The sequence below is a fragment of the Engraulis encrasicolus genome, chromosome 10 (genome assembly GCF_034702125.1).
Source record: "Engraulis encrasicolus isolate BLACKSEA-1 chromosome 10, IST_EnEncr_1.0, whole genome shotgun sequence".
Classification (NCBI taxonomy): domain Eukaryota; kingdom Metazoa; phylum Chordata; class Actinopteri; order Clupeiformes; family Engraulidae; genus Engraulis; species Engraulis encrasicolus.
Genome location: NC_085866.1, coordinates 46,705,115 through 46,776,258, shown reverse-complemented (window position 1 = coordinate 46,776,258; position 71,144 = coordinate 46,705,115). Strand labels below are relative to the sequence as shown.

The window sequence follows — 71,144 nt, the reverse complement described above, 5'->3', positions numbered from 1 at the left end:
GCTGGTATTGCAACTATGCTGCTCATTGAAACTGTGCTGCCTATTGCCAATTGTGATCTTTTTATGAATATCTACTATAGGCCTACAATAAACTAATATTTACTACATGTAGTATGGCCAAAGTATTGCTGCTAAAAATGTGTATTTCTGGAAATTCAAAATGGCGGACATGGAGAAGATCCCCTTTTCATGTATGAAAACTGCAGTTTTTCCCAGTCGAATATTTACAATTTGATGGTAGTGGTAAATATTCATGGAAAAGGTAACATTTGTGAATGCCCAGGTGAAAAAGTGGTTCAATTTAGTACAATAAAAGCACAACTGAAGTGTACTTAGCATGTTAAAAGCGCACTCACACTTTTTGTGCTAAGAAAAAGTATGTTTACAATATGCTTATTTAAAGTGTGCTTAAAATTAGATGTAATTAAGTTGCTCTCAAAGAAAGTACACTTTGCGAACCATACATAAAGTGCACTTAGAAGATGTTTGGCTAAAGTGTATTTAGAGGAATATACTAATAGTGTTCTAATAGTGAACTTACTAAAAGTGTATTTTTTAATAACATATTGCAATTGCACTTTTTTTAAGTGCACTTTGATTATACTTCACCCAAGTGACTTCGAAGTGTGATTTTCTATAGTGCGCTTTAAAGTAAATCACTTTAACATATTGGAAGTATACTTTTTCTAAGTGCACCATGATTGTGCTTCATCCAAATATATTCAAAGTGTGCTTACACAAAGTGCATTTACCCATCATGCATCATCATGCATGTACCATCATGTAATGCACTTCTTGGAGCTCAATTTCTCAAACAGAAAGCCATTGACCTCTAAGGAATATCTTTGGTTTGCATGAAAATATTACTCATTGTTATATTCTGCGTTTATTGTAGGAGTTTTAAAATTTTAAAGTGGTACACAAAAAATGACCATGTTCCCACCGTCATTATGATGGTCACGTATATGTTCTGGTATATATAGGCTCACACTTCCTATGACATCATGGTGAGAGGTAAGTTGGAACTAGTTGTTCAAACAAAGAATCATGGGTCACCATTAGTGATCAATTCAAATGATTAATTGCAGGAAGGTGGAACAAGAATGAAACAAAGTGAAATGTGCATCTGAAATCTCTGTAACAATGGAATACTTGTAAATGTCAGTCGTGCTAGGCATGCATACTGTATCACTACTGTGGCTGTGTGTAATGTACAAGCTCTGAGGACCAGCATGGATTGTACTATTACATTTATATTATTTCATGTACTTGGGAGTGTACTGTAAATATACTTCAAACATACCTGTTATATATTTACAATACTTAATATGATATACTTTTTACAGACTTAAAATGTTCCAATGTAGTCCAAAGAAGCATGAAGTTAATATAGGCCCCTACTTTTATTGTACTTCTAGTAACAATAAAATGTTATAGAAGTGTACTCAAGCACACTATTAATGCCATATGAATGCATGAAAAGCGTGTTTGGAGCATACTTTCAAAAGTATGCTTGTAGTGCACTTAAAGTTGTCCAAAAGCGGTGCCAATTTAGCATCCTCAGTGTGCTGCAAGTGTGCTGAAGTACTGCTTTAGTAGTGCTTCAGCGCACTAATAGTGCAATGAAGCGCACTTTAAATCGCCGAAAATAGTACACTTTGTACTAAGTACGGTCAAAAAAAGTACACTTTAAGTAGGCCTATATGGGTTTTTCACCTGGGTGGACAGCATAAATTTGGGAAATAAACTGCTAAAACATTACACAGTGCACCTTTAAACAAGCCCCATCAAACCAGTGGAAATTCTCAAAAACTGTTCGATTACTTATTTCGAAAGAATTTTAAATGTTCTTAATGTCCATGCTCAGACTAAATGCAAAGTGAAACTTTGTGCAGCATCATATGGACAGGCCAGTAGCACACCAGAACTGGCAGAGCATGTAAACCCCACCCCAGCTGTCGATTTACACTGTTATTTACCATGAGCAAAAGTATATTTCATAAATTAAAAAGGAACAATTATTTTGATTTGAAGACATTTTTTTCTTTTTTCTTTTAAGCTATGGCCAAAAAGCAACTTTATATTTTTATGTCGTTGATCCGATTTCAAGGATGCAAATCCAATGGCTGTATAGGGGCAACAGTGTTTTTATTATCATCTATAATTGTGCAAACCATTTTTATGCTTTGCTTACTAAGGAGACGTTATTCTTAGCATTACAGTTTTTCTCAATTGGTTTGGTGCATTCCTCAAATCAGAATCGTAATTCTCAAAAGTTCCAATTGTCACATGTAAAGAAAGTCAGTTTCTGCTTGCTTTTAGCAAATTGCATAAGCTTTTATCTAGCCATGCGATTGTACAACTGTCGTTTTTTCAAAAAGCTTTGTCACTGAATATAGGAAACTGTCTCCCACAAAAATGGCAGAAACTGATACAACAACATGTTGGCAACATGCGTAAAAAATAGTCAGACCTTAGGCAAAGTTTTCAAAGAGATACAAAAGAAAAGCCTTTACTTGTCATTTATGTTCTCAAGTGTCTACCCTTCTCTCATCCTACACATATTTACAAGGGGAATATCACTGAAAATCAAGTATAGATACATTTGCATTTACATTTTCTCATTTTAAAACCATTTTAAATCATTTTGTGTTGAATTCAAGTACCATAGCTGACTTTTGATAGCCTGGGAACTCCCATACTGCCTATAGTTCTACACAATCGTTTCGATCTGAAAGACAGTATGGCGAGGATGACTCATAACGTACAAGATCATGGGATCTGTGTCATAATGGCCAAGCATTCCGACCTTAACAGTTTCTCTGCCCAATCAGAGAGCAGGGCAGTGTGTCATAATAGCCAAGTATTCCGGCCCCATACGGAATTTACAATAGGCAACTCCCCAGACCTAATCTCACTTGTGATTAGGTCTGGTGTTAACCAGGCAAGACTTTTGAAGGCCCATAGACTAAATTGTCAATAATATTCTGTGTATAGTGCTATAAGCCTACTGTATATAGGGTATAGCTTATTATGCCCTAAATAGTATATAATAATATCAAAAACATACTTTAACCTGCCTTATAAAATATGCAGATAGCAGCCATGGAGCCATGAAGTCAGAAACCTTTCTTTTTCATCAAGGAGAGTGGCTCACTGCATTCCTTGTGTTTTAGTTGCAGTACTGACCCATGTCCTTGCTGTCACGGATAATATCAATGTTCTAACTGTTACAAAAGTGAGAGAACCAATGTAGTTGTCCATATAATCATTAAATATCAACTGAATTACCTTTACAGTGTTGTATCTGCACCAGCTGTTGCTTTAAGTTTACATTACGCGCTACTGGAGACCATCTGGTTCCACAGAGCTGGAGGGAAGCCCGACAAACAACCACGGGCAAGGTCAGGCTTCCTCACCACTGCAGCTGACTAGGTTGATCTAGGCCAGACATGATCAACTGGCGGACCCAGGTCCGGATGCGGACCCAAACGCAATGTCATCCGGACCAAGACAAAATCCATCTGTATTTAATATGTATAAATTATACGTGAGATTTCGCTGCCATGCGATCTATAGGTGTATTTCGCCAGTCTTATGACAAATGAAAGTATCATCACTATGACAACTCAGTGAGTGAGCAAGAGGCCAGTGTGGCCAGCGTGTGAGGCTATTTTCTGCATCGGTCCGTCGCGACTTTTTTGGACCCTGGAAACATACGAAATTTGGCGAGTGGCCCTTTTCAGTTTCTAATTGAGCACCCCTGATCTAGGCAAACAGCTTAAGTTTCCAGACAGAATTACACCTACACGGCTTCGACCAGATATAGTCCTTTTGTCAGAGTCCACCCAAAAATTGGCATTGCTCACTGTTCCCTGGGAAGAGCACATGGATGAGGCCAATGAAAGGAAACACGCGAAGTACCAGGAACTGGTGGACGAGTGGAGGAGTCAGGGCTGGAAAACCGTCTGTGACCCTTTTCAGGTGGAAGGATTTGGCTATCGGGTCCGTGACTAAGCCGCAAGGTGGCTGGATTAAGAGGTCAGATTGGTGGGCAAGTGCTGCTGGGAGGCCCTCGTGCCCTCCCACTTTGGCCTTGTGCCCTTGAAAAACATATCTGCCATAAGGCCACAGTGGCCTTGATGCCCTTTCAGACTAAGTTTTGTGGTTTAGCATTTAAGCCGGACACCTAATTGAAATTAAAATGCATGAAATTGCATCTAAGAAACAAACATTTTCTTGGGGAAGGACCCCCAAACCCCCTGTCCAAAAACATGTCCTCCTTTTTGCTGTCACGGACATGGTAACCCTACCCTTCCAACATGATCTCCAAAAATTCTGTGCTCCTGGACATGGATGGTAAGGGCACAAAATCCGTGTCCAGGAGCACGGATTTTGCCAAAATTCCGTGCTCCTGGACACGGAATTGTTTTCCGTGCTCCTGGACACGGAATTGTTTTCCGTGATGGACACAGAGAAGTGCTCTCTCTATAGGCTACTCCCACAGCTCTATGTTTCCACAGTCTTGTGTTTTCTCAGGATTTTTCTTATTTCAAATATTTTTTCTAAAAAAAAAACATTTCCTACTGACAGGTTAAGGTTAGGGATTGTTTTGGTCTGGGCACAGCTAGATTTCTTTCATTCATTACATGAATTTGATAGCCTAGTAACCAACTGGAAAAGGTACAGTGTTTCTCAAAAATATGTCTTTAATGACAGGTTAAGGTTAGGGAATGTTTTGGTCAGGGCACAACTTAAATTGCTATAGCATTATTTTGTTTAGGATTAGCATTTGGTATCTATTTTTCTAATGATATAGTTACACAGTGCTGCGGTAATAGCCTATAGAAAGCACTTCCGTGTGTCCATCACAGAAAACAATTCCGTGTCCAGGAGCACGGAAAACAATTCCGTGTCCAGAAGCACGGAATTTTGGCAAAATCCGTGCTCCAGGACACAGATTTAGTGTCCTTAACATCCGTGTCCAGGAGCATAGAATTTTTGGAGATCAGGCTGACCCTTCACGGGGGGCAATCGCTATTCCGACATAGCGCTATTCCGACATGCCGCTATTCCGACACTTTTTAGGGGTTAGGGTTAGGGTTAGGGTTAAGGTTAAGGATGTCGGAATAGCGGCATGTAGGAATAGCGGCGTACAGTGGAAAACGTGTCGGTTGGCTATTCCGACAATAGACATTAACGTCGGAATAGCGACATGCCGGAATAACGCCACGTAATCACCCTTCACGCACGATCAGTGTTTTGTTTTAATGTATGGCCTTGGTTATCTGCCTTTGGCCTTAGTGTCCTTAAAAAATGGCAACTCAAAAAGGCCAAGTGGCCTTGCCCCTAAAATGACAAAATTCCAGGCCTGACTGGGACACAGGCTGGAGTCTGATCTGATCACCTCCGGTAGGTCCCCTGGGCGAGGGTGTCTGATGTTGAAAGACCCGAAACATCCAATGACCCCAGGTAATATCACTGATGATGTGTCCTAGCACATCCTTGTGTCTTTCAAACAAGCTCTCATAATGTGTTAAGCACTATCTAATTTCTATCGGAGTATTGTTTCAAATTTATTTCAGTTTACAGTACTATATTTTTCCACATGGGCCTGCAAGATTTTGACACCTCGACCTCAAGTTGGCATTTTTTTCTATTTTACAATTATGCCTGTCAATAAATTAGTCATACTGTAAATGTATATCAGTCCAGTCTTATCTGATCAATGTCACATGAAGTCAAGTCGAATTTACAGCATTTCTCACCCAATCTAAAGAACATTTGGCATGGCATCAGAAAAGACTGTCAGAAGTGTTAAGGCCTACTACTCAATTGACAACATGACAAATCAATTTCACTGTCTTGTCCATACACTATAACACAATGACTACATTCTGATAGCACTGACATATTCATTGACACAAAACTTGCTTTTGAGACAAACTAATGAGTTTGAGCAAGAGCTTGGATGGATGGATGGTCCTTCAGCAGAAGGCATAAGGTTCCTGAAATATGGTGACAAGTAGGATACTGAAAATGTTACAGGCACCTGAAGTTTCATGAGCAGGCAGGGTACAGACCCATTTATACCCAATAACTGAGGTGACCTGCGCTAGTTCGCCACTCAGGCTCGGACCCGCTACCTACTATAGGCCAGTCAATCTAGCTCTAAAAAGGCCCAAACCTGGGACGAATTGCAATAGGGTTCCTACTTTTAAGTGATCCTTAAACCCCCTTGTATCACATATTAAAAATCTACAGCTTTATATTTAGTGGAACATACTTTTTTTCGAGGTCAAAGTTGACAGATTTCCCATTCATTTCTCCATAGGGAGAGAATATATAGGGTAGATGACGGATATAGGCAGCAAAAAACATTTTTTTTCACAAAACATTGTTTATGAGGGGAAAAAAGTATATGTCTAGGTAGTGCAGCAATTATCTTTCAAAAAATCCAAGTGGTCACAATGTTGGTCTATTCATTGATTATATATTTACGTTGATAAAGCAATTTGCTGAAAATATGTCCTTTGGTGTGACGTTAAGAAATAAATATATTAAGTAATGTAGAAATGGCTTGATGGAGTTTTATGAACATTGTTACACTCTTCATATTTATTGCAATTTTTTAAAGTCTTAATTTAAGGAGAAATTACCATTTAAGTATTTTTTTCCCCATTAGATGTGAGATTATTAGAAACCTTCGAGGAAAAACAGGGATATCTTTCTTTTAAATGTTCAAAATTGTCTGAATTTATACTAACTTTTCAGGGACGATAATTTGTTCTTCCCTAATGCAATATTCAGTGTTTATCAAACATATTGTTTAGCTCAAACAAATATTTGAGCGTTTTAAACATGTCACACCGTAGGACATTCATGTCACGCTAAAGGACAGAAATGCAAAACTGAGCCAGAAACAAATATATCAACATGATTATTTTGTCTTTTGATCATAATTTATTATATGGTGTGACGTCATCGGTCGAATGCTCCATTCATTTCAACCGGGCTCCCCAACGTTCGCACGTCTGTTATTTTTCGATAACGGACGGGTTGGTCTGGCAACAAGACTTTTCACTGCTAAAGCGACTTTTCAACAAGACTCAAATCAGCTGCTGTGATAGACAACACCTGTTGTCCTAGCTACCTAGCTGTTGCCTAACGGTGTTCCACAACGGCACTGTTTTGTTTTGCGCAGCAACAATCTTTTGACATTAAAAACTATAATAGACTTAACATTAAATAGGCCTAAAGAAATGTCCCCGCCATGTGTGAATCATTTAAGTATATCCATATAATAAGCGGGTTAACTTTCGGCGAGTCGGTCGCTTTGTGGAATAGCAGCACGAGAGAACAAGACCCCTCCGCTCCGCGGTCTAAAGATTCTCTCTGTCGTGCTGCTATTCCACGGTAGCGACCTTCTCGCCGAACGTTAACCCTTACATAATGTTGTAGTCAATATGGACCTACACTTTACACTTATAAGTCTTTGAATAGTCGATTATCAGCCTATCGTAACTCTTAATGACAGCCATGTGGTCATTGAATGTAACCTGCAGAGCTCATAAGACTCATACTGAAGTGTGACCTTGGCATGACCATCACACTTTTGTAGGTATGCTATGACTGTCACACCATTGAACCTGTAGTGTGTAGTGGCCAGTGCCTGTTTGGTATCTCAAGCTGGACAGCACATTTATGCTGTATATTGAGCTCTCCACAGCATACTTTATTCATCTATACTCCTCTATATACTCTCTCACTGATCTTTCCTTCACTGTTACCGTTATATTTTATGGTTTCAAAGCACCATTAATGACATTTTATATCATTTGACAGTATCTAAAATCAACAGCAAATATTCATCAACAATGCATCAAAGTATAAATTCCAAAGGCCAATAAAGGAATACGTAATTTGAATACACAATAGCCTATTTATCTAGTCAAACAACAAAACAAATTAAAGCCGCAAGCGGCGATGACGGGCCCTCGCACGTACATTGCAGGGGCGGGGCATGCCACCTAGCATGTTGCTATGCCCGCCCCCCCCCTAAAATGGAGTCTGTACGATGTTCGGTTCACGAGATATTGAAGGATTACACTTTTCCTGCAGTTCCTTTGCCTACCACATGGTGGCGCTATATCTTATCTACATTTCAGGCTTATAGATGTGTTAGTATTCATTATGTGCATACATGTGTGCGTTTGCACAGGTTTAAAACACTCCAAACTGAAATGGAAGCCAACTTCCTGTTTTAAAATGCCAAAAAAGTCCAAATATGTCACTTCCTGTTGGGCGTGGCCAAATCGTTGTATGGACTTTATTGTGCGCCTTAGTGAGATACACAACTTAAAAAAACTCCAGAGTCTTTAGCTCAAAGTAGATGTTGGCCCCGCCCTTAAACCTGTTTGGGGGCGTGGCCTCTATTTCAGGCACATACAAAAGTAAGTATTCATTATATGCATACATGTGTGCGTTTGCAGGGTTTTAAAACACTCCAAACAGAAATGGTGGCCAACTTCCTGTTTTAAAATGACAAAATAGTCTAAATATGTCACTTCCTGTTGGGCGTGGCCATATCGTTACATGGACTTTATTGTGCGCCTTAGTGAGATACACAACTTAAAAAAAGTCCCGAGTCTGTAGCTCAAAGTAGATGTTGGCCCCGCCCCTAAACGTATTTGGGGGCGTGGCTTCCCTTTCAGGCATATACAAAAGGTAGTATTTTTTGTATGCATACATGTGTGCGTTTGCACGGTTTTAAAACACTCCAAACTGAAATGGTGGCCAACTTCCTGTTTTAAAATGACAAAAAAGTGCCAAATATGTGATTTCCTGTTGGGCGTGGCCATATCGTTGTATGGACTTTATTGTGCGCCTTAGTGAGATACACAACTTAAAAAAAGTCCCGAGTCTTTAGCTCAAAGTAGATGTTGGCCCCGCCCCTAGATGTGTTTGGGGGCGTGGCCTCCATTTCAGGCATATACAAATGTAAGTATTCATTATATGCATACATGTGTGCGTTTGCAGGGTTTTAAAACAATCCAAACTGAAATGGTGGCCAATTTCCTGTTTTAAAATGCCAAATATGTGACTTCCTGTTGGGCGTGGCCATATCGTTGTATGGACTTTATTGTGCGCCTTAGTGAGATACACAACTTTAAAAAAGTCCCGAGTCTGTAGCTCAAAGTAGATGTTGGCCCCGCCCCTAAATGTGTGTGAGGGCGTGGCCTCCATTTCAGGCATATACAAAAGTAAGTATTTCATATATGCAGCATGTGTGTGCGTTTGCAGGGTTTTAAAACACTCCAAACTGAAATGGTGGCCAACTTCCTGTTTTAAAATGACAAAATAGTCAAAATATGTCACTTCCTGTTGGGCGTGGCGAGATCGTTACATGGACTTTATTATGCGCCTTAGTGAGATACACAACTTTTAAAAAAGTCCCGAGTCTCTAGCTCAAAGTAGATGTTGGCCCCGCCCCTAAACCTGTTTGGGGGCGTGGCCTCCATTTCAGGCATATAGAAAAGTTAGTTTTCATTATATGCATACATGTGTGCGCTTGCACTGTTACAAAACACTCCAAACTGAAATGGTGGCCAACTTCCTGTTTTAGAATTAGATACCTAAATTCATGGAGCCGCCATCTTGGCAAATTACGAGATATGAAAAATTCCTTCGCAATATATCATCTTCAATGCCTTGACCTCATGTCCACAGAATATGAAGTCAATACGATGTACGGTGTAGGACAAGTACGTAAAAGTACGTAAAAAATGCTAAAAAATGCCAAAAAAGTCAAAATATCTCACTTCCTGTTGGGCGTGGCCATATCGTTGTATCGGACTTTATGATGCGCCTTAGTGAGATACATACCCTAAAAAAAGTCCCGAGTCTCTAGCTCAAAGTATATGTCGGCCCCGCCCCTAAACGCTTTTGGGGGCGTGGCCTCGTACCCGTGTTCCATCGGGGGTTAATATTCGGCGTCTGAGTAGCGGTGGGAATCTCCAATGTGTGTACCAAGTGGCGTAAGTGTACGAGCACCGGAAGTGCCCGAAAAATGGCCCAACAAGGCTAAAGACTAAGGAGAAAAATAATAATAATAATCCTTCGGAAAACAATAGGGCTTCGCACCGAGAGGGCGAAGGGCCACCGCGTGGCCCTTGCACTTCGGTGCTCGGGCCCTAAAAATATTTACTACCAGTCGTTTTAAAAGCTATTTCTCAAATATCTAGTCCATTGGTGTGACCTGTTTGTCCTTTGGTGTGATACTCCAACGTGTCACACCATAGGACTTTTACATCACACCATAGGACTTTTACCATCACACCATAGGACTTTTGAGCTTTTGAGTTAATTTAAAGCCATGTCGTTGCCAACTGAAATACAATTTCACCTTTAGTAAGATGCATTTTCATACATCTACATAAGAAAAAAATATGAAAAATATACACTATTGTCAAAATGTATTTTATGGCTGTCACACCAAAGGACTACAAAACTAATACATCGTAGCAAAACATAATTGATTGACTGAAGAACTCTGAGAGAAAAATCTAAAATCCACCCTTGCCATTGGCTTCTTAAGAGTCTAAAGTCACAATTTATGTACCGCTGGAGCTTCAACAATAGATAATTATCCACAGAATTAACCAAAAATATGATGTCACACCACAGGACATTGTTTTCTGCGACAAAGTTTCATAAGTCCATACGGTCTCAGAAAAACAGGAAAAAAATTAAGCATTGACACTTGCTAAAATAGACACCTTGAAAAACATGCCAGGGTTGTTTAGACAAATGACTGAGCTTTGATTATTTATTTAAAAATGTTTTAATATGGAGAAACAAGCTTGCCTCAGTCACACCATAGGACAAATGTGACATTTGACTCAAAATTAAGTATACTTATTTAAGCTCTGGATTTATTACACATTACTTTTTCACAACAACGACATTAGATTAATCATTTAAAGCAGTGACAATTTTGAAAGCATGAATTTACTTAATTTTAAGAGCCTGCGACAGCAAAATGTACATGTCACGTCATCTACCCATATATGAAATAAAAGGTCAATAGGGTAACATTTTAAACTAAGTCATATTCATTTGAAACTTTCACAGATGGTAACTCACTTTCAGGCAAACAATTTTTGTATTGCAAGTTTTCTGAAATATGATGATGAAATATGCAAATTAGGTCATATGTACTGAAATATGTGATAAAATCTGTGGTAACAGACCAAGCATAAAACAAATTGCAATAGTAATGGTTCATACATTACATTGATCCTTCAACCCCTCTGCATCACATATTAAAAATCTCCTTTCTTCAATTCAGTGGAACATACCTTTCCCAAGGTCAAAAGTATCCGATTTTACCCACTGAATGGCAAAATGCATTGGAAATCTGCTACTTCTGGCCTTCAAAAAAGTATGGTCCACTAAAATGATGAAGGTAGATTTTTCATATGTGATGTAGGGTGGATTAAGTATCAATAAAAAGTGCAAATCATTACTTTTGCTAATTGTTTTATGTTTTGCCTGTTGTTGCATAATGTATCACATATTTAAATATATGTCTAACCCTAGATCTCATTTGCATATTTAATCATCATATTTCAGACAACTTGCAATACAAAACATCTTTATCTTTGCTTGAGTAAATCACTGTGAAAGTTTCAAATTGATATCTTATTGTTTTAAATTTTAGCCTATTCCCCAAGTCTCAGACTAATTGTCTCCCTATGGGACAATGAATGGGAAATCTCCAACTTTGACCTTGAAAAAAAGTATGTTCCACTAAATATAAAGCTGTATATTTTTAATATGTTATGTAGACATACATAGGGATTACAAAAACATGGAATGATTACTATTGTAATTTGTCCCGGGTCAAACGCTAGATTGACTAGTAGGCCTACCAATCTAGAGCCTACAATCAACTGTGTGGGTGAAGTTCTAAATTGAACTCTCCATCCGTTGCACCAAGGCAAGGTTAAAGTTTATTTAAAAATGTGTCTGTTTTTCTTTCTTTTTTTTTGCATACATGTGAAAAAGCGTCTCCTGTCATACCACGAATGACATGGTCAAATGTTTATTCTGGGGCATCCTTCCATGAGCACGGTAATAAGATTAGTAGGTCGGTGGCGTGTCTGAAGTTCCAGAAACGTCCAGCGAACGCTCTCTCCGTAGAATCTAGTTCCCACCCACTTTTCCTCCGAACGGTCCATTCAATCGGAATCCCCGACTGGCTATCTCCGAGTTCATTTGCCATTCCAAAGACCAGAGCTATCTATTTATAACACAGATATGTAAGTATCGACGACAAAACATGGGTGTTCTATGCGGTGTGCTGATGGACATCGGAGTTCAAAGACAGAATCTGATGAAATTATAGGTTGATGTACAATCAGGCTAGTTCTGCACAGCACACTTCTTAGCGAGCGAATGAAACTAAAGGCGGGAGGGTAACGTGAGCTATCGTGAAGCATCGGAATTTAGTGAGCACTATCGTAAGCCAAGAAGGCTTTGACATACTTGGACGGCACAAAACTATGCTCGCCAACATTACTCACAATTTGGAGCAGTATTGCACTAATCCTTACTGGGCAAATGCACTTGATCCAACGCTTAGCTATCTTGGATGATACTGCTAGTGGTAGCTAGTAGTAGTAGGCTATTACAGCCATGCCTCTGATCTTGTTTGGGGTGGCATGGACTCTGGTAGTGTGATTTACCGCTAACTGGCAAGCTAGGTGTTTCCCTTTCAAAATTGAACAGCCATCAAGTGTCTTTGGGATCAATCGTAATAGTTTCACTGCTGTTTGGTTGAGTGATTTGGCGATAATGGTCTCAAGTTATTTTAGGTGGATCATAAACCAGCACATTAGCATGCTATAGCTAGCCCCTTCAGTTTCAGTAGGCAACGCATGTTGTCAGCTTGGTGGTGAATGAATGAGGGAAGGTTAGGTTACGGTAGGCAGTATTACTGAACGTAGTCGCATGTCGGAAAACGGCATGCGGCGTATTTGCGTGGTTCCCATAATTTAGGAAGACATACTTTCACAAGTTGACTCACTGTAGTAGCCATTTATGATGGGAATGCCTTGATTAAGGCTGTGCATCTTTTGGGGATTAACTAGCCCGTAGCAGGCTATTCGTAATTTGACCATTTGCTAGCTCACGTTAGCATGCTAGACTCGCAAATGGCTGTGCACTGTGCACCTGCAGGAAGTGTCATTCGCTAGCCACGCGCTGCCGAGTGCCTTTGAAAGGACCATGCAAGATAGCTCTGGATAATGATGTAATGTCAACTCAGTAGCTGTTTTGTCAAAATCGCACGATCACTCTAACCTAGGGAATAGTTGTGTCAGCTACATTGCATTTTTGGACACACGTTCAAAACAACTGGAATGCCTTCTATTTTATTTTCTCTTCTTTTATTTTATTATTATGTTTACAAAATTGCAGGACAGTACCCTTCACTAAAGTGCTAGAACTGATGTTGTACATTATGATCGACTGTTTCACCCTGGGGAAGATTTCTTCGTAATGAAGGGGTGAGGTAATCTTGTAGAGAGGCCATGTAATTTGATAGCCACTGTAGTGGTAAATTGATAAGAGGACCTTTGTCTCACCTGCATGGGCCACCTGTCAAGTGCAGATGGCAGAAGAGTTGCTTTTGCTATGAGAACTTAGCCCAATGATGCGTTTGTTTAATTTGAACCCTCTTGTTGTTGTGTATGTTTTTTTTTTAATCATTTGCAGCTGACACTAACTACATTTCCATTCATGGTCCTCTCTCACTTTGCTCTTCAATCCCAACAGGCTTCCAGCAACTGCCAAGTGGTATGACAGAAGGGACTGCGTCTTCATCGAGTTCTGCGTCTCTGACAGCAAGGATGTCCAAGTCAATTTTGAAAAGTCAAAGTTTGCATTTAGGTAAATGGAACAGTTCACAGAATGGGTTTCAGAGAGCTTAGCCTACCTTTTTCAGGCAAAACCAGATGCATGCGAGCAACGTTTTTCTGCAAAGAAACTGTGTAGAGAATGTGATCTTGTTTTATCTGCCTATTGGCAACTTATTCTGCCCTTGTTTTACTCCTCAGTTGTCAAAGTGGGACGGATGGCCCCAAGCACTCAAATGAAGTTGACCTGTTTGACGCCATCGATCAAAGTGTAAGCTCATGTCCTCTGTCCAAAATGAAACATGGTTGTGCGGTTTTTAGTTGTTGTATTGACCGATGTGTGTATATACGGTTTTACAGGGATCAAATCACAAACGCACAGACAGGTCGGTGCTGTGCTGTTTAAAAAAAGCAGAAGCCGGAAAGAAATGGAACAGGTTAACAAAAGACAAAGTCAGGGTAAGTTCATATCACAGTTTACATGATTAAACCCTGGCATTCGATTGTGTTTACTGCACATTGCACTTCATGGCGAGCAAAGCATGCTTCTTTTTTGTTAGTGTTTCCCTCAAAACATTTGTGATTAATCAATGAGGATGGGTGGTTAGCTGGTACCATATACATGTCCCCATCGTCTCTGAAAAGGCTTTGTTGTGCAGTTTCATGGTGTATGAAACATTTTAAAAATATACCGCTGATACAATTTTTTGCAAAACATTCTCAAAATAAAACCTTTTTCTTTTCACCGAGTCAAGGTGGCCACCTTGGTTATAAATTGGGGTAGGAAACCTTGATCAGAGAATCGTATATGAGAGTGAGATAAAGCAGGCGGGTTCTTTTCCGGTATCCACTTTACACCGGGTGAACGCCCCTTTAGGAGACCTTCGATTAGGAGACCTTCGGAGTCTTGAGGTAGAGAATAAATGGAGTCCCCTTAGCACTGTAGATGGCGGTAGCGCACGTCTTGTGCAAACACCACGAAAAGAGAAGAAGAAGGAGGGACAACGCCCCCTTAGGAGACCAAATTTTGAGCACACGCTTTTGCATTGAGTGGGCGTGTTTCGATTCCTCTTATTATATATCCAACCTCTTTGCCTTGATTTAGAACCCGTTAACGTGTATGGATATTTTAGAAAAACTATTGGCTTTGGCCTCTCGTTTATATGTAAACCAGAATTTTGGAATGTGCATTTCAAAGCTCCAGTTTAAAAAAATATATCCCATTTAAGGGGTTAAATATACCAACAATTGAGTTTTTATTCTTGTCCACATCTTGTGTTTACACATAAATTAATAAAAAAAAGTTGTGCATTTTAAAATATCCTCATACATGTAAGCAGCACCTGACTAATGCCATTTCTAGGACTGGGCAATTTTTTGATTATTTGCACTGTAATTCTTTTTCTACGATTATAAATTAGATGTTCGATTGGCCGACGCCTTAAAAAAACAGAGACCCACAAATAACCAATCATATCTATACAGCGCTGCACGTAACCAATCAGTTGGAAGAGAGCCACGTCAAGTGTTAGGTTGTGCGCACGCACATCATACACAAACAAACCATTCGTGTAGCAGCTAGCAGCAGCGCAAAGCCAAACCATTAGGACCACCAGATCAATAACCTGACATGATCAGCCCAAACTCCAGGCCAGAATCCCCTTGAAAACCTCTGGAATGTGATCAAGAGGAAGCTGGATGGTCACAAGCCACCAGCCCAAGCTCAGCAACTTGAATTCTTGCACCAGGCCTGGAATAAAGTCATCCAAGAACAATGTGAAGGAGTAATGGAACACATACCAGAACGCATGAAAGCTGTGATTACCAATCGGGCTTATTCCACCAAATATTGATTTCTGAATTCAATAAGTTAATACATTACTATTATGTTGTTTTAAAGTTAATATCATCTTGCTTTTTTTGCCTTTTTTGAGATTTGGAAACATTGCATCTTATGTTATTTTGACCATTTTGAGATTTTCTGCAAATAAATTATCTAAATGACAATAATTTCTTTTGAAATTCGGAGGAAATGTTATCGGTAGTTTATAGAATTAAATAACAATGTTAATTTTACTCAGACACATACCTATCCATAGCAAAATAAGAAAACCTGAACATTTTGAAGTGGTTTCTTAATTTTTGCCGCGGCTGTATATTCATACTGGTTTCTTATTCTGATTTTTGTTGTAGTTCTGTGAAACCTAAAATTACATTACATTTGTAATGTTCTTTTTTTTAGCAGAATAATTAAAAAATAACGATTTTGATCATATTGTGATATAAAATCGAAATGTACCTTTTCCTCCCATCGCCCTGCTCTAGTCATAACATAGTTGATGATGATTGTTTCTCATTTCAGCTCAATTGGCTGAGTGTTGACTTCAACAACTGGAAGGAATGGGAGGATGACTCTGAAGAGGAACTTGAGAACTTCGACCGTTTCTCAGAGGTGAGCATTATGGTTGTTTGTTGAAAAGTCTAGACTACCCACCGTGCATTTGTAGTGAAAGGTCCCCTTCATAGGTTAGGGCATATGTTGAGAGGAAAACCTTTTCTGTATATAAATATAAAAAAACAATAGGAAAAGGTTGACTGAGCGCTCTTGTTCTCCAACTTTGTAAACTCCAAACTGTAGGTGCTCTTGTAGTAAGAACACTAAAGTCCTTCCATTTAGAGCATGTTGGCACTAGGGCCGACTTCAGGCAACTCCACAGGTTGACAAAGATTGTCCTTAGTAAAAAAAAACCTTTATTAATCCAGGGGCATTGTTGCAAAGATAAAACCGCCAACCGGTTTCAACCCACACTGGGTCTTCATCAGGGCGTTAAAAAAAAACAATGTCTGAGCTTTCTTTGGATTTTGGTCGGCACAAGATATAGCCGTGGAGCTGAGGGATTACGTGTGGTGCAAGCTAGCATTTGACCACCAGCATCACAAGTTATAGCACCAAGCGTTTAGCCAAATGAGCACAGCGTAATGTGTGGTACTTCAGTTAAACAGCCACGTCTAGACACTTGATGTATTTGGCTCACTCTCTCTCATCTGCTCCCAAACATCTACTTCTGCCATGGGCCATCTACCAGCCCCATTTGGCCATATCCATTTAACAGATCACCAACTGCCCTCTCCAATTTTTCAATCTAAATTGAAGTAATGTTGCATCCTTCAAAGCCATTCCTTCCATTTCCTCTGGGATTAATAAATGTTACTCTACTGTATTCATGAGATCCGTCATTTTGAATTCAAAACGGGCACAAGAAAGTGTTCCCAGGCCTTGTTTGACCTTAGTCTTAGATTTAGTGCACGTTAATTGGATTGTTTTAACATGGCTGAAGTTTGGCTTAAATCTTTAAAAAAAAACCTTGGGTTCCCTTTTGGATTACATGTTGTTCAAGGCCATCTCACATCTGTTTAAGACAAGGAACATCTACACACTTAAGTTTTTGAAAGAATAATATGAATTATTTGGCTACTATGTGTTTCAGCCTACGATGCCTTCTTCAGGACGTAGGTATCTTTGTAGTCAAATATAAAATACTGCAATCGAGTAGAGTAGAATACCTCTGATTTCCTTGCCTTAAACCAAGTTGGAGAGTCCTTACACTGATCAGCCCCTAGGAGAAAAGGTGAACACCCCAAAGCACAGTTTACTGACAAATTCACATTTGTGTAGCTTGTTATGATGTTATGCACTGATGATGGGTTGTACAAATAGATAGTTATTGGGCTCATCTGACCCGATCTTTACCCATGCCTGTAATGCTTCTATTTTGAGTGTTCAAAAATGTTATCGGTGACCAGATTGGTGCTGTGCAATTATTGTGTGTGTGTGTGTGTGTGTGTGTGTGTGTTAGGAGTGTGATATTATTGAATTGTGCAGGATTGGGTTCTGAAATGTGATGGTTATAAATGATAAAGAAATATTTTTAACACCATCTCATCTTTGCAAAATGGCAAATTCTAGCAAGGAAGTCTATTTAACTGTATACACACATTTCCATTTTTGCTAAGTCAAAACAATCATTCCAATAGAGCAGCCCTTTTCCTCCAGGAGAATGAAATCACAATACACTTCCTGTGGAGTAACGTCTTTCTCTGACCAAACCTCTCTGTATAACTCACTACATGCTCTGCTAAGTATACTCCTCGCATGCTAGAAGACATGTCTGGATTTAAGTGCTGTAGTATGACCTTTCATTTTAGTTTATTTATTTCAAGGTTAAGGATGTTTAGTTGCCATGAGGGGCATCTGCCACAAGTGGGCGCCAGTCGTGTGTTTATTGTGTGTTGCATTGTGTTTGCAGATGATGAACAATATGGGAGGAGAGGATGGCATGCCAGATCTCGATGGGGTAGATGACGTAAGTTTAAACCAATTGTTTTCTATTAAACAGGCTTTTGGAAATTACTGAATATGAATTGATGAATAAATATTTTATTTGCCCCCACGAATGTGCGTCTTTGCATGTAATCATTTAAAATGTGTTTTTTAATTTTTAGGAGGACAGTGCAGACAGCGATGACGAAAGTAAGTGATTTTTCACAAAATGTGTTTTTACTTTTTTTTTACTTACAGCTTTGGTGGATGTATAGATTGTTGTTCCATATTATGTAATTCCTTAACGCTCCCCCACCTGTGCTTCCGTTCCCCTTAGAAATCCCTGACCTGGAATGAAGCTGCTGAGCGATTTCTTGCCTGAAAGGAGGAGAGTCAGGACTGAACAGTTCTCACACAATCTGTTAAAGCGAGGAAGACAAGAACAAGTAGACAAATCTGATCACCGCTGCCTCCTGCTCATAGGCCAGTCTCTCGCTCAAACCTACCCATGGCTCCACTGAAGGTTGATATGCATACAGTTGTACAGAGCTCCTCACACAATACAGTCCTCGCTTACTTTCTCATCTGTTTAACTCATTCTGTTATACTATGAACTATGGGACATACGCCCTTGACCTGTTGTCTTGGACAGTGCATTGTACGATTTTTTTTCCCCATCTTGTAAGCAATACGATATGAGTTGAAAGGAATTGTGATTAATATTTCTGTTTTCTGTTCCCACCTACATTTGATTCACTCAGCATTGATTATGTAGGACATAACAAATTCCACTAAACCTTTGTTTTAGTGTACACAGAAAGGTGTTCATAAGTGTAGTGCTGTTGGATTTGCTGCCTTAAGTTAAAAAAAGAAAAATGTCTGGTAATCCAAGTAGTCCCATGTAAAGTTAAATAGCCCAGTGTATTATCACCATTCCTTTTTGAACCACCGACTGAAACCCCCCCAACTGCATCCCTCATGAAATATTGTATAAAATATTACAGTGCGCCATGTTACGACTCTGGATAACTTGGATGGTGTGTGTTTCCTTGCTGTTAATCATATCTTTGATGCTTCACACAATGTACATGTCAAACACAAAGTGGATATACTGAGTTCTACTTAACTCTTGCCCTCCACTGTGTTTTATTTTGTTATTTCTTGTATAGATTGTGGAGCCAAGCAGGTGGACTTGGTTGACACAAACTTGTAAAACATGATGTTGACCAAATTATATTTGCACTGTTCGTTAAATGCAAGTGTGGAACAGGGATCACAAGATTATTCTGACGTATGTGTGTCAACCAGACAGTCACTAGCTATCGAAAATATTTGGGGGGTGGGGCTAAGCAGATTTTTTTTTTAAATGGATTGTCAACACATTTCTAATAAACTGTTAAAGACTATCTCATGCTACTATTTTCGACATCAAAAATGACCTTGATACATAATACGTTAACTCACTAATATATATCGATCAGCAATCTTTTTAATAAGTAATCATTACTGGAATATTTAATTCAGTAACCTTCATGATCAGATTTTACATTAATATAATGTGTAAGATGTTGAAAACGTTGAATGGGATGTTCATAACCCCGTGTAGGTAGTGACAGTATATCATAAAACTATATTGGAGGGGTTTTCCTTAGCTTGTTGGTTTTCTTGCCTATGTACAGCAGATATTACATCACCAAAACACACTCCGTGCCACTTGGGCCACAGCTTTCTTACATTTAATTCAGTCCACTCACTGTGCATGGCAGCTATTACAATATGTCCAAGAACTTGTCTTACTTGGCTGTCGATAGATGAACAGGTTCCACCTTGCTCCACGAAGCTTAGAGGAAATCCATGTTGTACATGAAGGTTCCAAACCAGACATTACTTGTGCTCTGATGATTTAGTATTTGGGATGTTCTTGATGGGGTCCATTAGATAGGTGTGTGCAGCATAGCGCCTGCTTGGTGGGGGAAAAAATGTAATTAATTTGACTCAGTGCAATGCTGTTGCTCGGCCATAGGGTGAATAATACTGTAATTGCATTGTTAATTACATGGGAGCATGTTCTTGGGATTGGAAAGTGAAGTGCCCTTGAACACCTAACCCTACATTTGGGGTCCACCTTAATGTATAACCTCCCATCCTCTTCTTTTGATTGTGGTCCTGTGCTTCGCTGTCGCCCCGCCTCTGTGGAGAAAATGAAAAAGTTTCCTTGTAATCAGACTGGGCACACCCGATTGCAAAGGAGAAAATGACCATTGAATTGTTCTTTTGGGAGATATTGAATGAAACTGAAACTGAAGGCTACAAGCAAAAGGAGAGGAAGGGAGGTAAGATCTTAGGTTGGAGCCAAAACCTCCAGGGACTGAAAACCAGGGGTTTATTTCTCGAAACCATAGTTGATAACTATGTTAGCTACTTTGTTGTTTTCAATGCAATATCCCATTGACAACTATCCAAGTTGTCAACTGGCTTACAACTATGCTTTCGAGAAACACAACCTAGGACTCAAAAATGGCTAGTGGCAATCTTACTAGTTAAACACAAAATAATGGGTAGTAAATGTCCTTTTCTACCAGCCGAACTGTATTTTCACCAGCATTTGACCAGTTGTGGGTGTTTATTTAAAGAGCCCTGACTGTAACCAAAAGAGACCCTTCACCCAAATACCCCAGAGTGTAGGGGGCCCATCAGTCAGCTCAGCCATTCTGTAAAATATCAGTAAAATTCAGTCCATCCATCTCGCCTGGGGCCCCCAAATGGGAGCTGAGACATTGCTGCAAATGCCTACCTGAAAGGCGCTTTGGATAAAAGCTTTGGCTAAGCATAAGATAATGTAATTATACTCCTATGATAATAAATTACCTCATAACATATTATGTACTTGCCAAATATATGAACAAAATTCAGATAAAAGAGGTCAAATTATTAAGAGGAGTAATCCACTCTGTTATCAAACTGAGATCATTCAGCTAAGATCATTCAAAATGTGTGGCTTATGTCTTCACGGACTACCTTTATTCAACATCAAAATAGACTACTAGACAGTATTTGGGGGGACAAAATTGGAGAGAAGGCCCTATCATGATTATCAATGTTGCCTGACAGGTGCCTGTCTACTTTCAGTTCAGCTCCACTGGTCGGCGCTAAGACCCCGCATCCAAGACACATCCTGCAGTGTGTGGAGGGTATGGGGCACCATTCACTTCCTCTTTCAGCTCCGTTTCTTTCTCTTCTGTGATCATGGCTGCGCTCAAACACACCAGCCATGTTTGCTAATTTGAGACCCAAAGGTTAGCGAATACCTGTTTACTATTTACATCGCCCGCACCATCTTCAACCATATATTTCTTCAGTCGGAGTGTCAAAGGCTTTGGTGCCTTTGACATCCAAGGATAACAAGGTTCGGCTGATTTATTTTCATTTTTACGTGAGAAGTTCTGAGTGTGTGTGTGTGAGTGTGTTTGCGAGTGGATGCGCGTGAAGGATGCTTCAGAAATTCCCTTCAGTGCATCGGGAAAACAGTGTGAATTTAACAACAAAAGAGGAGCATCCTCAGAGATTATCACAACAAATATTTAATTTAGGTAACGTTAACTCTGATATATCGTGCCAGTTATAATACAACTTTCTGACAGTCTGGAGTAGGATGAAACGTGTGATGTAAAGGGAAGATACGCGACATTAGCTAGCTTGATTATCTGTACGTTTAACTTCTTTAATTATTTAAATAATCATGGATTTAGCGTTGCCCAACTAGGGCTCTTGTAGTTGTAAATTTTGCATAATGTATGTTTGTTACTTATGGGCATCTAACTGTTTTCCACAGTATGTTGTTTGGCGTATGAAATTTCTGCTTCAACTACACTGTTTCCGAGTGCATTTTAAGATAACAAACCAGTAGTGCTAACCGCGGTGCTGCTAAATAGGCCCAGTTGGAAATGACGTTATTTAATGAGCATTAACGTTAGCTCGCTAATCTGTTGGATTGAAAGCAACGTTGCATTTTGAAACATTTATTCCAATGGCAATACCTAGCACTAGCACGTTAGCCTTTCGTGTACGGAGTGTCCCTTTTCGTTTCTCAAGGCAGTTTTTCCTTGGGAACACCGTTTGTGTTTAGCATGGTGGCTAGCAGAGGCGTTTTTGTTTTCTTTTTGTCGAGCGTTTGCTAACACTAGCAGCGACAAATGGCAGTGTTAGTTAGCGCCATGGCTAGCTAATCTTTCTCATTGGGAGAAGTTGAGTGGTAAGTTCTGTTAACCTGCTCGTTCAAGAAACTCACGCATTTATTAATATTTACTGTTGATGGAGTTTCCGTTATTCGTCTGCACTGAAAGGACGTGTCCTGCCAAAGCGACCCTGAATGGTGAAATTGTTAGGTGTACATTGGCCATTCTCCACTGGATGTTGGCTCGAGCTATCCTGAATAAGATGGTTAGGAAGCGAACTCGCGAAAAGCTGAGCGCATGGTCACATGTATTGGTTAGCATGTTTGCTAACCTCTTCCTTCCTTCTTTTTGATGATTAGCTCACCCAGGTGGATACTAAGGCGTTCATTAATAATATATACGAGTTAAACTGAACGTCTGTTTATAATGATCACCAATCAAGTATTCACGTTGCTGTGTGGGTATTACCGTGAATGTTTACCCTCGGATCACACAGTTCCATGGCTTATGCTAGCGGGATGTGTTATTTTCTTGCGGTTGGGTTAGCTGAAGTGCTAATGATGTATCAAGCTCGTAACAAACACGGATATCAGCCTTGGCTTGGCACTGTTGATATTCTTCGTAATTACTGAACATCATGTACGATTACTATTCTTTCGGTCAACTTTTTCGCGGTCTATGACTGAATTATATTTCTTATAAATAAAATTGTCGTCTGTTAGACTGTGTGGTCAGCTGCCGAATAACCCGTTGTGTCCATTATACACACGGCAGGGCATCCCATTCGCGTTATCTGCGACATTTTAGGGAAGAGTTGTGGGAGTGAAATGTTTGTGATGTCGGCCACAGTGTGTCATCATAATCCAGCATCCCATGCGCACTTGACATCCTCTGTGTGGCTATTTTCTTCTAGATATAGCCACAGTGTTTATGTTGTTATGTTTGGGTTTATGTAGTATAGAACAGGAAATAATTGCGCTTAGAGCCCAATTAGAAAATATTGCCCCCCGCTGGCCTTGCTTTTCTGCTATCCTTCAACACACATAGTCGTATGTTACGTTGGCGTTAACGAGGGTGGGAAATAAAACCCAAAATGGCTTGTAAACACGCAGCCGTGTGGAGTGGGTGCTTATGTAATAGAAGAATGTAGTGGGCAAACAACCTTAATATTCGATTTTATTGTAGGGATTGTCCCTTGTTTTGGAGTAATGCGATAAGCATATCCCAGTTGATGTTGACATTATTACCAAGCATGTTCTCACGTTTTTGCCTTCTTATTTTCATGCAGATGGAAGCAAATAATCATTTTAACTATGGCCAACACTCGTCTGTGTCTGCAAACTCAGGACTGAAGCTTTCCTCAGGGGATTCTCTCTATACTAATGGGTCCTCCATGAGCTTCCCCCAGCAAGGGAAAAGTGAGTAGGCCTATGGGTGGTCTGCACGAGCACTTTTACTCTGTCTAGTGATTGCCCGTTTTAATATAGCCTTTGCTGTTTTTGTTATGACAAGTTCCTTGCTAGGTATTGCAGTGACTGTACCTTCACTGTAATCTTTCCTTATGAGATATGGGCTCTGTTTACATGATGACGATCTCATAGCCTTGTAATAAGATGGCTTGTTTTCTTTTCAATATGATGAGCCGAGATGTGCTTTCTTGTCTCCCTCTCGCCCATACAGTGAGTTGATGCTCTGCTCTCTCTATCTTCCACCCTGTAAAACAATTTCTCCAAACCATCATGCCACACATTAGAGTGTCCTGTTGTCTTTTCAATGCAATGAGCTGAAATGTTCTCTGCTCTCCCGCTCTCTCTCCCCACCATTGCAGACATAAACGGCGACATGAATGTGAATGGCATCACTACTGCAATCGGGAGCAGCCAGCCCGGTGGCCCTCACCCCCCTCCCTCGTCCTCTTACCCCCACATGAGCAACCACCACCACCAGGGCAGCATGGCGCCGTACGACTACCTGTGGGGGCAGCCCCAGTACAGCCCGGCCATGTCGTCCGGCACCACCGCGCACGCCATGCACCAGAAGCAGGGCTCCCCGGGGGTGCTGCCCCAGAGCCAGCACCACTTCCAGGGCCACGGACAGTATCAGGTGAACGGGGTGATGGGTCAGGGCGGCGGGCTGGGGGCCGGGCAGTACTGGGGCCGGCCGAGCCCGTCGCAGCAACAGGGCGGTCCATCCATGGCCATGGGCTACAACTCCCACGGCATGTACGGCGGCTACCAGAGCCAGGTGCATCCGGGCCTGTCGCCCGCCCAGCATCACCAGCAGTCAGCGATGGGTCACCAGGGCCACCATCCGCACCACCCGCACCCGCACCACCCCCACGCCCACCACCACCCGCAGCAGCAGCAGCACTACGGGATGGTGCCCAACGGGATGCCCTACTACCAGCACCAGCCTCAGCATCCCTCGCAGCACCCGCCCCTGCCCTCCCCTCAGCCCCAGCACCCTGCCCAGCACCCGCCCCTGCCCTCTCCTCAACCACAGCACCCTTCCTCCCACCAGCAGCTCGCCTCCCCCCAGCCGCAACACCCTTCCTCCCACCAGCAGCTCGCCTCCCCCCAGCCGCAACACCCGCCCCAGCATCAGACCCTCCCCTCCCCGCAACACCCAGCCCAACATCAGACCTTGCCCTCCCCGCAACACCCTGCCCAACACCAGACCCTCCCCTCCCCGCAACACCCAGCCCAACATCAGACCTTGCCCTCCCCACAACATCCTCCACAACATCAGACCTTGCCCTCCCCGCAACACCCACCCCAACATCAAACCCTGCCATCTCCCCAGCATCCGCCCCAACACCAAACACTGCCCTCTCCCCAACACCCTCCCCAGCACCAGCCTCTCTCCTCCCCCCAGCCCTCCTCCCAGATGATGCCCCCCACCTCCCAGAACTTCACCCCTCCCAGGGGCAGTCCCCAGCACCACCACATGGGGCGCGGCGCCACGGGGAGCCCCCTGCCCATGCAGGTGCCCATGATGTCCCCCTCGGCCGTGCCCGACGCAGGCTCCCCGCAGAGCCGGGACAGTCCTCTTGGAAGCAGCATGCCCTCCGTGATGCAAGGTGAATACCGGAACCACAATACATCTATTACACTTTTTTGGGTGTGGGGGTGTTCTATATAATGATTAATGAGCATTCATAAATGATGGATAACCTATTACAAGGTGGATGAGGGAAGTTTTATTTTATGTATGAAATCTGTTTAGTTATTTGAGTATATTAGTTATTCTCACATTTAGGGTTAGGGTGTCCAATACCACCACTGTCTCTCAGTAGCTTTGTTGGGGCGTCAAAAAAAAAGTAAAACGAGTAAAGCTTAAGGGTGTAATTTTCTTCCTTTTTATTTGTAAAAATGAAATCCTACATTTCTTAGTTCATTAATTAGAAACATGAGTGATGTAACTGATTCAAAACAGTCGAGTGCATGCTCTGGTGTTGGGCCCTCTCTGTTGGAAGATTAAAATTAGTAATATGAAAAGGACGAGCTCTCTTTAATTCAAAATCCTCTTTGGTTAACGTGTTTCTCTTGTCTCTGTGTTCTCTCCAAGGGCGTCTTGGTGATGCGTATAAAGAGGTGGACAAAGGCTACAACGGGGTGCAGCAGCAGCAGCAGCAGCAGCGGCATCCCAAAGCCGACATCGCCTACCCGCCCAGGCCGCCCAGCCACCACATGGTGCCCGCCGGGGACTACCATCAGCGGGTACCCCCCCACCCTGGCATGGACGTGGAGTCTCTTCACAAGGCACCGCAGCGCCACGACATGGGTGGAGGAGGAGGAGGAGGCATGAGGGAGCCCATGCACCCGTCAGTCTCTTCCCCACCTCCTCTTCTCTCCACACCGCCACGCCAAACCCCGTCTGCACCTCCTCCCTCTGTGCATCATATGACTGCCTCGGAACCCCCACCCTCTTCCTCCTCTTCCTCTTCGTCACCTCCTCAGGTCGGGGCCAAGATGCCTCCTCACGGTGGGAGCCCGCTCTCGTCGGCTCCATCCCCCATGCTCTCCTCCCCTCCGCTGATGGTCCAAGGCCTGAGGCCCCTGCCTCCTCATGGGGCCATGCCGCCTCATTCCTCGGGACCGGGAAGCGGTGCAGGAGGGGGACCACCGCCAGAGCTGATGCCCATGGGCTCCTCGTCAATGTCCGGTCCTCCACCTCTCATGGGACACCTCCCCAGGTCGCATCCGATGGCCGGCTCTTCTCCCGCGGGAAGGTCTTCGCCATCTCCCTCGCTCATGTCCGTGTCGCACCTGTCCACTTCCGCTGCTGCTCCTCCTCCTTCTCACCACTGGAGCGCACCTCCCATGTCCCCCACCCCACACTCCCACTCCCACTCGGCCTACGGACCTCCTCCCCAGATGCCCCAACCCCATCCTCCTCCTCCCACACTTGTGGAGTTGAAACCCCTCTCCTCGCCCGTGTCTTCGCCCTCCAAGGTTGCCCACCCGACACCCCGGCTGGAGAGGGAGCTTCTTGCCCGGCCTCTGTCTCCGGTGTCTGGCCCACCTCCTCCCTCAGCTACAGTGGTGGTCCCTGGTCCCTCTCCCTCCTCCGGGATGTCAGTGGCCTCCATGGCCGCCTCCTCCCTCTCCTCCTCCTCCTCCTCCTCCTCCTCCTCTTCCTCTCCTCGGGAGGCCCACGCCTCGTCGCCCTCATCTGCGTCCCCTCAGAAGGCCAGCGTTCCATCACCCACAGTGGTGTCATCGCTGACCTCCTCTCTTCCCGACTCGTCATCCGCACGAGCACCTCCCTCTTCGGGACCACCCAACGTCAGGCCAACTCAAGTCTCCACTCCACCTCCTCCAGCTCCCGCGGTGAGCTCCAGCGCCCCTCAGGCTGCCTCCGTGTCTCTTCCTGCTTCTGGTGCTTCAGCGCCTCCCAAAGCAGTCTCGGCTCTGCCCGCCGTCTCTGCTCCTACTCAGGCCGCCACCGCTCCTCCAGGAGGCTCCATGCCCCCTCCTCCTACTCCGACACTTACACCTCCTCAGCCTGTCTCTGGACTGCCTGCTGTGTTCTCCTCCTCCTCCTCTCCCCCTGAAGCAGGCTCTGCTGCACCACCAAGCCTCCCTGCGCTGCCCCCAGCCCTCAAGGCTGCCTCCCCGTCTCCAGCCTCCTCCCCTGCATCCTCTGCCGCCTCCTCACCTCCTCAGGCAGCTGGGCCAGCCTCACAAGGCTCGGTCCAGCAGGACTCTAGCAGTTTTGCTGGTAAGGACTCCACCCTTCGCAAAGCTGCCCGCAAGGAGGAGGAGGAGGAGGAGGAGGATGAGAGCGATTCAGAGCCGGAGAGGGATGAAGTCGATATGAACTTCCCAGAGTCCGACTCCCCTGATGAGGCGTCAGCCGCCAGCTCTCCGGAGCGACCCCGTGATTCCAGTACCGAGACCTCCGAGGTCCCCAGCAAGGCGGAGAGCCTAAAAAGAGACACTTTGCCTGAGAATGAGAAGGCCCAGCCATCACCTGTTGCAAAAGACCACACTGACACACCAACACGGAAGATGGCGTCATCATCACTCGATGAGTCTTACGACACGCCAAGGAAGATGGCGTCAAGGCTTGATGACACCTACAACACGCCAACGAGGCCGCTGTCTTCAACACTCGACGACACCTACAACACATCTATGGACTACACCACCTCCATGGCCGAATCCACGCGCCTGGACAGCTCCCAGGCCGAGGACAGCAGCGCCATGGAGGAGGGGGGCACCACGTTTGACGACTCCCGGGTGGACGGTGACACCACTGCTGTCACCAACGACGATGAGCCATCCGCGCTGCTAACCGAGGACTCGGAGGCCGCAGAAGAAGAAGATGAGGAAGAGGAGGACTCCAGCCAGGTGACGGCCAATGACACCAAGGAGGATGGCGAGGAAGGTGACTATGACGGTGACTACTCGTCTCAGGTGGACGAGATTGCGAATGAGAGCATGCAGGACAGTTGCCTGAGCCCCAGGGAGTCTGGCACAGAGGACGACGAGGAGCGTTCTCGATCTCAGCTGAAGGACTCTGTGATGAGCGGTGACGATGACGGCGACTCGCAGAACGACGTCTCTCAGTTGTCAACGGACGAGCAGTACCTCACGAGACCGGCCACTAAAGGTGAGTCTGATGATGGAGGGTTTGGACAGACTGGCAACCTGAGGCAAAGGGCATGTCTGGTGTGATGGGCTTTGTCTGGCTGTCAATCCTGCAGTGTTTTGTTTTTGTTTGATTGTCTAGTCCTGCTACTCTTTGCCTTTTGTTTTTTTTCACTGTTTGATGAAAGTTTTTTTTTTTTTTTACATCCGGCAAGTATGTTTTGAAAGTGGCCACTAGGCGCATCGTAAATGGGTGGAATAATTGGGTGATTGGACCACTAGAAGCAATTTAAACTTACATCACTGATATAATAATAATAATAATAATAACAATAACAATAATAATAATAATAAGCAACCTCATGTTGCTAGATCCTGGAATGAGGAGGCTTTAAATGGGCATGTCCAGGTTAAAATGTTACAACTAGAAGTCTTTGCACATGTTCAATGAGTTGTTGTCTTCTCCTAGGCCCAGAGGAATGTGAAGACAGTAAGGCAGCGGAGGCTGAGGAAGAGAAAGAAAAAGAGGATGAGGAGGAGGAGGATGTGGCGATGGAGGTGGACGCAGATGGCCGTGACGCTCCAGACTGTGCCCCTCCTCCAGCTGCCACCACCACAGTCGCCCCAGCTGGCATGACGGCGGGCACCCCAACAGCGATGCCCGACGACCAGGGCTGGCAAGAGAAAGTGGCTGTGCCAACAACGGCAGCCGCAGCAGCAGACCTCCAGACCCTCCTGGAGATGCCAGCCAAGCCGCTGCCCTCTTCTCTGCCTACCTCAGCCTTGGCCTCAGTCTCAGCTTCAGTCTCCCTGGCAACAGCACCCCCTCCCCCTCCAGCCAAGCCTGCCGCAAAGAGGGGCAAAGCTGCCAAGCAAGGTAATGACACTGTCCCGTCCTCTCCTCTCCTCTTCTCCTCCCTCTGCCACTGTTGGCCTTGTAAAGTGTGCTGTGTTGTTCTCATTTGTGTGTGTGTGTGTGTGTGTTTGTGTGTTTGTTTGTGTGTTTGTTTGTTTGTTTTGTTGCTCTTGTTGTTTTCTTTTTTGGGGGGGGGGGTATAGCGGTTGCCAGCAGCATGATGGATTGCAGCAGTCATGGTTCAAGGCTTTCCTGTCAGCTCATCAAACTACTGAAACTATACTTCCTAATTGCACATGTTTTTGTATCTCCTTGTGGACATCTAATTCTGTATCTTCCTGCTGACAGAATTGAGTGTGCCTGTGTTGCCTGTAATGGTATGATGTTATGGAATTGCAGAGTAGTTCCAGAACTAGAATCCAGGGGATTCAGCATTCCAAAAACATGGCTCAGTAGTAAACCAGGTCAAGTTAACATTAAGGTGGTGGTAAAACATCTCATAGAGTGGCCTGGAATTAGGAGTGCGCGGTATGGACGGTATACTATCGTGCGAGGTATTTTTTCCCCTCAAGGTATGGATTTTGTCCACAGACTGTCTCTCGTAGTAGCAAAAGAATATGTGGTTGTAGAACAGAAGCATAATTTCATTTAAGCTTTAAGTGTAAAATGTATAGTTAGTGTAGTGAACTATTGTTTTAAACTGTATGTGATTTCGATTCTGGTCTCCACAATTTAATGTACAGTGGTGTGTGAAAAGCAAGTTAGCAAGCTAACAGCCCAAATCATTCATGTCAATGCTGGTGTCTGACAACAGAAATGTGCTAAATCTATGTGCTACTGGTTGCTTCAACATTTGCGCCAGCCTTACTGTATGTTACTGTGTCCAGGTGAGATAATATCATTCACGATATCTGGCTGGGTGTTAGTAACTTAGATGACTGTTCACTGTTTAAAATGTGATTTAGCGATTTCGCTAACGTTAGCACGCTAACCGCTGCTGCAGTGATAGCTGCCATTCGCATTTAGTTCTACAATGCATTGCTAGCTGCCTCATGTGAAAGTTCGTTTTTTAAAAACTTTAACAATAACAGCTGAACCATTAGGCTTGGCATAATCACAGATGCAAGTACACATTTCCAAATTACCCCCAGCAACTACAGAAATAGAAAAAAGGTCAAATGAACGATTTATTGGATAAAATCCATGTTCAGTTTGACACCCCTCCCTTCCCTAGTTTAACCCCTTCTAGACTTGGTGAAATTGACAGTGTTGTAGCCTATTGCATTGCATTGCAAAATGCATTTTACATAGTTTTTCTTTGTTTTCAAAAGATTTGAATGGCAAGAATTCACACACATTACAAAAAATGCAAATGCAAAAGTAAAAAAAAAGGTGTTTTGTACATTTTGCGACGGAATGCTTAAATTTTACACAAATGTAAAATACCGTGATATACACCGTGATATATACCGTGGCTAAAATTAGACCGAGGTATACATTTTTGGCCATACCGCCCACCTGGAATACGGCCTACCTGGAATCCTCGTTTTCTTGCCTTAGTGACACCTGTGGGCTATATTTTAGTAGATTTACCACTTCCTGTAGGTTAACTTAGTCAGGTTGATCACTTAACCATGTTCTTGGAATACTCCCCGGGAATGCAACTGTTGGAGATGATCATCTCCTAATTTTCCTTGTTTGATTGCTCTTTCCTAGATTCTCCAGCAGGCCAGAAGAAGGCCACCGCTGCTAAGGTCCCAAAGGCACCAAAAGCCCCGAAGGTCCCAAAGGTTCCAAAGGTCGCGAAAGTCCCAAAGGTCCCGAAAGTCCCGAAAGACCCCAAAGACCCCAACGAGGAGAAGGAGAAACCCAAGCGCAAGAGGAAGAAGAAGGACGACGCGGATGATAAAGAACCTGCTAAACCCGGGAGGAAGAAACGCAAGATCTCCATAGACGATGCAGCCGGCGTGCCCACCACTGGCCCCATAGAGATGTCCCCTCTCGCTGCCCTAACCTCTCTCGTGACCGGAGGTGGCGGCGGCGCTACTGACCAGAGCCTGCTGGGCGCTCAGACGCCTCCTGTTAAGCCTAAGAAGCCCAGGAAACCAAGGACGCCCAAGCCCAAGGTACCAGTAGCCACACCAGCAGTAGCAGCAGCAGCTGGAGCTGGAGCAGTTCCTGGTGTCACCCCCACAGCTGATGGGCAGCCTGCTCCCGTGGCCGGCGAGACGCCTCCGGTGAAGGTCAAGAAGCCTCGTAAGCCCCGGACACCAAAGGTGAAGGATGGCACCCCAAAGGTGAAGGACGGCACCCCAAAGGTGAAGGACGGCACCCCGAAAGCAACCAAAGCCTCCAAGGCCAAGGACGAGACCAAGGACACCCCCAAAGCAGAGCAGGAGAAGGACAAAGAAGCAGAGGATGAGGAGGGCTCCACCGCAGGTAGACTGACTGAGGGTTCGACTAATGATTGATTGATTGATTGATTGATTGATTGATGTATTTGTTTTGACTTTTTTTAGTTTTTATTAATTTATTAAGTTTGTTTTCAATGCCTATAATAACGCTATTGTATTACTCATTCAATCATTCCTCCTGTATTTAGTCTGCTTTTGATTCTTGCAAATAACGTAATGCATTACTCATTTACCAGTTAAATTATTTGTATTCTTATTCACAAGTATCTGTTTCTCATTACAGGAGACGCTCCAAAGACTCGGAGGATTGCCACAGAGGAGCAGGTCCAGTTCCCTCTTCTGCATGGGTAAGATACATCAGGGTTTCTTCTTCTCATATACAGTAGTAGGCACTTTGGAGGAAGACCCTGCTCCATATTACAAAAAAAAAAGAGAGAGAAAAGGGAAAACTCCATTTGTTCGCACCACACCTATTGCTGTTTTGATAGCTGTGTGTGTGGACTTTGTTGAGGTGCTGATGTCAGTGCGTGTGGAGCTTGTTGAGGTGCTGATGTCAGCACTTTCTCTCTGAGGCTGAGGCTTTGCCCGGCCGTCACTTTGCTGAATTAAGGTGCTGGAGAGCTCTCTACACTGCGGACGGCAGCCACTCTGATCTGTGAAATGCTGACGGGCGATCATCCTTTTTTCTTACTGTGCGCGTGTGTGTGCGCTTGTCTCCGACTATCTGTTTCCCAGGTGGAGGAGGGAGGTGCGCGTGAAGAAGCATGAAGACCGGCTGAAAGGAGAGACCTGGTACTACACTCCCTGCGGGAGGAGGATGAAACAGTTCCCCGAGATCATCAAGGTGAAAACACAGTTGGGGGGACTTTCCCATTGGATGGGGGATGGTGGGGGTTGTTGGTAGCCGTGTGGAGTTGGTGGTAATCTGATCTTCAGCTCTGAAACCCCTGAAAGTTGTTTCAGTTGTGCCCATGGGCAAAGTGTTCAACACCTCCACAGAGACGGCCTCTGTAGTTTTGTTTACTGTAAATTGTTCCAGATTTGCAATGTCAACATTGTGTTTTTCTAAACCTAATGGCTGTAGTTCTGTCTTTAGCAAAGCAAAGAAATATGCTTTGTTTTGTACAGCCCTTGTTAAGCAGTTGTAATACAGTAGGCAGACATCCTCTCACACCTGTGATCCTCTCACACACAGTATATGAAAATGAAAACGAGGTCCCTTCATACTTCCATGCATATTGACATTTGTTTTGGATTGCCAAGTGGCACCTGGTGTTTATGTGGGTCCATTGCAGCTTCCTTGGGGTGGGGAAAGCTGCATAGTGAGAAACTAATTGATGTGAAATTCCTGAGCCTCATGTTGTTTTTTCTTCTTTTTTTTCCTCTCGATTAACACTGTTGGTAATTGTATGTTTATGTTGTCTCCTGCAGTACCTGCGGAGGCACGAGGCCGAGGTGGGCGATGTGACCCGAGAGCACTTCAGCTTCAGTCCACGCATGCCTGTTGGAGACTTCTACGAGATGCGCGACACGCCAGAGGTCAGTGGGGCCACGCCGCATTGAGGGAATTTTGTAGAGTTGCATGCAGTAAGATGTTGGGCAATGTTTCAAATGATTGGTACGATATGTATGATTGTGGTGAAAATGTGCACGGCAACCTAATTCAAAACACCGCTACAGTTGGTTCACCTCAAGAGGTGGGAAGCAAAGCATATCACCAAAACATTCACATAATGAATTGCCTGGCTGTACTGTTTTCAGTGAAATCAGCATATCAATATGATTATACAGGCTGCAAATTCCTTAAACTTAGCCATTGGCTGCTGAGTCTTCAGAAAGGCATGTTTGATGTTCACCTGCAAGTGCAAGCACATCCGGCTGCAGCATGCGAGAAGGTGTGAGTCCCTGACATGACATGCTTTGACCTGCAGGGGGCGGAGTGGTTCCTGCTGGCCAATGAGGAGGTGCCCTCCATGATCATGGCCATCACGGGCCGGCGAGGCCGTCCTCCTAACCCAGACAAGGAGAAGCCGACCCGGACGCGCGTCAGGCGGCCCAAGGGCACCCCCGGACGTCGGCCTGGCAGACCACCCAAGACCAACGCGGAAGACCTGCTCAGTAAAGTGGACGCCAGGACCCTGAAAAGGCTTCAAGCTAAGGGTGAAAGTAAGAAACGTAATTTCAATTCTTTGTATGACAAGTGCATGTAAAGAAATGGACAATAAAACCGACTTTACTTGACTTGAGGAAAAGGTGAACAGGCACAGTTAAATGCAGAGGCCCATGGGCGTTTTTAGACAGGGGCCAGGGTGGGCCTGGGCCCCTGTAGGATTGGTCCAGGCCCCCCCTAGGGCCCCTGCGCCAGCCAATAATTAAAAAATAAATAAAAATGTCTAACAGCAACGTGCATTGACGGATTCCAAGTGCAACACACACAGGAAGGGACTAGGAGGGTCAGTTGTGCAGGCACAGGCACAGAGGGGGTACAGAATTGGGTCCTAGTGACATTACACATGTTGGGTAGGGGGGCCTTCGTCAATACTTTGCCCCCAGGCTCGGATGAGGTACTGCCACTGGCCCTGCACGCACTCCACCCGATTCGCGAGATGTTCCACCTGCTGCAAGCAGCGACCTGCAGACTTGTGAGCTAGAACTTCTTCATTTTTGGAGCTATCATCGCTGGACTTAAATGGAGTTGGATAACATGCTGAAGTGAGGAAACAATTAATTTCCTTAAGTTTCTGTAGGTGAGGAATAAGCCGGTTTTAAACGGAATGGTGGCATGCATTCGGTTTGGGCACTTAGGCTATTGTATGTGGCTGAGTTAAAAGGCAATTCTATGTGGTGCTATTTTATTAATTATTAACAGTTCTCAGATTCATAACGGTATTTAATTGCCATCCCAACTGTGTGTGCTGCAGCACTGCTATTAAGGCTGCTTATGAGTTTTGTCATAGGCTAACGTAGCCTAGCTTACAAATGCAATGGACAGACAACATTGCTACATTGCTGTTTGAAATGATTTGGGAGCAAAATAGGAGCGAAATGCATCGCCATATGACACAAACTACCTGACAAAATACCTTCTACGTTGGATTTGGCCTTTAATTCAAAGGAAATATTCACACAATGTCAGTAAATCCGTTTGTTTTCCGTGTCTTCAGTCTACTGTTCTGTCGCTACTAGTCAAGCACAAGCAACACGACCTTGGACCTAGGAACCAGTGTTGCCAGGTGTAGAACGTGAAATAAGCAACTAGTGTTGCCAGGTGTAAGAGAAATAAGCTGTTTTGGGCTGTCTTAGAAAAAAAGCCCAAAACAGCTGCCAGAGAAATTAGCAGCTGCTTATAATCATTTAACCCTTCTTCCTTGAAAGATCTACTACTGGGACTGACTGCCCTGTGGTGGAGATTTTAGGCTATTTTATGCAATGCTGCATTTTCTCTCATTTGAGACTTTGTTGGATAGGGAAATATAAACTGTAAATTATAAAAAATATTATTTTATAATATTATAAGTGATAAAATAGAAATGGAGATTAATTTAAATTCACGATTTTATCTCAGTCTTTTCGTTAGAAAGGTTTGGGGGAAAATCGCCACTTATATATTTTTTTAAAAATGTGCAGATCCAATTGTCATCAAGAAAACTGTGATACACATTTTATTTTCAAAACCGCCCATCCCTAGTTTGTATGTTCTTGCCATTATATTTTTTCCATAATAATAATAATTGGTATAGCACATGTCAAACAAGGCATGCAGCTCATTGTGATTTAACAGTTAGATTAAATATGAAATTGGTAAGTTGGTTAACCCATTGATGCCAAATACTGTGCCAAATACTATCATTGACCGTAGTGCCAGGAGCTGCATGATGTAGCTTTAGGCTAATGAAATTCAACATTTTTGTTTGTATGTTAGAGCTGAATGAATGGGTGATAATGCAAAATGAAGCAGCTTTTAATTCAATTAATTACATGCTTAGTATGTGCTTCCGATGCTGAAGCATGTGTTTTTGCAGGGTTTTTAGGCAACACTGGGTTTAGAAAAAGGCCGATATTTTGGCAAAAGTATGGTCGAAGAATATAAGGTACATGGGCCCCCCTCAAAACATGTGGGCCCCTGTCAGGCCCCTGTGGTAATTTTGGGCTAAAAACGCCACTGCAGATGCCAAAAGTTGTTTGCGGTTAAAGGTGTTGAAGTTTTTTCCCAGAATTCATGCTGCCCATTCACAAGTGTTGCCTTTTTCATGAATGCTTACCACCACCATCAAATTCTTAAGTAGTAGTTATGAAAGTTGCACTTTTCATACATGAAAAGGGGATCTTCTCCATGTCTAAATATTGAATTTCCAGAATCAGACATTTTTAGCTCCAAACGTAGTATACTCTGGTCATACTAAAGTAAATATTAGTTTTATATTATTTAGTAAATATTCTTGAAAAAATCAAATGTGCTAATAGCCTAGTGACGCAACACCTTCAGCGTTGCTACTTGTCAGGTCAAGAGCAATGCAAGTAATTTCTGAGCTCCTGAAAAATCGGGAACTCCTCCCACTTTGTTTGGAACGGAAGCAAACAATCATTAGCAAACCAAGGGAGGCCATTTGGGAAATGCCATTTGGGAAATGTTAATTGTTATGCTCTTGGTCAGACCAAGTCTCGAAGAGATTTGAAAGTCGATGATAATCAGGCTACATAGCCAGTGCAGTTTCAGCAGCATAGTTGCAATACCTACTCCAGCCACCATCCTACACAGTGCACCTTTTAATGAGTTATGCAATGTCAATGGCATTGTGTGATCTTGTTTTGAGACCTGTAGGCAATACGAGGCAATGGGCAGGGTCCAGGAATACTTACAATCCATCTGCCTAGCAGGAAATGGCTTTTGAATTTATTTTAGAGCTTTGAACATATATAAAGCTCCCTATTCACGGAAAAAGTTAAATAGGGGGTTTGCTGTACTTTGCATTCAACGTTTTTGATTTTACAGTATTTTGGATTCAATCTCTCATTTTTCTGTTCTATTTTAGAGGACCTTACTGATGAAGACAAGGAGAAACTGGTCAAGATCAAGAAGAAGATGAAGCGAAAGGTGCGTATCCACCTGGCTCCAGGCCCATCTTCTAACCATTGGCATCCTATATTATTTACCACGGGAGAAAAATCATTACAAGCTGAAGAAAATATCTTAATCAGACGTGCCAATAACTGTGGAGGGCTCTGTATCTTGCCCTTAGTACTCCTTAATTTGTTTCATATTGTCATTTTTTAGGCAAGACTGAAGCGCAAAGAAGATGCCAAAAACAAGGCCATCAGGCAGGAAAAGAAGAAAGCTAAGGTAAGGCTGCAGGTCATCACACACTTCACCACTTCTGCAGTTGGCTGCCATTTTAAAAAAGGAATAATGATGGATGTGAAATGAAGTTAATTTGTACTCGCTGTTCCGTCCTCTGTTCATCTCAGGAGGATAAAGCCAAGGATGGCCAACCCCAAGATGAGGAAGGAGTGAAACCAACCGAGCCCGGGCAACCCCAGCCTGGACTACCCACCGACCAGACCACCCCTCCATCCATTACCACCCCCGAGCCCAAGAAGCCCGGCCGCAAGAAGCGCGTGCAGACCCCCGAGGAGATGGAGAAGGCGGGCCAGGTGAAGAGGGTTGCTGGAGCCCGTAGCCAGGCCAAGGCGCTGGCCAAGGCCCAGGCGGAGGCGGAAGCCCAGGCCCAGGCAGCGCTGGCGGCCAAGAGGGCTGCGGAGAGGAGGGCCCAGGCCCAGCGGAGACTGGAGGAACGCAAGAGGCAGCAGCAGATCCTGGAGGAGATGAAGAAGCCCACAGAGGACATGTGCATCGCAGACCACCAGGTGAGGGCGCTGTGGAGCACGGCTCATTAGGCTGGCAGCATATACTGTAGCTACAGTGTAGAGTAGTGTTTCTCAACAGGGGTCCTAGGGAGTGCCAGGGGGTGTTGGGGAGTCCTGAGGGGTGCTGAGAGGGGCGCAATGCTTAGTTGCCATTTGGGATCATTAGTCTATTTCATGTTTTAATACTGGCACTGGTGGTGCTGGAAGACTTATGATGAGGTCAAGAGTGCATTGGGAGTGTATTAAACGCCCAGGGTGTGTTCTGAAATGGGATCAGTATTCTCTGAGGGTGCTGTTGCCATAAACTCTGTTGTGTGGTGTTGTCTTAAGAGTTGAGGATATTGGGTGACCAGAAAGTGTACCAAAATATTACGAATGAACAATGGGTGCTGGTATATCAGTCTCGTATGGCAGGGTTAAGTTGGAGCGTGCAAAGTGTGAAAGTGCTAAAATTGTGACATTGTGTATGATGTAAAAATGTCATGTGTGAAGTGTATCCTCCTGACGATGTATGGTAGAAATGATGAGTATAAGCCTTGCCGTGGCCAAACGGTAGGGCACTCGTCTACCATGCTGACCCGGGTTCGATTCCTGGCCCGGGGACTTTGCCGGGCCTTCCCAGTCTCTCTCTCCCCACTCACTTCTTGTCACCACCTTCACTGTCCTATCATAAAATCAAGTAAAAAAGACCCAAACAAATGATTTAAAAAAAGAAATGATGAATGTTTCAAGCAGTTACATGATCCGTATGCTACCTAATTAAGGGCGTTGTTAAGGGCTCTGCATACTTCACGTGCGTACTTTGGCGCGTTTGGCGCAAGAACCATTAATGACGTCATCACTTGCGCCAGACTATTCATACTTATAAACGCCAGTTGCGCCACAAATGCAATTCTCTCTAGACCAGCGGGCGTCACTGTTGAGAAAAGGAGAAGAACTGAAGGCCGGCAAGAACCGCGCGAGGAACGAAGAAAGCATACACAATGCCAGCAGTGCTGTCACGTGCGTTGCTAGTGGAAATGTGCCAACTACGAAATGAAATCGTATTGAATATAGAACGGTATATGCGTCGCAGAGCGAGGAGGAGGCAAAAACAGAAGAGACGGTGGAATGTTCGTCCTTTGCACCAGAACAGAGAGGAGACTGGCGAGTTCTTTGTCCTTGTTCTGCCAATGAGACAGATTGATGAGGAGAAGCACTTTGGCTACTTCAGAATGACAGTTCACCATTTCGATGAGTTGGCTCGTCGCATAAAACCCGTCATTAAACACAGTCGCATACACCGCAGCCCTGTCAGTTTGGAAGAGAGACTTGCTTGTACACTCAGGATCCTGGCATCTGACAGCAGTCAGACGGCGGTCGCTTCTAGCTACAAACTCGGAATTTCAACCGTGTGCGGTATCGTCTCAGAGGTGTGCAGAGCTATATGGCTGGCCCTGAGGCACGAGTATGTCCCCATTCCAAAACGAGACGAATGGGAACACATTGCCCGAGACTTCTGGATGATGTGGAACTTTCCGAACTGTGTGGGCAGCATCGATGGGAAGCATGTAGCCCTGATTGCACCACCGAATGCTGGTAGTGACTACCACAACTACAGAGGTGCCCACTCCATTGTGCTGATGGCTACCTGCGATGCACGCTATCGATTCACGATGGTGGATGTTGGTGCGTTCGGCCGCGAAAGTGATGGAGGGGTTTTCTCAAGAAGCCGTTTTGGGTCTGACCTGCTTGCTCGCAGACTTCCACTTCCACCGCCTGCTGCCCTGCCAGGGACAGACATCGGCATGCCCTTTGTGTCCTGGGAGATGCGGCCTTCCCTCTACATGAGAACTTGATGCGGCCATACCCAGGTATGTAAGCAAATAGTTCTGATATCACATGGTCTTACATTTACTTTAAAATGTTTTCTTTTGTAAATGCACTTAATTTTGAGTACACGTATTGTAATGCACAAGCAATTCTGCCGTGTGTGTGTGTATGTGTGTGTGTGTGTTTGTGTGTGTGTGTGTGTGTGTGTGTGTGTGTGTGTGTGTGTTTGTGTTGGTTGTGTCAATATCTGATGATATGTTTAGTTGTAAATGCACATTAGAGAATCTGTATCCAAACTCCAAACACAATGTGTGTTAATCCTTTGGACTTTCTACATAACAGGTACCAACCTAGAAGACCCCAAAAAGGTGTACAACTACAGACACTCCAGGGCCCGCAGAGTGATTGAGAACAGCTTCGGCATCCTTGCGGCGCGCTGGAGGATTCTTGGCAAGCCCATGGAATTCCTTCCAGACAAAGCTGAGATGGTCGTGAAGGCGTGCATTGCGCTCCACAACATGCTGGCATACACAGACGCTGCATTGACTCCACAGAGAAGCTACATCCCTCCAGGCTTTGCTGATGCTGTGACACCTGCTGGTGACCTTGTGCCTGGTGAATGGAGGAGACTTTGTCAAGGTGACACAAACCTCACAGAGACTGCTAGATTGTCGACAGCACGTGCATCGCGCAGAGCAGTGGCAGTAAGGAATGACTTCAAGGCTTTTTTCCAGACGCCACAAGGTGTGGTTCCTTGGCGGGACGCTGCCATCCGGCAAGGATGCCTGAACTAGTGTAAAACATACACAATTGTGTCCATGTCCATGGCAGCCACACCAGGGCATTCATTATGACACCATCGTACCCGGACAGCACACACTGCATTGTGCACACACTGCATTGTGAATATCGTGTGTGTGTGTGTGTGTGTGTGTGTGTGTGTGTGTGTGTGTGTGTGTGTGTGTGTGTGTGTGAGTGTGTGAGTGAGAGAGAGAGAGACAGACTGTATATAGAGACTGTACATAGTCTCTAAACTGCCTGCTTTACTGTAATGTAACCCACTGTCTACCTCATGTGTGTCCTGAAATGTCCATGTGGTCATTATGTGTATCTCTGTAAGCTACTTGACACCTGAATATCCTCTCGGGGACCAATAAAGTTACTGTACTGTACTCTACTCTGCTCGACTGTTCATTCTGTGAAAGACATTGTAACTGCTTTGTATACTAAACAGTGTTGGGAGTAACCTGGATTTTAGTGGTATTCAGTGTGGTGGGTCAGAAAGAAGCTATTCTTGAACATGGTAGTTTTTTACTTTTTAGTCCGTATGCTGCCAAAACCACCTGAATGGGAGGTGAAAAGTCATGACTCATGAGCTGGATGTACACTAATAGATTGCCAGATCAACATTTAGGCCTACAGTTTTGGCAAAAGCACCTAAAGTAATGTGAAAGTAGTGTAATGCCTTACATTTTAAATATTGTAGTGTATGATTTATTATTTTGAAATGGGAGTAACACACGGCTGGGCGATTAGGCCTACTTTGGGCCAAGGACCGTCATAGGCAACTTGCCCCTGCCAGTAGTAAGAAATTGTGTAAGCCAACATAATTACACCATTGACAGTCATGCTATTCTTGCTAATTGTATCTTGTATCTAATTGTAGGCGGTCTTTTCGTCACACCCCCTCGTTCACACATCCTACCACCTGTCTATTCATAGTAAACGTAGGCATGTAGAACAATAACGTATCAACGACAGGACGACATTCCAAGGCATTGCACCTGCAGCAGGTCTATAGAACAATATGCCTACCGGTCTTGTCGTCACACCCCCTCGTTCACACATGCTACCACCTGCCTATTCATAGTAAAACGTAGGTATGTAGAACAATAACGTATCAACGACAGGACGACATTCCAAGGCATTGCACCTGCAGCAGGTCTATAGAACAATATGCCTGCCGGTCTTGTCGTCACACCCCCTCGTTCACACATCCTACCACCTGCCTATTCATAGTAAGACGTAGGCATGTAGAACAATAACGTATCAACGACAGGACGACATTCAAGGGCATAGCACCTGCAGCAGGTCAATTGAAAAATATGCCTATCGGACTTGTCGTCACACTCCCTCGTTCACACATCCTACCACCTGCCTATTAATAGTAAAACGTAGGTATGTAGAACAATAACGTATCAACGACAGGACAATATTCCTGTTCAATAGAAAAATATGCCTGTCGGTCTTGTCATCACACTCCCTCGTTCACACATCCGTAGCCAATGTAGGCTATTTTACATAGGCCTATACGCGAGCTCACAGTGTCTCACAACCCCACGAGAAATTCATGTTGGCTTTTTTTTCCCTCAGGGACGCAGCCATTGTCTTGCCATAATATTTAACAAGTGAGCTCATAAACAGTGTCTCACAACAACCCCACGAGAAATTAATATCGGCTTATTTTCGCCATATCACATTTCACATTTTGACGGGTTGGTTTGCCGTCTGTGTCACAAAGGAATAGATAACCAAACACAGGTTGTAGTTCTGAGGAGGTTCATTGCCAATTTGACGCAAATTGACGCACATGTTTCAAATAAGTGTGAAATGCGAATAAGAAAAAATATATAGGCTATATACAAAGTACAAAAAAGAGCACACTGGCAGCCTGGCCAAGAGCCATAGCCTACAAGAAATTAGAGTCTTGTTGAAATCACTTGAAGGATCTTCACGGCATCCTCTTGCCCTCTTCGACGAGAGCGCAGACCCTCCTCATCACTTCGCCCCGTTTGTGTGGCTTGACTTCGGTTTCGACGATCTTTGCAAGGTCCATGAAGAGCTGCACGGTTCCCGACGGGAGTGGTGTCGGCGGCGGTGGCTCGGACTGCGATTCCAGGTGTCGCGTCACCGTACTTTCAAACCGCTATGTGCTGGCCTTCAGCTCCTTCAAAAAAGCGGCATCCTCCTGGTCCTCAGTCTGGCGCTTCCTCTTCTTTGTGGTCGAAGCAGAGGAGGAGGCGGCCGGCATGGGTGCTGCAGGTGTCACTGCCCGAGGTGCTGGGATTACTGCTCGAGGAGCTGGGGTTGGTGGTGCACCGGGACATGATGCGGCCCGGGGCGCTGGGGTCGGTGTGAGATGTGACACTGTCCTGGGCGCTGGTGTAGGGGTGACGGGCATGGTGCCAGATGCCATTGCCGTGGCGGGTGATTCTGGGAAGAGCTCTCTGGTGGTGGTGGATGGTCGGCAAGGGGTTGATGATTCTTGCCCGCTGGTGCTGGACACTGGGGTATGTTCCAACGTGTCTTCCGCATCCTACAACAAATAAGAAAAAAAAATATTTACATAACCTGTTCCGTTGCTATTGCACAGACCATACTCTTCAATAGGTGATCGCCCATGAATCAAATTGTATAAATTGTTTCCTTACCTCGGGTTAATTAGAGTCTGTAGGGCGGTGTTTTATATAGTCATGCATCCATGCCAGGTCTGTCATGATAGGGGGATCCTTCGTGTACCCGGCACCGCTTCGGTGCGCTTCTATGGACCTCTTCTTCGCCTTGCCATACCGGTCACGGACACTTTTCCATATCTTTCTCACTAGATACTCCGTCTTCCCAACGTGTCTGGCGACTTCACTCCAGGAATTGGCCGTGGCAATCTTGTCCCAGTGCTTTCTATTTGCCGTGTCGTACGGGTGAGGATACTGCCTGACCCACTCGGTCACCTCTCTCTCTTCCTCGTTGATCCTGCTCATTCTTCCTGTTGTTTCTGTCAGCTGTTTCCGCTTTGGCGCGCGCCAAGTTAGAAAAATCCTCGTGTGCACGACGTTGCGACACGCGCCGAATTTTGAGCTTACGACGGGGGGCGTGTCGAAATTTTAGGTCACGTGACGGCGCGCGCCATCGTCGTGAGTGAAGTATGAAGGAGACTAGCACCACTCACGACTAGTATGAATCCCCCTTTAGATGTAGCTCACTTCTACCCTCTCCCTCTCCCCAATAACCAAATACACATTTATGAAGACACATGTAGGCACACATGCAACATATGGCTCATTAGTGTTTTGTGTGATGCATATCCATATTACTGACATAATGGTGCTTCCACCACCACTTCTTCATGCACGTCACAGGCGTAAACTCTGATAGACATATTTAGGGCATCATTTTCTCTCTTCCCTGCTGGAGATGAATGTGTGAGATGTCCTAATTCTTGTCTTTCCCTCCCCTCTACAACACACACTCACTCACACACACACACACACACACACACACACACACACACACACACACACACACACACACACACACACACATTACATTATTATTACATTACATTGCATTTGGCAGACGCTTTATAACCAAAGCGACTTTCAGAAGAGGACATAATCAAGCCAACATCACAAGCAAATACAAAGTGCACAGGAGATATACAGAACAACAAGTGCAATTACAAAGAGGGGTTAGTTTTTTTTTTTTTTTTTTTTTTTTTTTTTTTATATAATAAAGAGGAAATAATGAGAACACACACACACAAACACACACTCACAAACTAAACTAAACTAAACTAAACATAATGTCAGGATTCTGCCCTGGGGCAAGGCCAGTTCAATCATTAGTCTAGTAGATTCTCTCGAAAGAGGAATGTCTTTAGTTGTTTCTTGAAGGCTGCAAGAGAGGTGCTTAGTCTTGCTGCCTCTGGGAGACTGTTCCACCACTTGGGAACCATAACGGAGAACAATCTTGACTGGGAGTACCTAGAGCGACTGGATGGCAGAGCCAGACGGCTTGTGCTGGATGAGCGCAGATCTCTTCCAGTAACATAAGGCGTTAGTAGGTCCTTCAGATAAGCTGGGGCCGTTCCTGTGATGGTTTTGTAGGCAAGGGTCAGTGCCTTGTGCTTGATCCGGGCGGCGATCGGTAACCAGTGCAACTCAATAAATAGAGGAGTAACATGGGTCCTTTTGGGTTGATTGAAGATCAACCGTGCCGCCGCATTCTGGATCATCTGCAGAGGCTTTAGCGCACAAGCAGGTAGACCTGTCAGACCTGAGTTGCAGTAGTCAACGCGGGACAGGACCGTGGCCTGGACCAGTCGTTGTGTAGAATATTGTGTCAGCACAGGTCTGATATTCCGTACGTTGGACATCTGGATTCGACAGGTCCGGGTGACCGAGTTGATGTAGTTGGAGCATGACAGCTCATCATCAATCATGACGCCAAGGTTTTTGGCGACTTTGCTTGGGGTCACGATGGTGGAGCCTATCTTGAGGTTGATGTTGTGACTGAGCGGCTCTTTAGCTGGGATCACCAGGAGCTCTGTCTTGGCCAGGTTCAGCTGTAGGTGGTGGTCCTTCATCCATGTTGACAAGTCGGTGAGGCAGGCAGAGATGCGTTCCGAAACCGTGGTGTCCTCTGGACGGAACGACAGGTACATCTGGGTGTCATCAGCATAGCAGTGGTAGGAGAACCCATGTGTTTGAATGACACGTCCCAGGGAGGATGTGTATATTGCAAACAGAAGGGGTCCCAGCACTGATCCTTGGGGTACGCCTGTGGAGAGGGTGTGAGTCGTAGACAGCTTCCCTTGCCATGACACACTGAAGGTGCGTCCAGAGAGGTAGGAGTTGAACCATGAGTGGGCAACGCCTGTGATTCCCATGGCTGTGAGTATCCTCAGGAGGATCTTGTGGTTGACTGTGTCAAAGGCTGCAGATAGGTCTAGTAGTATGAGGACCGAGGATAGTCCTTCCGTTCTTGCAGTCCTTAGAGCTTCAGTCACTGAGAGTAACGCAGTTTCAGTTGAATGTCCACTTCTGAAACCAGATTGTTTTGGGTCCAGTAATCCGTTCTGGTTTAGGAAGTTGGTGACTTGCTTTGCAACTGCCCTTTCTAGCGTCTTGGATAGGAAGGGAAGCAGTGAGACAGGTCTGTAGTTTTCGACATGAGCAGGGTTCAGTGTAGGCTTCTTCAGTAGTGGTGTCACCCTTGCTTGTTTGAAGGTGGAGGGGACAGTGCCGGAGGAGAGTGAGGAGTTCATGATGGATGTGATTGCTGGGACCACTGTTTGGGCAATGTCTTGAAGAAGGTTCGTGGGCACTGGGTCTAGTAGGCAGGTAGTGGGACGGCTTCTTGTGATGAGTCTGGAAACGTCTTCTTCAGAGAGCAGAGTGAATTCATGAAGTGTTGCAGGAGTCGCACACACACTTATCTCTCCCAGTTTCCTACCCTCTTCCCATGTCTCTTCTAGTTTCATCACCTTTATTATTCATAACATCCACCTGCTCAAGGACTACAGCTGGAAATTAGGCACCCATTTCTAGAATATATGGCAACACATATCTAACACAAGATTAATGTTATGATTGTACAGTCGCTTTCAACCCTTTGAGAAGCACAATCTAAGCATGCACATGTGATTAGAACTTGAGATCTCGCTATGATGTCCAAGAAGTACTCTGTGGCAATTTAACGTTAAGTTCTACGGGAGCTGTATAATGTTCAAGTAAAATTCTAGAAGGACTGGAGAACAGTCCTTCTTACTACTCAAATCAACTTGAAACTCTCTCCTCTCTACTCTTACTGTTTTCAGGCCAACCAGAATGGTACCCGTTCCCGCAACAGTTGCTTTCGGAACTATTGCTTACTTACAAACCTCCCACGTTCATACCGGGCTCTGAACTTTTCCATATGTGACCATATGTTACCCCGAATGAACCTGCTGATGGCATTCTCTGTCAGCCTGAGCGTGCCTTCTGTGGTCAAAACTTTTTCCCTGAACACTGCCTCTCTTAATACATGAATTAAACTCTAAACTCTCCCCTCTCCTCTCCTGTGTGCCCCAGCCGTTCCCGGAGCTGTCCCGCATCCCCGGCGTGGTGCTGTCTGGCCGGGCCTTCTCCCACTGCCTGGTGGTGGTGGAGTTCCTGCACAGCTACGGCAAGGTGCTGGGGCTGCAGGTGCCCAAGGACGTGCCCAGCCTCAACACGCTGCAGGAGGGCCTGCTGGGGGTCGGGGAGAGCCAGGGCGAGCTCATGGACCTCCTCATCAAGCTGGTGGAGACCGCCCTGCACGACCCGGGACTGCCCTCTTACTATCAGGTAGGCTGCTGAATTTTATACAATAATTAGATCCGATCAGGATATTTTTCGCGATATCTGATCGGATGAGACGCGTTCTACTGGCATTCAATATGACCCTCGTGGTCGGGAGGATGTCAATTGACATCCTCGCTGGTCTGACTGCCAACGGGCCGATCAGGGAATATGTCAGTTCAACATCCTCCCTCCCACTCGTGTCATATTACTTAATTACGGCTAGCATGCCAGATGGCAAAAAAGATGGTTTTCCATATTGAACATTCAACTAATGATCTATATTGAATGATGTAAATCAAGTCGTGTTGAGCAGGTCATAAAAAGTACAACTTTTGTTGTTGTCCTTCAGTTCTCCAAGGCTATTTGGCTAGCCAACTAGCTCATTTATGTGTCAACTTCACACCAGAGCAGTAAATCCTTTCAGTGATATGTTTGCATGCTAATATGGTCTTCTTCCTTATTCTCCACACATTGTCACTTCCTGTCCTCTGTAGTCGGTGAAGATCTTGGGTGAGAAGCTGGTGGATCTGGAGCTGAGCTACAGCACAGTGTCCGAGTGCCTGCGCATCTTTCTGGAGTCGCACGGCTTCGAGCCGGAAGTGTGCAAGAGCCTGCACACCAAGAGCTTCCAGTCTCTAGAGCCAGACGTGAAGGCCTCCATCCTGGCCTTCTTGGTGGAGGAGCTGAACGCCAGCAACACCGTTACCAGGTCGGCTCCCACTCAAAGCATGCGTTTCAGGCTGTATTCACCCTGTTTATGCAAAATGTTGCATAACATGTACAAGTGAATGTACAAGTTCTAATACAAGCGGAGAGTCGTGGCTTTTAAATGCAATTGAGATATTTAGGTTTTTATAGGCTGATGGTACCTTTTCCCAAAAATTGCTTAGGTGTTGAAGCAGGAGCTTTTCGCATAAATTGTGTTCTAGGCTGAAATGGTGAAACACAATTCCAGCACTTTCACCCCTTTTTAAAAAAGTAACATTTTGAATTAAGACTAATCCAAAATTGGCAAATTAAGGTGACGGCTACAAACATCAACATTTCAGTGGGAACCACCCTATTGCATTAGACCATTAAGAATACCAGACCTTTTACTTAATGTAGGGAGTGGGTGCAATTTGGACTGTTCCGAGCAATGACTCAAACTTTCCGTAACTTACACATGCCATTAATTTTCTTTTTCAGGGACATTGACAACACACTGGAGAATATGACTACCTACAGGAAAAACAAATGGATCATTGAGGGGAAACTTCGCAAGTAAGTTATTAACTTTGTCCTCTGTGCGTGTGCGTGTGCCCACACGGATATCAATTTTACCTCTGGTGTTGTTGATGGCCTTTGCATTGTGTTCCATTTAATGAGTGAGATGTGTATTGGATCTTTTGTTTGTTTTATATACAGTCCTGTTTTTTTCAGCTGTATGAACTCAGAGCATGCATAGTGACAACACGAAATGTTATTAAATTATATTAAACTAATTTTATCCATGATTGTAGCTAATATGAATTCATCGTGACAGAAACAATAGAGGAGAAAGGGCACTATCAACACTTTAAATTCCTTCCACAATAACGATATATGTAGTCGTATCGCCCAGCCCTAGATCATTGTATGTACTGTGTACAGTTCTGCTGTTGTAGTCATCAGCCTCTGGGCATTGGAGTGTAACTGTAATGTGTGTGTTCAGACTGAAGGCGGCGCTGGTGCGTCGTACGGGCCGCTCTGAGGAGGAGCTGTGTCTGACTCTGGACGACCGGCGGAGGAGCACGCGAGCGGGGCTGGCGGAGGAGGAGAGCCTGGAGGAGAGCTCCATGCTGGACAGGAGCAGCCGGAGAGGACGCGGAGTCAAGGAGGAGCCCAAGCTCACCGAGGCCGAGAGCCCCACCAACGCCAGTATCCCCGAACTGGAGAGGCAGATAGATAAGCTAAGCAAGGTACGGGGAATGTATGGATTGACTTGAATCGTTACCCACTTCATTTTGGCCTCCAATGGCCACATGAGTGAGATTTTACGTGACATGAGGCATCATCATGTAGGATTTGAACTGGTATTTGCTCTAAACCTGCCTGCCTATATACACTGTAGCCCCCGCCCACTTATTGTATGATGATTATATCCTTAATTGTAAGTGGATAACTGTGCCTGCTTAATGTAATGTGGTTTTGGCTCCCAAAAATGACATATCGATGAATTATAGACGGATAAGATGAGTAGCTGTACTGATGGCTCTGTTCTGATTTGTCTCCATTCCCCCTCCAGCGCTCTGCATTTTTCCGCAAGAAGCTGCAGCAGGCGTCCCATTCCCTGCGGGCCGTGTCTCTGGGTCAGGACCGCTACCGGCGCCGGTACTGGCTGATGCCACACATAGGGGGCATACTGGTGGAGGGGCCTGAGGAGGTTTTGGGTATGTAGTAGCAATGCTACCAACACTTTATACACTGTAGTACCACCTCTAGCCTTCTTCTAGCTATTTCGTCACTTGCATCAGTTGTATCAATTCAATGATTTCTTTGTACAGATTTCATTTTTCTTCTGCATTTGACACTTTGATACTTTTTACCTCTTCACCATACCTTGATACCCCATTGCCATCTATTTTCATGATATTTCTCCTAATCTATAATTGCAATATGGCTGTAAATACAAAATGACTACATGCCACCCGTCTGTTTTTGAGTATTTTCATTGAAGTTTTCTGTGTTTTTCTTGTGTGACTGTAGACTCCGGAGACGTTCTCCTGACTGACGAGCCCATGGTGTACGTGAAGAGAGAAGTGAAGGTGGAGGTGAAAGCCGAGGAGCCCCTGTCTCCCGTCACGACGCCCATCACCCCCACGGTCACGGCCACGGCCACCCCTCGCTCCCCTCGCTCTGGCTCCCCCCGCGCCTCCGGCAGCGGCAGCATGGGCTCCCCGACGGAGGTGGACCCCCTCCCCGGCGAAGCCTCCCTCATGAGCAGCAGCACCAGCAGCCCCCGAGGCCGCGGCCGCCCCCGCAAGATCAAACCCGAGGTGGAGCTGCACCTCCGCACGGCCAAGAAGGGCAGGCGGCGACGCAGCAAGTCCGGCGCCGACGAATCTACGGACGACGCCGCGGCAGCCAAAGCAGGCGTCCAGGCGGGCCTCACACAAGCGGCGCTCACGGCTTGGCTCAGCCAGGCGCAGGTCGCCGGCGCCCCCCAGGATCCAGCGGTGGCGGCAGCCGTCTTGGCGGCGGTGTCTGCGGCCGGAGGCAGGGTGCCGGAAGACGGGAGCCTGACGGATCAGGCCCTGAAGGAGCTGGCCGAGAAGCAGGCTCAGCTCCTGACCAAGACGCCTCTGCCTTGCCACGCCTCCGGACTCTCAGAGCCCTGTCTGCCCTCCCCCAACGCCACGTCGCCCTCCAAGGAGCTACCCACCTCCCCCAAGAAGGAGGAGACCCCCGGCACCCCCGTGCTACAGACTGTTTCCACACCCCTCTCACAGGTACATTACATTACAATGCACTCAAGCACTATTCTTGAAAGCCACATACTAAAGAGGAGAGGGAACTGCAAAAGATGGCGTATAGACAATTGGCTAATGAAATGGTATTGATCGGCCATCCAAAAAGATGACTTTGTGTTTTAAATGAACTGATCTCAGTCTGATCACCGTTTTAGTGTGCAGACTTCTAATTTCTCTTTGACTATTGAATAATAAATGACATATGGATAAATAAACATGTCTGATTCTCCCTCTGTCCTGGAGACGCCAATCCAGATCCCTGTGCAGGTCCCCGTTCTGCCTGGAGCCCTGACTCCCGGCTTGCTTCCGGCTCTACCACTGTTAACTGGCGCTGCTGCTGCTGCTGCTGCTCCCCCGGCCTGCTCCACCCCGGTGCAGAAGCCCACCAGGCGGAGGAGGAGAGGCAGCAGCCCGGCCCGCCGACCCTTCACCCGGCCCGGCACGGGGAAACGCCGCGGACGCCCACCCTCCACCGCCTTCCACGAGATCGAGCAGAAGTACCTTTCGCAGCTCATCGTCAAGCCAATCCCCAAAGGTCAGTGCCTGTTCTTTTTAGAGTTCCCAATTTTACTGTCTGTAATTAAAGGTGCACTTTGTAAGATTGTGGTCAGAGTAGGTATTGCAATGATGCTACTCATTGAAGCTGCTGCCTGTTGCCAAATTTTATCTTTTCATGAATATTTACTAAGTAATAAGCTAATATTTACTAGCTTGACCAAAATACAGTAATTGTTGCAGCTAAAAATGTCTATTTTTTAAAAAAATTCGAAATGGACCATGGAGAAGATGTATGAAAAGTGACATTTTCTCAGTCATAATGAACACATAGAAATTGATGGTGGTGGTAAGTATTCATGAAAAAGGTAACATTTGTGAATGGGCAGCATGAATTCTGGAAATAAACTATGGGTACTAAAAATATTGCACAGTCCACCTTTAAATAATGCTAAAATGGCTCATTTGTGTGAAATAATTGTCCAGGTTAAAAAAAACAACTTTTTTTTAGCATTTCGGTATTCTGTTTCAGATGCATTTCTTTTTATTCCAACTATTAACTTTTATTACTTTATAACTTAGTACATGGTCTGTTTTATCTAGTGATAATTAAAAAAATGGGAGCTTAATCTACAAGTTGGGTAGGATATGCAGCCTCAGTGGTGACATTGTGGATGTTGTTTCTGCAGAGATGGTCCGAGGCTGGTGGTGGGTGAAGGAGCCTGCGGAGCTGACTGCCATCCTGCAGGCCCTACATCCTCGTGGCGTGAGGGAGAAGGTCTTGCACAAGCACCTCACCAAACACCTGGAGTTCCTCTCTGAGGTCTGCTCCAGGGCCATCAACGGTGAGAACATTTCAGCTGGCAAAATATATACTGCATTTGTGCCTCGAAACTATTTAAAACATGCAATGTTTTGATCGTCCTGGGTCTTCCATCCGTCTTGCCATAATCTACTTTTGCATTTAAATGATGCCATTCGGATGTGTCCCTGTAAATTGGGTTAATGTGTGTCCATGGATAATGTAGTGCTTTCCATTATGTTTAGGGTCAGTGACTAAAACTTTTTGTTGTGGTGTTGTTGTCTCCCCCACCCCTTGCTTTTCTCCATCCTGTCAGACCCGGTGTTCAAGCGTGAGCAGGAGGAGGGCAGTTCGGTGCTGGAGGTCCTGAGTAAGCCCTGGCCGGAGGTGCCCAAAGCCCTGCAGGCGGACATCAGCGCCCTGCAGTGGGTGGAGGACCTGGAGCTCAGAGTCACAGCAGCAGACCTGCACCTCAAGGTGAGCAGGCCATGCTGGCCGTGGCCAGCAGGGGTCGGTGTTGTATAGGGTGTCACACACACAAGAGAACAACTCGCAGAAGCTCAAGAGATTGATGGGTGGAGCCATGATATTTTTGGCAGACATTTTTTGGTCCATGGTATTATGGGCAAAAACAAGATTTGGTTGTGTTTTAGCATAGGTAGAAATGATGCCTTCCAATTGTGTGTCTCTGTGTGTGTGAACATCAGACAAACTGGAACTTGTTCTGAAATGCTTCATGCCAATAGAGAAATGTGTTTTCATTAATGATGATTAAGTACATATGTTTTGGGGATTGTTTGCATGTGTAATGCAGATCAATGGTGGTGCGATTGATGGAAAAGGTCTTGCTTTGTCAAACTGATCTGTGTACTTCCAATGCATGACCAGTGGGAGGTGCTGTGTAGCTTGTTTTTGCAGGTTTCCATTCAAAATGCGTACACACACAACCTCACATATCCTCTGTTTGTCTTCCAAAGATGGCTCCTCCAAGTGGGACCAGTGAAGGAGGGGAACAAAGCACAGAGGAGCCTCCACCAACATTCCAGGTACAGTGTGCAAAGATCTGCAAGGAAGCTCTATTCAGTGGTCACTAACAGAAAGCATATTTCTCGTCATTATGCTGACCATATATCTAATTTCCATGGGTGTTACTGGGTACAGAGTCTCCAGCTGCTTTTTTATCAGAAGTTGGTGTTCTTGTTCCCATTCGCACTGACGGTGGGACACTCGTTTGCTGCACGGCTGACCTGGGTTAGATTATGACTCGAGTCCTTTGCCAACCCCTGCCCGTTTCTCTCTCCCCACTCATTTCCTGTCCAGCTCTTCACTATCGTAATGAAGGCCAAAAATGCCCCCAAAAAATCATATATATATATAAAAAAGAATGGAATTCCTTATTGAATTCTCCGCCTTGCTGCCTCCCTCAGGCGTACACGGTCCCGGAGCCCGACTCAACCCGCGAGGACCTGGTGTTCCACGAGCACGAGGTGGACCCGCGGGACGACTGGATCGTGCGCACTAAGAAGGAGTGGTCGGACCTGCTGCGGCTGCCCACCAACCCCCTGGACCTGGCCGTCATCCGGCTGGCCAACCTGGAGCGTAACATTGAGCGCCGCTACCTGAAGGAGCCACTCTGGAACCAGGCCGAGGTCATGCGCCTGGCCCCCCTCACCCCCACGCCGGGGGAGGAGGTGCCCATGGATGCAGGGAGGTGAGTTAAGGGTGTCTGTGGATGGGATGTCTGTTGTGAATAGGGGGCGAGGATTTTAGGCCATCTGTGATGGGTTTATTAAAATGAGTCAAAAATCCATGCAGGTACTGTATACATATATACAATTTATTCTCTTGTGTAGGTTCTTTCTTGCCCTTTTGTTCCCTTGATTTAGACGTTGGGGGGGGCTTGTGGGGAGGATTTTGAATTAAAACCTAATATCTGCAGTGAGCTACCACTTGGAGCTTGAATGACATGAGACATAACCCAGAACGGCTTAGTCACCCCAAATTTACAGACAGGTCTCTCTCTTCTTCTTTCCCCACCACCACCACATTGCAGTTTGGAGAGTGAGATCACTCCAAGGCTGAGGACATGGCGGCAGGCCCTTGACCGCTGCCGGAGTGCTGCCCAGGTCTCACTGTGCATCATGCAGCTGGAGAAAGCCATCGCCTGGGAGAAATCCATTGTCAAGCTGGTAAGGGCCCCGAAGAAAAACACACATTCATATTCTAAAGATGTCATATCTCCTCGAGCAATTATTGTTTTCATTTCATAAATGCATTGTATTGGACGGTTGCGTGTCATATTTCATGTTGAAGAGGTCATCTTTCATGGCATATTTATTTGTGTGTCCTGTGCCATCTTAGACGTGTCAGGTGTGCCGAAAAGGCGACAACGATGAGTACCTGCTTCTGTGTGACGGCTGTGACCGCGGCTGGCACATGTTCTGCCTCCGACCCAAGATGGTGGAGGTGCCCGACGGCGACTGGTACTGCCCCATCTGCATTTCCACTGTAAGTTTTCTACCACCAGTCAACCCTTCCTTAGTCCTCCAATGGCATTGCACTGCCTCTTCAAAATGTATCTCTATATAACTAGCTAGCAGAATGGATGAGTTGGTGGTGTATTGTAGCAGGTGTAAGGACACCCTCAACAGATGGGAGACCTTTCCTTTTCCTTAAAACAACCATCCCCTCCTTCTGTAGCCCTCCAATTCCATAACTCTATGCCCCTAAAATGCACGTGTTTAACATTGTGGCTCGATAGAATATTGGACCAGATTGGAAGGACAACCTCAACAGATGGGAAGCATTTCCTAAATAGCTTCTTTTTTTTTTTTTCTTTTTTTTTTTGAAAGGCTTTCTCAGACAGTCTTGCTCTATTCCTCCCATGCTCACCTGTCTCCTGTCCTCCTCTCCCGCTCTCTTTCCTCTTGTCTAGATGGACGAGGGTGGGGTGCGTCCTCAGCGCTCGGCCAGGCAGCGTGCTCGACGGCGCAAGCGGCGTCTGGGTGCGTACGTGGGCGAGAGCTCGGAGGAGGACGAGAGCCCGCGCCGGGCGGCAGGCGTTAGCACGCGGCAGAAAGACGCCCCCGCCACCACCGCAGCCAGCAGCTCCAACGGAACGGCAGGCGTCTCGCCAAACAAGCGCCGACGCATGACCACCCGCAACCAGCCCGACCTCACATACTGCGAGTGAGTACCATGCTGAGATCATTTTTGTGGCATGTTGGTGAAGAAAGAAGGAAAGAAAGGTAGTTATGAGTGTCCGGTCTGACCTCATCTGCTGCGAGTGAGATGTCACATGCGAGAGACTCTATAAGGCATAATGTACGTATGTAGGTTGGTCGGAAATTGGTTTGCTTTTTGTGAGGGTTTCCACAGGACACGCGTCTTGTTGACCTTGTGTGATTTGTAATTTATATGATTAGCATAATCCTCTGAACAACATGCTTTCGATCTATACCAGCACCCCATAGAAAAGCACATCATCCTGATTTAGTGACAGTTTTTGTATGGGATTAGTGGTGTAGTCTACGTAGAACGCAGGTATACGCAGTGTACATGGGTTCCGGCTGTTGGTAATCAATTGAATGCGTACGCAGCCAGAGATTCCAAAATGCTGGGTCCAATGGAACTTCCAATTTTAAAAACACCTAGCCGCCTAGCATTTTGGAATCCCTGGCTGCGCGCGCACTCAACCGTTTACTAAAACAAAAAATGTATGTATACCCACCTCAAAATTTCAGGGATTTCAGTATACCCACCTAAAAAGGATTGATCCATTATTTAGAAAAGCACAAATATAAACAGTATACCCACCTCAAAAAATGCTCAAATATACAGTATACCCACCACAAAAAAGTAGACTACACCACTGGGATGTTTTTATAGAAAAGCTTTACTTATTGCTATGGTCCTAGTCTGATGTTGCGTGTCGACCCTTGTGTCCCTCAGGATCATTCTGATGGAGATGGAGGCGCATGCGGACGCCTGGCCCTTCCTGGAGCCGGTTAACCCGCGCCTGGTCCCCGGCTACCGCCGCATCATCAAGAACCCCATGGACTTCCTCACCATGAGGGAGAGACTGCTCACCGGCGGGTAAGCAACAGGGACTGATGTGTGGCCTTTGGGTGTTTTTAACTCCTTGCATGGCAGGCATTTTCAAATCATACCACCCAACAGTACCTGAGCAATTTCAGAGTTTTGGGTTCATTGTGAAGTGTGCTTGGGTGTTGTTGTGTTTGTGGCGTTGAGATTTTCTATGCTGGGGCCGTCAAACAATTGCCTTTTTATATGTATATGAATTGAATGCTGCTCAGAGGGAGATTATTTCTTTTTCTGTCTGACTTAATGTTTTGAATTCCTCAGCCAAGACTGATCAGTCCTGTCCACTTCTCACTCCTCTCCACTCCACTCCATTCCTCCCCAATCCTCTCCACTCCACTCCACTCCACTCCACTCCACTCCTCCCCTCCCCCAGGTACTGCAGTGTGGAGGAGTTTGCCGCGGACGCCCAGCTGGTCTTCAACAACTGTGAGCAATTCAACGAGGACACCTCTGAGGTGGGCATCTGCGGACACGCCATGAGGCGCTTCTTCGAGAGCCGCTGGGCCGAGTTCTACAAAGACAAGGACGGCAAATGAAGACGAGGGCCGGGATTGGCTGTGAATCCTGGGCAGAGCCTTGTATTTGTTTTTGTCCCACCTCTCCTCTTCCACACACGTTGATGTCGCCTACATTTCCCACACCTCCCCCCCTCACCCCCAAGACTGCCACTGGGAGCTTCCCTTCCAGCATCCTTGTATACATGTATGTACATATATATCTACAGTTTGTTCATTATTATTTGTCCACTTTTTTTTGTTTTATATTTTATTTTATATTTTACATTTTGTTTTTAATATTTTATGTGCCCCCCCCCCCCTCCTCGGATCATCAAAGTTCTCAACCATGGGACATTTTTAAGGCTGCAAAACAGAAGCCTAAAGAGAGAGAGGGATCCACTTGATGGAGGAGAGGGGACATGTCCCTTCAACCGTGCAAGGGAAACCCTCATTCAGCCCATGGCGATTCCCACCTCCACCTCACCCCAACTGCGTCACAGGAGTCAGGCCCTGAACCAGAGAACTGTTTCGGTTCTGGGCATCTCCTTTTGATTTCCGACCGAACACATTTTTTTTTCCCTCCTCTGTTCCAGTCGGACCACCCTGTTGCGACACAGTTCGGCTCGGTGGACAGGACCCCCTCAGGTTTATTCCCGCCCCCTCTCCTCTCCTCTCCCCTCTGGACCAGTAAGCAAGACCATGAGAAACTGAGTTGCTGTTAACCACAAGTGTCACACAGGTCACAGACTGCCCCTTCCTTCCATGTACCTCCTCTTCCCCCCCTCCAAAACCTGTTCTGGCCATTGCCACTATAGGCCATTTTTTGTGTGCACCTCCTCTCCCCCCACCTCTCACACGCCCCAGTATATTTTTTATTATGATATATTCTATATACATATAAAAATTTAAAATAGCTGGGATTATTTAATAGCAATAGCTCGTAGTGACTGTACAGACCAACACCGTAGAGATGTATAGGTGATTTCATGAAATGGCCAGTAAAAAGTGATTTTAAAAAAGGAGCATTTATCCTTTAAAAAACAAAAAAATAACAAAAAAAGCTATATATCCTGGATCATGCACACCCCTGCAATGCACCCCCAACCACCCCTCCCCCACCCCCTCCTACTCCTTGCTTGTCCTCCCCCTCGCTGCTTGTAGAGTGCTGTTCATCAACTTGCGCTGTTGACCTACTTCTGTTCTCTCATCTTCCAATCTGTTTGCCCTCCTCTTAGCTGATCACCACCCTCCTCCTACTCTTCTGAGCTGATCATAGTGTTTTGTGGCGATGACTACGTAGTCTGACTCATCAGCAGAAAGTGTGTGACCACATGTTAGGAGATCGTAATGATGAGCAGCACCGAAGTTGTGATTTTGACCTCTCTCTCTCTCTCCCTCTCGTTCTCTCTCTCTCCCTTTCTCTCTCTCTCTCTTTCTCTCTCTCTCTCGATCTTTCTCTCTCACTGCTAGTTTGTTTAGCAGCTACCATGCCAAGGCACCCCCCGCTACCCCTAACTTCCTCCTAACCTGCCTCTCCCATACGCTTTCGCCGATTTATTCAATAGTCTGTCAAAAAGAGAAAAAGACTGATTCAATAGTGGTTTTAAAAAAAGAAAGGTTATGTGTATATACATTGGGAATACAGAAAGTATAAATATGTGTTACCGATATTTGTCCTTCGTGGGAAGTGTTTGGTTTATGATTATGACAGTTGCGGCACACTTGCTGCTTTAGTTCTCAGTACCGTAAAAGTCCAGAACTGTTTTAAAAGTATGTTCTATCTCTCTCTTTCTCACACACACACCTTTAACTTTCCAGGGTCGTCTTAGACGAAAAAAAATTAAGCCTCAAAATAGACCTCATTAGTCTCAGCACAGCTTCTGGTGATATTTGGCTTTGGAAGTAAATTGTATCCAGACAGCACTTGTTCAGATGTATTCACTGGGAACAATTAAAAATAGTTGTACATTTTTCTTCCGTAGTGCTCTGACAAAAGCTGTATCTAGCTGTCTTGGACCTGGCGTTGACGTTAACGTTAATAGATTTGTGGCAAAGGCCGCAAATCTCATACAAACTAAGAGACATTGCATCGACCACATGAAGTGATTTTTTGTTTCTGTTTTTATTTTATTTTTTAAAAGGACTTGAATTGGCCAAAGGCTATATATATGGTTAACTAACAGCGTTGTTGATAGGAAATGCATAGCTTACAGGTATATGTGATGTTTCTGGAGAGAGTTCACCAGTTTCTTTCTGGTTTTTGCTTCTATTTTTGTGTTTAACTCTGGCAAACACCTGTCACTCTGGCACTGAAGTCACTGAATATCCTGTGGGGTCTATACAGACGCGACTCCAGATTACACAACAGGCTTTTATTTAAATGTAGTTTCTTACACTGAACTCCACCTGATCAATAGGAAAAAGTGCATATATGCCGTTTGTGTTCCTTTGCAACATGAAAGGGACGATTTTTTTCTACAAAAAAGAAAAAAGCTAATAAAAACAACCAAAATGTGGTGTTTAGTGAATTTTTAATAATGTACAGTTTTTGTGACTTTAAATTTGTTCCTTTCTATATTTTTAGGACCAATATATCGTTTTTAAGAGGAGGCATTAACTGATCATGTTGTCCCAGGTGAAGTACTGCGTGCATCTGTAGAATGTACTGTAAGCTGAATTAAAACCACATCTAGTAGAGACAAATCCTGCTTGCCTCGGAGCCTTTTCTTGTGTGTCGCTTTTTACATTTTCACTGTCGCCCCACTTATCTTCCCATGTTTTACGACCTACTAGGTCTACCAAGCACCGCAGTTTTGGAATGCAATTACACCTTTGCAGTGCCTGAAAAAATACAAAGACATGCAGCGATGGAGCACATTGAAATGAGAAATGGATAGACAGGAAGTAAACCCACATTAAGCCAGGATGTATAAGGGGGTTGTAAAAGAACTATTATTACAGGATAAGAAATATATTGTGTATGTGATACACAAATATTGATCCTCTATGTAAGCATTCCTTTTTCAGTAAAGGAATATATGTGTAAAATATTGCAGTGAGTGGTTAAAAGACTTGACTTGTAGACCAAGATATGTTTAATATAGAATAAAGAGTAGGCAATATATTGAGTATATTTCTGGTAGGGTAGTTTAAGTATACTTATACAGACACGTTGTACCAACTGTTGAGCTTCTTAAAAAAAAAAAAAAAAAACTGACATTGACATTGGATATCTTGCTTCAAAGCTTTGGGGTGACTGGTTTAAGCTGTGGTAGCTAGGGGGGCCTATTCTAGATGACACTGCTACTGATGCTGCATGTCCATCAGCTCCCCCTCTCCACTGAGGGAGGGGGTGGGGGGTCCTCTGCAGTGAAGAGGGCCTAAGCTTTGTTGGAGTCCTGTACCAAGTCTCTCAGCAGCTCCCTGTCCACACCACATGGCCAAGGGCTGCCCTCCTGTCTGCCCCAGCTGGGGCTCCTTGATCTGGGGGAGGGCCAGCACTCACTAACCCTCCTTCCCTTCCCTCTAAGGGGTTTAACCATCTTCCTGTATTTGTTCACTCCTGTCTCCATTTGCATTGATGATTGTATCAACTGTTTGCGTCCTTTCCCTGTTATGCCCCCCCCCACTGGGATGCAGTTTGTGGTCGGTCCATTTCTTGTTTTGCTTTATCTCATTATCTCACTTTTCAGTCTCTTTGTATCTGCCAGCTCGTGGTCCCCCCAGTATCCCTGAGCTGGCGTTTTGTGTACTGTGTGGATGGCAAGAGGGGCCAGCCGCCCAGCCAGCCAGCCAGCAGAGCAGAGCAGAGGTTGAGCCCCCAGCTTTCTGCTGCTGTCAGCACACCACACCGGAGCCGTCTGTGTAGAGCGTGTACAGCATTCGAGAAAAAAAAACTCCCCACGCCAGCGAGTTTTCCAACACAGCCCGGCCACCCCTCCACCAATGGAGGGCTGAGGGTGTGGGTGAGAGAGAGAGGGATGGAGGGCTAGGGGCTTACCCTCACAAAGGCCTGGATCATAGGGGCCAACTCTGCAGCAAGAGGGGGAGAGGGGTATGATCCTATCCAGCCCTTTATGGAGCATGTTTATGAACCCACACCCCATCTCCTCACTACCTAACCAGTTGGTTCTGGACTGGGTGAGCTGTGTTGAGCGGTGATGCTGCCAAGGCCTGTGGTGTGGTTATGGCTGCTGCATACCCACATGACGCTGACCAAGTTACCCATCTGCTGAAAAACACCCACGCACACATGTAGATACATATTTAGAACGTCCGAAATGTGCAGTGCACAGCCCTTTTTAGGAACACACGTCACAAGCTTAAAGGCAGCAAAGTATGGTATAGGTTTGGAGCTGAAAAGTGAGATCAAACATGAGGCAATTCCTCTTTAAGCCTGTAGGGCAACCAAAAACGAACCAAAACTTAGCGTTCCTTCAATTCGATGAGGTGCAGCAATAATACAGCCGCAATAATCACCATACACTGTTAGTTGTTTGTATTTTTTAGTAGTTATGCTAAACAGGTTCACACAGCTGATAAGTCGCAATAACTACAGATTCTGTTGCTGCTTCTGACAGCTTGATTCGCATACATGTGCATGCATACATACAGTACATACTTAGACTTCAATGCATTGTCATTATGGTCCTGTCCTGTGGTGCGGTGGGGATGATTACGATAATTGTGTTTGATGTTTGATGAGGCTCCTTTACATTGTGAGACTACCCCCTCCTCTCCGCCCTCTTTTGTTCACAGCATTCGCAGGATAATTGCAGTGATGCTGTGGTGATACTCCTGTCGAAATCCATTCACTTCAAATTTCAATGAGTTCACAAAATGAATAGACAGCTGTTCACGTAAATAAATACCCAAATGGAATAATAATTTAAAAAATACAGTAGAAATTGTATTTCTGTGTATCAAAGTGGGTGTGCGTGTGTACATACAGCAAGTGTGTGCGTGATTATTATTTTTTTTTAAATATTTTTCTGGGCTTTTTATTACCTTTATTTGAAAGGATAGTGAAGGTAGTGACAGGAAGTGAGTGAGCAGAGAGAGATATGGGCAAGGGTCGGCAAAGGACCCGGGCCGGGATTCGAACCCACGTCGGCCGCATAGCAAATGAGTTAGGGCCTGTGTGTGTGTGTGTGATGAATTCGTTATTTTTTTTATCAACGTACTGCTGTTTCAGAGAACGCTGTTTTCAGTTATACATTCAGTTTTACATTATAAAGTTGTTTTTTAGTTTATTTCAGTTTTTAAGTTGGTCAAAAGCAAATTTAGTGATTTCTCTGTGATCTTCCAAGGAAGCTGCATACTTCATATCATAGATCACAAGTCCTGCTCCATCAGTGAAGGTGACTCAAGAGATTGTGTGTTGTTGGTCGGTCGCAAACATGATGTTTATTCCAAACTGCAGCATCACAATAGCTGTCATGGCAACTGCATTGCGCCAGAGAGGTGGTCTCCATGGCGATGTGAGCAGCGGCCCACAAGTGGCCTGATGAAAGGGAAGAGCGAAAACGAGGAACGCAGGGATGCTGGTGTGGGAGATGGGAGGGAAGGAGCGAGGGGAGGAGAGGAGAGGGGGATCAGAGAGGACTGATTGTCTTTACTACGCCAGAGCGCATTTGTTTCTTTCTTCTTTTTCTCTGGTACTTTTTTTTTCAAATCGCTTGAGGGAATGGAAGTGATGTGTGTTGAGTGCTGTGGTGTGTGTGGAACTGAGCACGCCATCTCTTTGCTCTCCGCACTGCTCTCTGTCCATCATGCGTTTTATCTCCCTCTGATCTCTATGCTCTCATGTCAGGCTGATGTGGTACCCATTTCCAACAAAATATCCCTTCATATGAAAATAATGTCTACAATGCACAGCCCTACTTAACTGTTAGTGTGTCCTATGCTTGAAACTTGACTGTTTTTTAACATGTCATAGAGAGACTAAAAGAGATCAAACGATCAAACCCCAGTTCCCCCAACCTCAGTCCCCCACCTTACGTTTTAATGATGACAATAATAAGACAATAAGGCTACACTTGGGGTCTTTCTACCCCGTGGACTTAAATTTCAAACTAATGGATGAGTGGACATCCCATTCACTGAACACAATGGTGACATCAGAGCTTGGGTTGAAATGAAGAAGTATTGGAAAGGTTTGGAGGGGAAAGGGAGAAGAGAGGGAGAAGATAGCAGAAAGGAAGATGGGGAAGAGAGGGAATAGAGGGACAGGAGAGAGAGAGAAGAGGGGGAGAGGAGAGGAGAGGTAGAAGAGAGCGGCAGCGAGGGCTCTCTTCATTTGGGAGGACCTCCTGCAGCCTCCTTCAGAGGAATTAATGAGGGGCGGCTGAGATGGGCACTCGGTGGCCCCCAGCCCTCGGCCTTCAGACGGACACTGCCACGGCCAGCTCCACACCACCGCCACTACTACTACAGCTACCACGTACCCAGCGCCGCTCTCAGACACTCTCACCATGACACTTCAGGAGGTAAGGACAGAATCACTCCACTGTTTGGGTCGGATGAGTTCATGGTGGAGTTATGGAGTTGGGGAGGGCATACAAAGGTTTAGAGAGAGGCAAACAGAAAGATGGACGGACAGAGACAGTTCAAATTATATAAAACCTGACTAATGTTTTTGTTATATCTTGTTTCGATACAGTATTTCTAAGCTTTTAAATGGTGCTGTGAGAGTCAGTGCTCCCTTACTGTCATCTGTTTCAGAAGGTAGATGGATTTTAGAGGATGAAGGGAGCTGTGTTTGTGTTCTGTGACCCTGCATATACGGAATACTCAGACTGTTACGTACAGGTTGATTATCTAATTGTTAATCTAATCATCTAAGTCTGCTAATCTAGTGCTAAATTGCAAATCTAAATTCAATATACTGTATGTATTTTGAATGCTGGTTATTTCTCTGTTTAACAAATAATTTGGTCCAGTCCTACACCAGTCTGAATATTCCTGCGCATGGCAAAACTGACGTTATTGCCACAAGTTCATCATGGGAGACCTGAATTCTGTATTTTGGGTAACATTGATTTCTTGATCAATTTGATTTCTTACTGTATTTATGCTATTGTACGTTGGCCCATCTTATCATTTGTTGTAGCCATGGCATTTTATGCCCCTTAGGTCAGTTTGAACTTGTCTTTAACCAGGCGCGCTGTGCAGAATGCAGAGACAAGAATGTAGACAATGTAGTCACTTTTGAAGCAACGTTACCGGGCTGGTAAATAAAGGAGAAAAACATGATCTGTGTTTTTTGGTATTTGCATAGGCTAGTTTTGTATAGACACAGTACATGACAATCTTGACGTTTATTTGGCTACTTCTCATTACTCATTACTCATCCTGGACAAGTCCTGTATTCTGGCAGCCTAGTGGTTAGGGAGTTGGTGTTCCAATTGGGGGGTGTGTGTGTGTGGGGGAGGGTACATTTGAATCATTCCCACCTGACCTCTCCCTACACCTCCATCCATGGCTGAAGTGCCCTTGAGCAAGGCACCTGACCCAACCCCACATTGCTCCAGGGACTGTACCCAAATACTCTGAAAAAGAATAACTGTAAGCAGCTTTGGATAAAAGCGTCAGCTAAGTGTAATGCAATGTAATTCCTTGCCTCCGCTCTGCCCTGAGAAGCTGCGGAGTCGTCAGTTCTGGCTGGCCGCTGCAGCTGAGGTGCTGGGCACGCTGGTCTTCGTGTCGGCCGTGCTTGGCTCCTCCATTCCCGGCCCAGAGGGCAGTGCCACGGGGCCTCTCTACCCTGCACTGGCAGCAGGCATGGTGGCCGTGGCTTTGGGACACTGCTTTGGGGAAATAAGTGGCGCTCAGGTAAGCGAATAAGCATGTAGGGAAAAAATAATGATTTTGGTTTAGATATTCTCATGTGTGTGTGTGTTGTGTTATCCCACTTCAAACGTCATTGTTTGAGATTTCATCTGACAAAGATTGTGACATAACTAACTTAGATCAATAAAGATGATGACATTTACATTTTACAATTATTTCTTGCCATATAATATACAACCTATGGTTGTGTCAAGAATGCGCACTCATTCACTATGCAGTGCAATGCATAGAACACAGGTGAATAGTTCAGATTCATCTTATGGCAGAGTGTTTGACATGAATGAAGGCCCCTTCTTTCCTACTCAGCCTTCCCTTCCCTCCCTGTCCTCAGGTGAACCCTGCGGTCACCCTGGCCTTCCTGGCCACGCGGCGTCTGGATGCACTGAGGGCCCTGGTGTACGTGGCTGCCCAGTGCCTAGGAGCCACGCTGGGCACGGGGGTCCTCTACCTGGCCCTGCCCCTCAAGTCCACCGCAGAGGGATTTGCCAACAAGGTGAATAATATTAGCATGGGAATGTTACCCTGGGAAGACCCATGCTGCCTTGCACAATCGTTCTGATCTGAAAGACAACATGGCTCCTACTCCAAAAAAAAAATAGTGGCCTGAGCTAAGGAGCCAATCAGAGAGCGGGGGAGAGGTGGAAAGACGGTGACACGTACCACTCGAGAAACGGAAGCTTGTAGTTTCTTTGGTAGCACTTTACTTGACGCCGGTGTCATAAGCATGTCATTACAGTGTCATATTAGTGTCATGACACAGTCATAGATAAGTCATAAACATTATGTCCATGTCATAATCATTTTATGACTGTTGGCCTTAAGTGACATTCAGTTATGGCAAAGTTGTCATGTTTATGACACGTGCATAGCACTATTATGTCACTCTTATGACACTGTAATGACATGCTTATGACACCGGCGTCAAGTAAAGTGTTACCGTTTCTTTGAATAAAACTGAAACTATTGGCAATGGTCTGCATATACGCCATGATATAGTACATTTGTAACACCCAATAAATGGCAATGGGCCATCATAAACCACACCTCCCTTATGAGAAATTCAGAAGGTGGTCCCCAGACCATATCTCACTTGTGATATGGTCTGGCGATAGTCAGGCAAATCATGGCAGGGGCAACAAGCAATAATGTTGGCATAATATCAATTTTAAAATCCATCTGGGTGATTGTGATGTTGTGTAGAATATACTGTACATAGGTTGTTTCCGATACACAACTGTGTCTTGGGTTGTTTCTTAATATAAACGGCTAACTGCAAAAACATGAATTAAGAATATAAAGGCCCTATTGCTGCTCTGCTTTGATTGAATCCAGAGGTGTCATCTCAGGATCATAAATCAAAACCCTGTCACAAATGAGATCCATCATCCAGCCAGCTCTGGCTCAACTGATCATGATGAGTACTCAAGACAGCTGGACCAATTGCTCAGTGAAGTCACTTGTTTTGGAAGCAGCGTTGTACAAAGTAGAAGTATTCTAGTCTAGTAACAGAACATCTGTAATGGCTCTTTTCTACTGCTGGGTTTTTTGTAGACCTACAGCGAAAAGTGGCAACCGAGTCGCGCTATGTCAAGCTGTAGCCCTACCAGAACACCGACAGTGGAAAAGAGGCATAAGAGTACTCCTACTTCTACTTTATACAACTCAGGGGTGTGTTTCTCGAAAGCGTAGTTGTTAGCCAGTTAGCAACTTGGGTAGTTGCCGAGGGCATATTGCATATTATAACATGGGTTAGCAACTATCGTTTTGAGAAATCCACCCCTGGTTGGAAGGGAACTGTGTCATGGTTTTTGACACCTCAGATTGAATCCTGTGGTCGGTGATCCTCTTGTCTTGTCCACCATGCCTTGTTGCCATGTCCAGGTGCCCATGGAGGTGAATGCCGGCCAGGCTCTGGGGATGGAGATCCTGGCCACCTTCCAGCTGGTCTTCACCATCTTCTCCGTGGAGGACCAGCGGCGGCGGGAGGGCGCTGAACCTGGCAACCTAGCCATCGGTTTCTCGCTCAGCGCAGGCATCTTCACAGCTGTGAGATCTGTGGCTGACTGTATAGCCTTACTTTGATATACTCCCAGAGTTTGTGTCAGTGTTTCCAGTTATGGTTCTCCAGAAAAGCAGCCGGTAGCGAGAATTAAGAGTTTAGATTTTGGAATTGTTAGAAATTTTTGATTTTTCTTTAAAGTAATGTGCTGTGTTGATGAAAGGTTTTAGGTAACTTTTCCTTTCTCTCTCTCTCTCTCTCTCTCTCTCTCTCTCTCTCTCTCTCTCTCTCTCTCTCTCTCTCTCTCTCTCTCTCTCTCTCTCTCTCTCTCTCTCTCTCTGTCTCTTCTTCTGTCTCGGTCACTCTATTTGTCCTTCTCTATCTGCCCATGTGTGTACCTGTGTGTGTATGTATGTTAGGGCCGTCTCTCTGGGGGCAGTATGAATCCTGCTAGAACACTAGGCCCTGCCATCATCACTGGCATCTGGGAACACCATTGGGTAAGTCAAAATACCGCTCACTTCATACACCTGCCTCAAAGTCAATAGTTTTGTTCAAGATGTTAATGTAACAAATACTGAAAAGGTGCCTTCAAACAAGAGGATGAGACTGTTGTGTACTTTTAACAGTGGACATAACATTGTTTATCTGCATCATCATAAAGCTGTCTTTCAGAAGCATTTAAGGAAACTACATAATGTTCATATTTAGAGGTAGCCGTGGCCTGATGGTTAGGGAGGTGGTCATAAGATCAGATGGTTGCAGGTTCGAATCCCACCCTTATCTCTCCCCCTACACCACCATCAATGGCTGAAATGGCCCTTGACCAAGGCACTTCAACCCACATTGCTCCAAGGACTGTAACCAATAACTGCAAGTGTATTTGGATAAAGTGTAGTGTAATGAAATGTACAGTAACATACTATTTCTTTCTGCAGGTGTACTGGATTGGCCCAGTGTTAGGTGCTGTGCTGGCTGGTGTGTCCCATGAGTTCTTCTTCGCTCCGAGCGCATCTAGACAGAAGCTGGTGGCATGTCTGACTTGCAGGGACATCGAGATAGTGGAGACAGCCAGCGTGTCCCGATCCTCCCTCTCCACCGTCACACAGAACGCCATGAGGGCCAAGCAGGCCAACAAGTCAGAGCATGGCTGAGAGAGAGAGAGAGAGAGAGAGAGAGAGAGAGAGAGAGAGAGAGAGAGAGAGGTTGTGTGTAATCTGTGATATCTCTGGAAACGGAATATGCTTTAATTTGCACAATGTTCATTTGTGGTGTGGTAGTCTCAATGATCCTGTTTAGTATCTGTATAAAAGGTTTTTAGTAGAGATGCACTGGATCCAAGATCCGGTTCCGGATCCGGCAGGATAATAGGGTTTTTCACAGGATCCGGGTCCGGCAGGATCTTAAGCAGTGGATCCGGTATCCGGCAGTTACCTAAAAATCAGGATATGGTGCATATCTTTCAGTCAGTCTTTCACAACCCCAATCGCTGCATGGAGTTAAAGCCCTTTGGAAGCGGCCGTGGCAGGCTGTGTGGCAGTAAGCCAATGAGTCTGAAAAATAGTTTGAGCCAACGTAATAAAAAGGGCCCCCTTTCGTAGGATCCGTTATCCGGTTCCGGATCCGGCAGGATCTTAAGCAGTGGATCCGGTATCCGTCAGGATCCAAAAAATCAGGATCCGGTGCATCTCTAGTTTTTAGAGAAGAATGTGGCGTTTAGTTTTACTTTGAACAATCAAGGAGATTTAATCACTTCAAACTTATTATCCAGTTTCCTCTTCATTATCCGTATACTGTAGTATGTTTCCATGTGTGTTTTATTGTTGTTCTTTACCCATTTACTGTCGCATAAATGACTTATTTTAGTCATAATGACTATATTTAGTAGTATTCCGTTTGGTAATTTGGTATCACTCGGTCACCACTCTGTAAATCCACACGGGAAGTGTAGATGCTTTGATATTTTTACATAAACATAAACATTAAAATATGTATACAATATGAATAATGTATAAAACTGTGATAACATGTAATACAAATGTATAGGCCTACATTATGTTTGTTGTGTCTTGTGTTCAGTTTATGTAGCCTAACAATTTATGTATCTATATGTTATCAAAATTATCACTGTATGTAGGCCCTACATGGATAGTGTCTTTTGTTTTAAATTAAATTGTTTTTCATATAATATTTTTGATTTATTTTCATTGAACTTGTGTCTGTTTTGTGCTTTGAGGTTTATGTCCAGGCATCTACAGTAGTATCCATATTTGACTTTAAATACTGGCACTACACAATATAGTGTGACTACAGACCAGTATCTCAATACCCATTGGTCAGTGCTGCATCATCATCATCTTTTGAATGGATGCATATACAAGAACGGATAGACCACAGAGACAACATTTCACTTTTGTTTATGTCAGGCCTACAATAAACCATTGTTCAAAATTCAGTCGGATGTTGTATCTCACTTAGCATACGTAGGCCTATGTGTACCAGGGCTTGACATTAAAGGACCAGTTCAGTCAATTTCAACATGTTGTAATGCTCGCACTACCCTGGACTTGTCAGTACCTGAGTTTTCTTTTTTCTTCTTCTTCAGCCTTTTCCGAGATCTTGGTCATTGTAATGGGGGCAGCGCTTTGTTTGCATTTCAAGTTTTTTTTTAAAATTCCTAAAAACATCCGAAAGGTTATACAACATCGACAACTAGCAAACAGCAGTACCTTTAGGGAAAATATTTGGAGTAGGCCTATGTTACTTTTTTATATAAACAAACGCTGCCCCTATTAGAATAGCTCATATCTCGGAAAGGGCTTAGCCGAAAAATATGGCATCACTGGGTACTGACAAGTCAAGGGTAGCGTGAGCAATACAACAGCATATTGAAATTGACTGAACTGCTCCTTTAAGCTTTTGCTCACTTTTTGCCCACTTTTTGCTCACCGGCCAGTGGCTTGTGGTTTTCCGAGTCACTAGCCATTCAGCCTTTCTACTGGTCACAGTTTTGTTGTCAGCCTTTTTTAGACATATTTTCTTTGCCATGATAAATCTAAGCTGAGAAAATGAATTGATCAAACAACGATCAGCGCTCTGAACATAGTGTGTTAAATTAAACTAATACCGTATATCAGACAAATATAATCTGAATGATCTTTCCTGAACCCAAATGTAACACACGGTGCAAACACAGGATATACCTATGCTACTGTGATATGTCAAACCCAAAACTAAGTTACCTGCCAAAGTGGCTAGTGAGGCTAAATTGTTACTAGCCACAGCCAACTTTTACCCATGGTTTGGGCTGTTGGCAGGTGTCATTGTCAAGCCCTGGTACAGTACTGGTATTCATATAGACACATTTGGAGCTCTCCCCTACTCACATGCAGCTATTTACTGAATTTCTGTCCGTCAACAGTTATGGTACACACACACACAGACAAATACAAACACACAGCACAGGGAAAACATAAAGGCCTTTATCATGGCTCTCACGCCCTCCCTGGTGTGCCATTTAGTTTTGTGTGTGTGCGTGTGCGTGTGCGTGTGCGTGTGTGTGTGTTCACGCATGCATGCATGCGTGTGTGTGTGTGCGCGCGTGTGCGAACAAACCATGTTGCTCTTTTTTTTTCATGCAACGGTCTGGTACAATGGAAAAGTAGAAACTGTTGAGCTAAGCGCTCTCCATTCATTGTGCACTACATGCTCCCCTTGCTTCCCTCGACCGCATCCCTGCCCCCTCCACCCAAACCATGGGGCTTTCTGGGGCTTTAACCAAAAGCCAGTGTCCCCACAACCCCCCCTTACACTGCCACCCTTGTCAAATGAACACAATGCAAACCTCTAGCTAATCAATTCCATCTCTATCACTTCACAAGGAATCAAATATCTTGTTTAACAATGGATGAAGTGTCGATGCAATGTCTATACTTTGTGTGAGGGAGGGCGGGGAACAGCTGTATGGAGCGTAGAATCCTAACATAATCATTGAGAAATGAAATCCAGGGCGAAGTTCTTGTGTCTAGGAATGTACACCTTGAACTTGACTCTTGATGTGATCTTGTGAGAAGAAAAGACACACCCCCATGCATCTGTTGACCTTGACCTAGTGTTGCCATCTGTAGCAGTTTTAACGAATTGTCTTGATTTTTTAAAGATCGGTCCTGCGGAAAATACGCATATACCTATCATATAGCACACATCGATAATGAGTACACCCCTTTTGAAAATTAACATGTTGAACAATATTTCAATAAGTACACGTTATTTCCAAAATCTGCTTAGAGTACATTTAATACATGATCTGTTGAGCTTACAAAAGAAAAGTAAGGTCATAGTTATAGTATAATAGGTTAAGCCATAGTATTGTATAGTATGACTTGAATGACATTTTTTCTTTTTTGTGAAATCAAAATGAGTAGGCTACGCCCCTACGTTAAAACTCCATAGGATCATGATCTGCTTCAGTAGTCTAACATGTTCACATGTATGTTTCTTTTGGTGAAATTCAGCTTCCCAATGTTCAGCTTCCCAATCCCAAACCAAGTCAGTCCTACTATCATTATTGACTGTAAGCATGGGGCACTTTTCTTTGTACTTCTAACTGGGTTACCACCACACATGCTTGACACCATCTGATACAAAGTTGTTTATCTTTGTGTCATCAGACCACAGGGCATGGTTCCAGTAATCCACATCCTGTGTGTTTGTCTCTGACGATGGGTTGTTCAAATGTCCAGGTTTGTGTCAGACAGTTGCAACCCTATCTTGACCTGGCAAAGAGTAGGCCACCACAGAGCCATGGAAGTAAGTTAGGCCAGGTTTTACCAAACTGGGGTGCGCGAGCTGAATAGAGCAATGGCGGATATGGGAGTTTTTATCCAGCATTAATGAACATTAAGTAGTTTCTAATTGTATGGTGCATTGTATTTTGGAAGGTTCATCTGAATTGTAGTTTAACTCCAAGACTATTGGAAAAGAGGATTCCCCAAAACGTCTGTGCGTAATGTGCAGTGAATGAGTAGTGAATCCATACTCGTGTGGCCATCAGCACACCAAAATATTTGCTTAGGGGGTGCGCGATCCACATTGAAATGTACAAGGGGGTGTGCACGGAAAAAAAGTTTGGGAACCCCCGAGGCTACTCCCATTGACCTCTATGTTCCATTTTTACACAAAAATGTAAGATTTTACACTCATGGAACCACTGGCACACAGCTCACCATTGATATAGTTCCAAAACAGTTCCAGGAAGTGAGTGTCAAACACAGAAAGTGCAGTAAAGGTAAATGTAATTCATTTAAAGTAATCTTTACTTGTTATCTAGTGGTTCTGTGTTAGTTCTA

General features: G+C 44.8%; 3 protein-coding genes and 1 long non-coding RNA gene across 9 annotated transcripts; 3 read left to right on the top strand and 1 right to left on the bottom strand.

Moving 5' to 3' along the window:
- Positions 1-12,167: 12,167 nt before the first annotated feature.
- On the top strand, positions 12,168-19,198 carry ptges3b (prostaglandin E synthase 3b (cytosolic)). Its single transcript, XM_063209049.1, has 8 exons — positions 12,168-12,323; positions 13,840-13,953; positions 14,121-14,190; positions 14,280-14,378; positions 16,282-16,371; positions 18,227-18,283; positions 18,423-18,450; positions 18,578-19,198. Coding segments are annotated over exons 1-8 (480 nt in total). The 5' UTR covers positions 12,168-12,321; the 3' UTR covers positions 18,598-19,198.
- Positions 19,199-19,639: 441 nt separating this feature from the next.
- LOC134457184 (uncharacterized) lies at positions 19,640-22,872 on the bottom strand. 2 transcript variants are annotated; one of them, XR_010036415.1, is made up of 3 exons: positions 22,529-22,872; positions 20,297-20,430; positions 19,640-20,200 (listed from the first exon to the last, which is right to left on the bottom strand). It is a non-coding gene; the product is annotated as an uncharacterized LOC134457184 (long non-coding RNA). The 2 variants fall into 2 exon arrangements; XR_010036414.1 differs by having other exon boundaries at positions 22,547-22,872.
- On the top strand, positions 21,422-58,462 carry baz2a (bromodomain adjacent to zinc finger domain, 2A). 5 transcript variants are annotated; one of them, XM_063209045.1, is made up of 29 exons: positions 21,422-21,646; positions 23,704-23,833; positions 24,244-25,494; positions 25,983-28,532; positions 28,980-29,387; positions 31,083-31,805; positions 32,064-32,127; positions 32,516-32,624; positions 33,212-33,319; positions 33,712-33,946; positions 36,814-36,875; positions 37,056-37,121; positions 37,247-37,645; positions 46,306-46,560; positions 47,052-47,266; positions 47,746-47,820; positions 48,251-48,497; positions 48,824-48,968; positions 49,285-50,027; positions 50,292-50,583; positions 51,233-51,388; positions 51,662-51,822; positions 52,323-52,391; positions 52,773-53,056; positions 53,399-53,534; positions 53,707-53,853; positions 54,281-54,534; positions 55,297-55,440; positions 55,823-58,462. In XM_063209045.1, exons 2-29 carry the CDS (start codon positions 23,704-23,706, stop codon positions 55,983-55,985), a joined length of 9,591 nt encoding a protein of 3,196 aa, XP_063065115.1. In that variant the 5' UTR covers positions 21,422-21,646; the 3' UTR covers positions 55,986-58,462. The 5 variants fall into 5 exon arrangements, 4 of the variants coding, with proteins under 4 accessions (XP_063065115.1, XP_063065116.1, XP_063065117.1 ...); XM_063209046.1 differs by lacking the exon at positions 21,422-21,646 and adding an exon at positions 21,677-22,492; XR_010036413.1 differs by lacking the exon at positions 21,422-21,646 and having other exon boundaries at positions 23,698-23,833; positions 55,823-56,151; positions 56,284-58,462.
- A 3,957-nt stretch (positions 58,463-62,419) lies between these two features.
- LOC134456283 (aquaporin-4) lies at positions 62,420-66,995 on the top strand. Its single transcript, XM_063207660.1, has 6 exons — positions 62,420-62,434; positions 63,588-63,779; positions 64,129-64,290; positions 65,679-65,843; positions 66,216-66,296; positions 66,735-66,995. The coding sequence occupies exons 1-6, from the start codon at positions 62,420-62,422 to the stop codon at positions 66,948-66,950; spliced, it is 831 nt and encodes a 276-aa protein (XP_063063730.1). The 3' UTR covers positions 66,951-66,995.
- The last annotated feature ends 4,149 nt before the right edge of the window (positions 66,996-71,144 follow it).

Excerpts from the sequence above, each read along its gene's own strand:
- ptges3b (XM_063209049.1), top strand. Across the intron at positions 16,372-18,226 it reads ACTTCGACCGTTTCTCAGAG|ATGATGAACAATATGGGAGG; the intron begins GTGAGCATTATG and ends TTGTGTTTGCAG. Across the intron at positions 18,284-18,422 it reads ATCTCGATGGGGTAGATGAC|GAGGACAGTGCAGACAGCGA; the intron begins GTAAGTTTAAAC and ends TTTAATTTTTAG.
- baz2a (XM_063209044.1), top strand. The coding sequence starts at position 23,698 with ATGCAGATGGAAGCAAATAATCATTTTAACTATGGCCAACACTCGTCT. Across the intron at positions 48,969-49,284 it reads GGGGCCTGAGGAGGTTTTGG|ACTCCGGAGACGTTCTCCTG; the intron begins GTATGTAGTAGC and ends GTGTGACTGTAG. Across the intron at positions 50,028-50,291 it reads TTTCCACACCCCTCTCACAG|ACGCCAATCCAGATCCCTGT; the intron begins GTACATTACATT and ends TCTGTCCTGGAG.
- LOC134456283 (XM_063207660.1), top strand. Across the intron at positions 63,780-64,128 it reads GGGAAATAAGTGGCGCTCAG|GTGAACCCTGCGGTCACCCT; the intron begins GTAAGCGAATAA and ends CCCTGTCCTCAG. Across the intron at positions 65,844-66,215 it reads GCGCAGGCATCTTCACAGCT|GGCCGTCTCTCTGGGGGCAG; the intron begins GTGAGATCTGTG and ends TATGTATGTTAG.